The sequence below is a fragment of the Nannobrachium achirus genome (genome assembly GCF_963921795.1).
Source record: "Nannobrachium achirus genome assembly, chromosome: 5".
Lineage (NCBI taxonomy): Eukaryota > Metazoa > Chordata > Actinopteri > Myctophiformes > Myctophidae > Nannobrachium > Nannobrachium achirus.
The window spans coordinates 37,020,029-37,092,117 of record NC_137814.1 but is presented as its reverse complement, the minus strand read 5'-3'; the positions used below and the strand labels follow the sequence as shown (position 1 = coordinate 37,092,117).

Here is a 72,089-nt window from a genome sequence, read left to right as displayed (position 1 = left end):
TATATATGACAATAAATGCTTTGTTTACTCTATAATAATACAATATTTATATACATTATGGATATAAACTATGGGAAAAGTGGACATCTCATAATATCTCTTAAATGCCCTCAAAGAGAGGATGATCATCTACCCTAGGGGGGAAGAAAGGAAGTCTAAATCTACGTATTATTATTTTTTTAGAACAAATATTATTACTAAATGGTATGTGAATATACTAACTTCTGAAATGTATCAATTCTATCAATCAATTTCTAACAACGCAGAGTCAAAACAATAACATATATAGAAACCACAATTATTAACAATACAGGTAGTACAATCAAAGGTTGTGCTAAACATTTATGTTAAATTAATGGCTGAAATCCTTCAGAACATGTGTAATATTCCCTGCACATGTTTTGATTTAAGTTGCTATGTAAGTTAACCTTTAAATTGATTTGACTACATAGAGTACAAAGAAGTGGTCTGGTTTCTGTATACAAGAATGTCATTCTGTACAGAACAGCCATCTGTCTTCATAGACCTGGTCAGACTTTGCATTTCAATGCCTCCTAGGTGTCGATGGGCCACCATGTGTTCACCATTTGTATCCTGGGTGATCAAATGTGGTATCTCATAATGTGTAAATGCCCTCAAAGCCTTTATAGCCTGCTCAGAGACTACAGATGAAAATGTGTTTATGGCTATACTCTGGGCCATTCACACTGATGAAAAAACTGACGTGTTGATTAAAGTGCTTTGTGCCTGATAAATAAACACATACATAAAACCCTCTAATAGGGAGAAAGAATGGAAGTCTGATCTACCTAACCCTTTGTTTTATATCCATGTTATTATAAAATTATATTATGTGGACTTCATCAATAGCACAAGTGAAGATGTTCAATGTATTTGGCACAAGGACAATTCACTGTATGGACTTTGATATCTCAAAAGGTAATGGGAGACCACTGCACAATGCTATCTCTGACTGGTAAACAAATGTAATTGCTTGTCACTTAATGACAAGCCTATTTGCCAATGTTTAATGTATTAAATCCTGTTCTAATCATGGACCTGCATGGTTCTATCTACAGCACATGTCCCTACATGTGCTCCACCATTCTCTCCTCCCCATAACAATATCAAGTCAGGCCATGCAAAAGTGTGTCAAAGCAGTCTGTAATCCCAGAGAACAGAAAGGATTATTATTATTATTTGTATGCACTTTTCATAGAGCCTGTTAATATCTGTTTTTTAAATATCTGTTTTTTTTTTGTTGCACTGAAGTAGTATTTGCCAAGGTTGTGAAAGGCCAAGAACTGAGGACTGTGACAAAGGCCTGTGGTCAAGGACAGTGACCAGTGAGAAGTGTCTAAGACAGACCATTGTTATTTATTTATTTTATTTTTTATTTTATTTTGTCAACCTTGTTCCGACAGAAACTTAATTTGTGCATGAATACTCAACAGAACAAAACAACCTATATTAATGGCCTCTTATGAATGTGTCTCTCACCTAGCTATTCATGCAGAACCATTAAGATAGAGTGGACTATCAAGTCCTATAGAAACCTAATTTGCACATGATTCCTCCGAATCTGTTCACACACACACACACACACACACACACACACACACACACACACACACACACACACACACACACACACACACACACACACACACACACACACAGTGTCACACACCATGCCAGATCCAAACATTTTTGAAGATGGTTTCAAATAATGGCACACGCACACACAGCCATGTTAGATATTACTTTACAATACCTTCATAATAGATGATGAGAAACATCAGCATATCCACAAATGTTTTAATAAAGCAAGTATTATTAAGATGGCTAAACTGGTATAAATGCTTTGCATGTAGAGTATATGAGCATGTTGATTCTTGAACAATCAGTGGCTTGTGGACTTAACACACCCTTTAAATGAACACAAATGTTAGTGTAAATGAACACTTATTCAGAGTTTTCATGGTTTTACAATTATTTGTTTTGCAAGGTAATGCACAACAAAATAATGTAACTTGTAATTTTAAGTACCAAAGCAGATTTGGGGGCAATCGTGTGCAAATTAGGTTTCTATAGTCCACTCTGTCTTAATGGTTCTGCATGAATAGCAATTGAGAGGTGATAGGCACATTCATAGAGGTTGTATTGTTCTGAAGGAATTTGGAGTAATCATGCACAAATGAAGTTCATGGGAAATTGAGTGTGTCTCAATGAATGTCTGAATAACAAGACAGAGGTGAGAGTTACTCATTAATTATCACACACACACACACATACACATACACACACACACACACACACACACACACACACACACACACACACACACACACACACACGTTGGAATATGCCTTTAGAGAATGTGAACCCAGAGGTGTGTGTAGTCCCTGTACTTGTGTGAGTGATGAATAAACCAGGAAAGGAAACCCCTCTGGGGATGTCCTTAGAGGTCAGAGTCAGCACAACACAGTGGTATACAGACTTATTTAAACAAGGCAGAATTGTAACATTCACACATGGGCCTTTAATGAACATTGGCACTCTAATTGTAATATGTAAGTTTTCTTTTTTGTTAGCTTTTTTTCCCAAAGCTTTACATGGTTATGGAATCCAGCGACTCCTAACACTACAACATGTTGTACCAACATTTGCATTATGATTATCTATATCAAAGACATGTTCTGAATAGTGTGATTTGTTTTGACTTAGATAATACCAGTGTGTTTCTCTGCCATTCACTATACAAACACTGTAATTGATCTACAAAGGGTTTGGTGTGTTATCCTTTTAGCTGTATTGTAAAACTCTGCACATTTTGAAAAAAGTAAAACAAAAACAAGGTAGAAGAAGTATCAACTCCTCTTTCTTCTTTGGGATTACAGACAGCTTTGACTTTGACACACTTTTGCATGGACTGACTTGATATAGTTATGGGGAGGAGAGAATGTTTGTGCTGTAGATAGAGCCATACAGGGCCATGGTTAGAACAGGATTGCACACATTAAACATTGTTCAATAGGCGTGACATTAAGTGACATTTACATTTTGTTTACTTTCCAGTCAGAGATAGCATTGTGCAGTGGTGTCCCATTAACTTTTGAGATATCAAAGTCAAGTGAATTGTCCTTGTGCCAAATAAATTGTACATCTTTACTTGTGCTATTGATGAAGTCCACATAATATCATTTTAGTAATAACATGGTTACAAAACAAAGGGTTAGGTAGATCAGACTTCCATTCTTTCTCCCTATTAGAGGGTTTTATTTATGTGTGTATTTATCTTAATAATCATTATAGTATTACTTAAGACTTAAGTAACCATAAAGCTTAGTTTGTGTCATGCAATTTATTATGTTTTTAAGGATTTGTTGTGCAATCCACAACAAGTTAACTTGTCATTAGTGTCCACACTTTTCAGACACCTCTAAATTACCTTCCTGTTTGTTTTCCAATCCAGTGTTTCATCACCAGTCTGACTTCCTTGTCCTACCAGAGATGAATGGAAAAAGAAGGTTGGCTAAGCAAAAACAACACTGCTGTGATCAGTGTGGAAAACATTTCCCTAACATCTCCCAACTTAAAAGACACCAGAAAATCCACACTGGGGAGAAACCCTATGGGTGTGATCAACACTTTTCTTTAATGGCACACCTTAAAACCCACCAGAGAATTCACACTGGAGAGAAACCATATGGCTGTGATCAGTGTGGACAGCACTTCTCTGTAATGTCCAGCCTTAAAAGCCACCAGAAAATTCACACGGGGGAGAAACCCCACGGGTGTGATCTGTGTGGACAGCACTTCTCTCTAGTGGCAAACCTTGAAAGACATAAGAAAATTCACACTGGAGAGAAACCATATGGCTGTGATCAGTGTGGGCAGCACTTCTCTGTGATGTCCAGCCTTAAAAGCCACGAGAGAATTCACACAGGAGAGAAACCATATGGTTCCATCAGTGTGGACGACACTTTTCTCAAATGTCCAATCTTAAACGCCACCAAAAAAACTCACACTGGAGAGAAACCTTATTGATGTGATCGGTGTGGTCAAATCCTCTGTCCAGCCTTAAATCACACCAGATAATTCACACTGGGGATAAAACATTTAATTGTGATATGTGTTGAAAAGCTTTTGACAATCAATCAACCAATCAAGTTCACAATGTTGTACACACTTGATTTAATCTGAGGTCAGTGTAGAAAGAGTTTTACGTATTCAGACAGAAAATATCATGACATAAACACAAAATATACATCAGATTACTGTGAATGGTATATGACAAGAGCTTTAGAAGCTGAGAAACATAACCAAGTGTAGCGTGATAGTCTTTTCAACTTCTTATTAAGATGCACTATAAACACGTTACATGTATATGAGCATGATTATTCTAGAACAACTGGAGATGATATTTTGTTGATCCTCTTTAAGTGAACGGTTCTTTTTAGTGGGTTTCTCATTATCATAGTTAAGAGTTTAAAAATAAAATCTGGTGTTTGAGCCTGTTAAATGTATGAATTCGGTCACTTTGCATATTATTTCCCTGCACCACATCTGCAGCTTTCGTTATTCTTATTATCATCCTTTTTTACACAGAATTGTCTTTGTGGAAGATGTCCCACATACATTTTGAGATGCACAAGTCTCAACCAAAACAGACCTTTCTTATAGCAGCATTGAAGAGTACACTACATCTGTATTTATATGTTGTTAAATGTAAATGATGGTACAGGTTGTGCAGTCACAAATAAAGGCAAAACATCAAAGTCAATATGTCTTTTTGAACTTTTGTTTACAGTTGTGTGTGTGTGTGTGTGTGTGTGTGAGTGTGTGTGTGTGTGTGTGTGTGTGTGTGTGTGTGTGTGTGTGAGTGTGTGTGTGTGTGTGTGTGTGTGTGTGTGTGTGTGTGTGTGTGTGTGTGAACAGATTCGGAGGAATCATGTGCAAATTAGGTTTCTATAGGACTTGATAGTCCACTCTATCTTAATGGTTCTGCATGAATAGCTAGGTGAGAGACACATTCATAAGAGGCCATTAATATAGGTTGTTTTGTTCTGTTGAGTATTCATGCACAAATTAAGTTTCTGTCGGAACAAGGTTGACAAAATAAAATAAAAAATAAAATAAATAAATAACAATGGTCTGTCTTAGACACTTCTCACTGGTCACTGTCCTTGACCACAGGCCTTTGTCACAGTCCTCAGTTCTTGGCCTTTCACAACCTTGGCAAATACTACTTCAGTGCAACAAAAAAAAAAAACAGATATTTAAAAAACAGATATTAACAGGCTCTATGAAAAGTGCATAAAAATAATAATAATAATCCTTTCTGTTCTCTGGGATTACAGACTGCTTTGACACACTTTTGCATGGCCTGACTTGATATTGTTATGGGGAGGAGAGAATGGTGGAGCACATGTAGGGACATGTGCTGTAGATAGAACCATGCAGGTCCATGATTAGAACAGGATTTAATACATTAAACATTGGCCAATAGGCTTGTCATTAAGTGACAAGCAATTACATTTGTTTACCAGTCAGAGATAGCATTGTGCAGTGGTCTCCCATTACCTTTTGAGATATCAAAGTCCATACAGTGAATTGTCCTTGTGCCAAATACATTGAACATCTTCACTTGTGCTATTGATGAAGTCCACATAATATAATTTTATAATAACATGGATATAAAACAAAGGGTTAGGTAGATCAGACTTCCATTCTTTCTCCCTATTAGAGGGTTTTATGTATGTGTTTATTTATCAGGCACAAAGCACTTTAATCAACACGTCAGTTTTTTCATCAGTGTGAATGGCCCAGAGTATAGCCATAAACACATTTTCATCTGTAGTCTCTGAGCAGGCTATAAAGGCTTTGAGGGCATTTACACATTATGAGATACCACATTTGATCACCCAGGATACAAATGGTGAACACATGGTGGCCCATCGACACCTAGGAGGCATTGAAATGCAAAGTCTGACCAGGTCTATGAAGACAGATGGCTGTTCTGTACAGAATGACATTCTTGTATACAGAAACCAGACCACTTCTTTGTACTCTATGTAGTCAAATCAATTTAAAGGTTAACTTACATAGCAACTTAAATCAAAACATGTGCAGGGAATATTACACATGTTCTGAAGGATTTCAGCCATTAATTTAACATAAATGTTTAGCACAACCTTTGATTGTACTACCTGTATTGTTAATAATTGTGGTTTCTATATATGTTATTGTTTTGACTCTGCGTTGTTAGAAATTGATTGATAGAATTGATACATTTCAGATGTTAGTATATTCACATACCATTTAGTAATAATATTTGTTCTAAAAAAATAATAATAAGTAGATTTAGACTTCCTTTCTTCCCCCCTAGGGTAGATGATCATCCTCTCTTTGAGGGCATTTAAGAGATATTATGAGATGTCCACTTTTCCCATAGTTTATATCCATAATGTATATAAATATTGTATTATTATAGAGTAAACAAAGCATTTATTGTCATATATAGAATAATCAAATTATTGATCTTATATGTGCCATGGTGTATATCCATACATATATTCATTGGATAGATATGTCATTATTATAGAGATAGGTTCATGTATTTTAGGTAACAATGCTATGTATTTCCATAGACATATTATTCTGTTGCCACTTCATTTGTAGAAGGTTGCATGGATCATGTCTGGTGGAGGAGTGAGGGGTGGAGCACTGTATGTTACATTGTGATTGGTGGAGAGATGGTTCTATTGTTCTCATTGGCCAATCATTCAGCAGTTAGTGTTTTCACCCCAGGCTCTCTGGTATAAGAAGAGTTGGTCTGTGACATGTCTCCACAAGTCTTCCAGGATATCCATCATTTCTGATCAAATCTTACTGTGGACTTCAGGGGAAGATGAACTCTCTCAACCTTAACGCTGCTGAACAGGAGGAAAACAAAGACTTTGGTATGTTACGTACTCTATTTAATTTATTATTTATTCTCTATATTTCGTTTTTTCCCCATTGTGTTAAATTGAACTGTTGCTTTGCTGTATATTAGACCAATTCCAGCTTGGCTCTCTTTTTAACTCATGAATGCAAAAGCAGTCTTCTAAAGTAACCATAACAATGAATTTGCCTATTAAATAATGTTAAACCACAAAGTAATGGACAAATGGACTCTTTAGCTACAAGAAAAGGCACACAATAACTCAACACAACTGAGTTTTATATAGAAATACATATTTATAGAAAATGAAAACAGCATTTAGGTTCCAAGCCTGGACTGTGAAAATACCCCTCTTCCTTCAGGAATAATATCACAACACTGTAAGTGCAAACTAAAAAATATATAATCTTCCCACAGTTCATATTAAAATAATAAACACCCATTAGATGTCTCCCTTTGAGTCACTTAATGACAATTATAATAATTTGTGGGCCTACACACACACACAGTCCCTAAAAGCCAGCAAAATGAACTACTACCTAAGTTAGCCTTAACTTGTTCAGACTAGCAGGGACTTAGGTGGGACAGTTAACAAAGCATTATCCAGTTTCTGTCTATTGTCCCCCAGTTTCTGTCTCCCCCCACCATCACCCTGATTGGTCCATCAGAGTCATTGTGAGTATTTAGCTCTGTTTAGCTCCATGACACAGTCATGACACAGTTCCATGTGTGCAAGTTCCTGAGGCTGAACTCTCTTCTGGACTAAAGGTGAAGTATAAATAGATAGATAGATAGATAGATAGATAGATAGCAGGTTGATGCACCAATTGATGCAGGTTAGAGTTGTCCCATCTAAAAAAGAAGGTAATATTTGAATTCTCCATCAAAAAATACATACAATAGACATCCAACTTGTTTTTTAGATGGATAGGGTACAATTAGCAATAATAAAATACCAATTGATGCAGGTTAGAGTTGTCCTATCCCAAAAATAAGGTAATATTTGAATTCTCCATCAAAAAATACATACAATAGACATCCAATTTGTTTTTTAGATGGATAGGGTACAATTGGCAATAATAAAATACCAATTGATGCAGGTTAGAGTTGTCCTATGCAAAAAAGAAGGTCATATTTGAATTCTCCATCAAAAAACACATACAATAGACACCTTTTTTTTTTTTTTTTTTGCAACATTTTTTTCGCGGCCTCGTCCATGGATGCGTCCACGGCCGGCCGTTTGCGTCCACGGCCGCGGCCTCGTCCACGGCCGCGTCCCCGGCCGTCTGCGTCCACGGCCGCGTCCACGGCCGCGTCCACGGCCGGGACGGCCGGCCGTTTGCGTCCGCGTCCACGGCCTCGCGTCCACGGCCGTTTTTTTCGCGGCCGCGTCCATGGACGCGTCCACGGCCGCGTCCATGGACGTGGACGCGGCGGCCAGCGGCTGTCTCTCCATGAGTGACACGTGTAACACAGCCAGTGATTCAAACTTCCAGCTCTCATGCATTCTCAACCACTTTCATCCCAAAATGTCTTACTGGTACTACATTGTCCATTTTAAAGGGATAGTTCACCCCCAATACTATCGATTACTCACCCCATGGAGACTTAAGCCTATCAGAGTCCAGGGTGAAGAGCTATTCACCGCAAATTTTAGGTGTAAAGATATCCACCTAAAGTGAGAAAATAAGGGGAGGCCATAAGTCAGTCACGGTGAAGTCCTATTCACTGTGACTGGCTGGTCTAGATCGACCAATCAGTGAACGGGGTGATGAGCCTAGTAAAAACAGAGAGATGTGTCGGGACTCGCGGTGGAAGCTCTTCACCGCGAGTAATGACGTAATGTTGTAGTTTTATGGCTTAAAAAGACTACACCGTGGTGGATAGCTTATCACCGCGGTGCCGACTCTGATAGGGGCTTTACAGTTTACAGTTTAGGCATTTAGCAGACGCTTTTAATCCAAAGCGACTTACAATAAGCAGGTAATACATCACTATAATAAGCACTTGAATAAGACTTGAATTCATGGATGATATCTTTTTGTTTTTGTCGCATTCCTAAGCCAATAATTTGATGACCAGCAGTGGCCACAAAGAGACCACTTGGTTCTCAAATTATTGGCTTAGGAATCTGAGAAAATAAATACATAAAATTGTATTCCCATCTTGAGGACCAACACAGGTGTTTCATTTGTCTGATTGGCATAGAACTATAAGGCCCCATGCATTTACACTAGCACTCAAATCCAGCCTGAATCAGATCTGTGTCACATCCAGATTGGAATCTGATTTGTTCCATGTGAACATGTGACCATTTAAACCAATCGGATTCCAATCTGGATGTGGCACAGATCTGATCCAGGGTTTCAGGCTGGATTTGGCTGCCAGTGTAAATGTTCGATTGTTCTACGACAATCAGAACACCTGTGTTGATCCTCAACATGGCCGTTGAGGACTACAAATGCAACCCATGAGTATAGGCACAAGATAGAGGTACTTTTCTTTGTCACTTTGACTTTATGTACACATCTATACCCATCAACCTTTCGGAGTCTGACACTCGGTTTTGACTGCAAAGGATGACAGGAAGCAAAAATCGGATCCCCATCTGAAAGGAGCCCATCCACCACCGACTCGGTGCAAGCTAAACATAATTTAATCACTGAACTCATATAACACCAAACGTCCCTGTTTCTCCCGAATATTTTTTCCTGTACCTCCTAGCACTTCACCGTAATTGATTATACAATTATGGTGATTGGTGAAGTGCTAGGTACAGAACTAAATGTGAAGCTGAAAAAGTGGGGTTTATGAAAAGAGCAAAATCAAGGATCAGAGTACCAAAATTGCCATAAAAGTTTAATGTAGGCTATTATTAACTGCTAGAAAAGAAAGTGGCAAAGAGCAGGAGGGAAGTTATTCCCTGAAGAAAAGGGACTTCAGAATGTGAGTTGTGACTAAAGACAGACAAGAGGTAAACGCTGTCATAGGAGGGTAGAGGACAGTGTGAAGTTATGATTAATGCAATTATGAAAACATGTTGCAATCATAATTTTTGGGGCAGCTTGCAGTTATTATCCCTAGTTTGCACTGTATCTTAAATCTAGTTTCTTATGTGAGAGATCACCATCATTTAATCCAGACCACATTCATGAAGGCGATGTCTGTTTACAATAGCAGATAGCAGATGTCATACAGTACATGAGACAGAAGATTATGTAACACAAGTAAAATCTGAACTTTTCAGACAGTCATTAAAGGATATTGAATAATACTTCTGGTTCAAACACATAAAAAGGGATGGACATTCAGGGCTGACCACACTGCCATCTAGTGAGGCACATTGTATGTTGACAGAGATTGAACCTAACTGTACATAGTTGTGTTAACCCTCTTTAACCAGTCAAGCCCTAGTCAAAAGAAATCCAGAATTGTTACCTACAAGCTCACAATACATTGCATCACGATACGTTGTGAACTTGTAGATCTGTTATTTTTGAAGATTTTTGGAAATATTTGATATAGGAAAACATTTTTGAATTTCTTTGAAACTATTCGCCTATGACATGCCCAAAACAAGAATAGGTAGGGTAGGCTATAAAACTGTGAACATAAAGGAACCCACTGTTGATATTACAATGATATACTTTACCAATTAATGTGGAGAACAACTAAAATTAGTTTGCTTAAAACACGACACAAAGGTTGGAAATTGGAAGACCAAAAAAAAAAAAAAAAGCTTCTGATAAGAAATAAGATCAAAGTTTGGCAGCAATAGCTATCTTGCCAACATGGTTCAGTACGTATGGACTGTGGCTGACAGTAAAGGATGCCTCAATATTGCATTAATTTCACAGATGTGAACATATCAGTGTCAGCAATTTCAGTGTACTTGAAACCGTGCTGAACGTTCTCCGTTGACTGATGTGAAACTGCTTGCCTTAGCTCTGTTCTGAGTAAAGATAACAGCTCTTTACATTATATCTACTTACGGTAAATGAGCACATTAGGGCCCGTCTGTTTATTTTCTTTCCATTACATGTAAATGAGGGGTCTCGAGTAAACGATGAGGTGAATGGACTCATAGAGACACAAACCGTTTTCAGCCCGGAGAAAAGTTCACAGATCCCTCATATAGCCTACTGATGGCTAACTTTAACCTCTGCGTTCACAGCTACACTGTTTACTTTAGTTTCTGGATGCAGTCAATGGTCTGCAGGAAGCATTGGTCCAGAACGAGGGAATACCTCTGAGGAGTAGGATGGAGAAAGGAGTCATTCAAACCTGGAATGACAAATAGGTGAGGCTGTTTACGTATGCTGTGTTTACATAAGTTTGTGTTTGGCTTGGTGGGTTATTGGGCATTTTGGAATAAATCTACACCTTTCTGCGTAATCCAGCTCCATAAAACAATATTAAAACTGTTTCATAAAGCGCAATTTATTTGGAAGTGATGACACCCTTTAACCACATGAACCCTAGTGTCCCTTTTCTGGGCATGTCATAATAGGCAAACATTCTGCAAAAAATAGCAGATCTACAAGCTCACAATGCCTCGCAACGCGGCCCATTGTGAGTTTGTAGATCGGCTATTTTGGGCAAAGAGATTTGGTGTAAGGAAAAAAAGGAGGGGGGGGGGGGCAGAGTATAGTCCCATGGGGGATTCCGGTCAACAAAGTATAGGTTTAAGTGGTTAATCACTGAAGTCATCAGTAATGAGTAGTGTATATTGGTTTTCAGACATGTTGAATGACATATCTTGAAAACTGCATTCATTTCAATTTTTATCCATAATTGTTGTCAAAAGGAAATATTGTATGCATAATGCAGATTGCTATTCGCTCCAGTCAGAGAGAACAGCTACACTGAAATAGTGGAATAAAGTTATTCCAAGCTATCATAATGTTGAACTCACATTTATTGAAAATGAAACAAAAAGATGTACTAACTTCAAAGTCTTCCTGGACTTTGATGCCGTTAGGGATCTGACTATTTGCTCCACCAACACCCTGTACTGTAGCTGTAAGGCTGTTATATCTTTTCTTTCCTAAGGCATATCTCAATAGTGAGTGGTATACTATATGGAGGGGTGCCTCACCTGCAATCCAGGAGGTATTCAACACAAGCTGTTATTTGTTTCTCTGAGTATAAAGGCTTTCTTCATCACGTCCAAAGTCTGATATTTTTGTCTTGTGGCACTTTCTCGCTCAGTCCAGTGGGGACCTGCCAATCTCCCACAGGGTTCTGGAAGAAATAGTGCGGTATTTGAAGCAGCACACTAACTCAGCCATGGTTTTAAATTAACCGTGATGTGGAGGAGAGGAGGAGGGGGTTTTCTGCTGAAATCCTTTTGGCTACATCGGAAGAAAATAACTCGGATGTTAGTATGAATGTAACGGCCACTCCCACCAACCAACATACACAGACCAGACAACTTTTGGAAATAAGAAGCTCAGGTTAAACTGTATATATACACTTGCCATGCTCTGGGGAACATATGGAGGGGCAGAGTGGGAGTTTGTCTAGCTTGAGTGTGCATTTGTTTTCAACCACTATTCCCATAAAGCTGGTTTCAAGTCAAAGATAATTAGCTGTAAAATCTCAAAGGAATTATGAAGTATTTAGGAACTGTGTTTACTGTTTGGTTGGGTTGTCCAATACTCACAATGCATTATGGAGCTAAGCAAAGCTAAAAACACATACATGTCATGGCCAATATATTAACATAATTTTGTTCCCTTACATTTGATCAACTATGAACCTGATTCATAGACCTACAGTATGTAGCCATCACAAATAAGCAGTGATGTGTTGCTCTCTCTAATCCAGTATAAAGCAATTGAGTTAATACAGATGTGAAAACAGAAGGAAGATGAGACAGTTTGTAAGACATCAAATGACACAACACTGTGAGGTCCAATGCATTTAACAACATACTGCACAGCTCTTACTACTTGTGGATAAGATGCTGAAGAAGATGCAGGTGGACTCCCCCCATTGTTTCCTGGACTACACAGCTGTCCAACAGGCCAGTTTGTACAGCTGCATGGATGGATGTCGGACTGGGTGTTGAGCAGCACAGGCGCCCCTAGGGGACAGTCCTGGTTCTCTTGCTCTTCAGTCTCTTATACAGCAAGGGTTACCCCCCCATAACCATAAGCATATTTGAACTGGGGACCCCTAACTCTGACAAGCACTTGGAATTGCAGGTATTACATTTAGTTTGTTGTTTTTACTATGTAGCTATTGTGTTTGAGATGTCTTGTTTTTTCTATTGTCACCTTTTTTTTTTTGTTATTCAGCTGTTACTTATTTTCTTGTTTGTTTGTGTGTGAGCTGATGAAATGAATTAATTGCCCCTCTCTCTGGGATAAATAAAGTACCTACTTAACCTACCTACAGAGAGATGTACTCTCGCCTCTAAGCGTCAATCATTTCTACAATCAACTGTCTCTTGTAAGACAAATTGATAGGCTGTGCTACTCAGGAGGGCCTTGTTGTCTTGATTGGCTGATTGCAAATTTGCGATGAACAAAAGGGAACATCACAAACACGTAATTGGCTATATGTGGCTGATGGTGTCAAAGGAACAGACCAGGGCAAATTACCAAATGTCATTTTGTGGGCCAAACCAGACATGTCTGTTTCCCCGAGGCGGTCCCTGCTTGTGACAGATGTGACAGTAGAATGTGTTGGGGGATTGGCAATTACGTGCGGTCCTGCAGGGGCCAGCTAGTAACCCCTGGTTAGTATCTTGTGTTGTCACAGTGCCTGCAGGAGGACATGCTTGACTTGGCTCATCATGTCATAGTAGAGGTTCAGGTCTCGCTCTGTGGCCTGGAGCGCGCCCTTCAGCTTTGCTCTCAGGGCCTCCTCCAGATAAATGATCAGCCAGATGACAGCATCCAGGAGTCAAATCAACATCTCCATGCTTCTATCACACATACGTTCATTTCATTTCAGTTCAGTATCTTTATTTAAACGGGAAAGAAAGAGCATTTATTATAATACCATGAAAGGTCTTAAAATGTTTTTAGGCCCTACTCAGCAAAAGATTAAGTCAGGGGCTTCCTGTTCTGCAGAGGGGTTTAAAGGATAATCATTTCGTTAATTTGTATTTCCCACTTCTAAAAATGGAAAAGGAAATTTTAAAGACAGAGGCAGAAATAATAACATGAAAATCATCTGGGTATTTGGTCCTGTGTTATTCCAGGTATTGCCTCATCAACTAAATCAGTGGCTACAGACCTGCCCCTCCAACAGGAGGTTCTCACGTCTGTTAGAAGTCTGTTTAATTTAAAAAATGAATTAAAAACCTATATGGGAATCTCATTCTGATTAACTAGAAAGAATCATTAATGTGGTGATACTGGGACAGCAACTGATACTTGCCATTGCCAATGCATTTTTGTATTGTCTTGCATCTTTTACAAATCCTATTGTGGAACAGTTTCATTAGAGCTTCTGGAAGATCAGGTGGGGTCGAGCCATGTTCAGTTAGCCTGACTGCAAGCGCCAGACTCAATCACACACTTCGTTTTGGGATTGAGTCTGAGCCTGGGGACGGAGATTCTACTTCAGCGGGGGCGGGGTAAAGCCTATTGACGTCACACACACACACACATACACACACACAGCCCCGTGTGTCGCCGACGGCGACGCGGCGTGACATTGCAAAAATACGTTATTTCTCATAACATATTATATGACTGCATGTTTACGTTAGTGCAAAATGGTATTAAAACGTAATGAAACGGCACTATTGTATAGTTTATTAAAATAATTCGAGTCGAGTCTGACTCCGCCATGACAGTTTTCACGGACCAATCAGAGTCCACTAGCGGCTCACGTGGGCAGAAGAGCACCAATCAGAGTCCACTATGGAATCTCACGTGGGCAGAACAGCTCCGAAGGGAGGGGGCTGGGACCGGACCAGCATACCACGTGCCTTAAGTCTACAGCCCTGATTGGCCCATTCAATGCGCCCGCTCTTCAGGCGCGCTTGAAATAAAATAAAATATCTCCGGGTTCAGTCCACACTACACAACACCCACCAACAGGGGGTGGTGATGTGCGGACTGAAGTATCAGGCTACTTTGCCTCCTCGTGCCACAATACAGGCATGTGGGGCATCGAAATATTGAGGTCTCACTCAATATATGTCTGCAATCTTGATGTCGTCATATCATGCGAGGTTGTGCCCTCTTCGCTTGATACCCTCAGTCATGGAATATGCACTGCCACTGCCTGATGCATCGTCAGCCCTAGCTCTGACACTACGCATGTGTTTTCGTCCAAACACTTCTATGCCAGCGCTGCTCTCGTCGCTGGCTTTCAGACACGCTGCACGTAACTCGCTTGTTCATTGCTATAACTTGACAGTGACTTCACGTTTTACGTATTTTCCAATCAGGGAATCTGATACATACAATCTCCCGAAACACAAAGAATTGGTGCCTTCTCAGACCCTAGTTCAGACAGTGAACTAGGGTCTAGACAGACAGTAGAGTGTTAGAGGGTATCTGCACATTTCTAAAGCGACAATTTAAGGACTTTTTAATACCTCTAAAATTACAAATTAAACCTTGGCCAAATTGTCTAATATTAGAGGCAGAAATTGTGAAAATAGCCGATCTACATGCTCGCAACGCTAGGCGTTGTGAGCTTTAGTAGGTCAGATGCTGTCAGGCAGTAGGTCAAGGTTAGTACAGTACCTCAATTCATCTACATGATACATTGTTATACCTCCTCCACAAAAGATGTTCACCATATGGAGTAAGTACCGTTTTTGAATGTGAAATGAAAAATTATATATTTTCTAAGCATTTTTGCTTTATTTAGATTACATTTATATTTAGATACAATGAAGAGTGACTGGAAGGTGAGAGCCGACAGGAGAAATGGCATGCAGCACAAGTCCTGAGCTAGGCATGTAACCCGCTCAAAATATTAACCAGCAGAGCTACCACACAGTAAATGTGTTTCCACTATATTCTTAAACTAACACGGCATCACCTTCTGAAAATAATGGCCTATGTAATTGTTTGAGGGAAATGGTATTTTTGCCTAAATCAGCCCTTCATGATACTGTCCAACTCAAGTAAAATCCCCTATATCCTTATTGAAAAGATCATGCTGCTCCTGCCCCAGTGGTATAATGGCCTATGTCAAGAGTGTGACCAAGCTAATTTTGTGTTGCCTAAGTCAAAGACAATGTGACTTAAGCCAATTTGTCACATTCTTGGGACTTAGGCCCACACAATTGCATAAGTCTGTAGTAAGTCAGTTACTCAACAAATAATTTGGCCAAATCAGGTTTGCAATTGCCTAAGTTATTTTAAGAAGGTGACGACTGAGAACTTTATAGTGCATGCATGTGACTCATAGTAACATTTTAAGTTTTACAGTTGAAAAGCAGCAACTTTCTCAGAGCAAGCACTAAGGCATCTATACATAAGAGACAGCATCTAGTACTGACATCCTCAATTTCAATGGTAGATCATTCAGTAGGACTACTCCCCCTGTTTCCCAGAGTTTCTTGTCAGGCTGGTGGAAGCTCCTGATGGGGGAGTACATAAAACGGCAACAGTCAAGAAGAGGGATCGAGTCGGTGCACCAAAAAAAAGAGCATAATCTGGTTCACACCATGTTATCACTGAGCACTAAGGTTTACCGATTGGACTCCTGTCGCTTGCATTATGCAGTGTCAATCCTTTCTCCAAGTCCAGTTTTGACTTCTCTAGCTGCTGCTCCAACGTCACTGCCCTGCGACGCTCCTCCTGGAGTCTCTGTTCCGCCTCCACACACCTCTGGTTCATCTCTTTCTCTCTGTCAAAAGAGAAGGGCTGTCAATTACAGCTTCTCCATGAATTATCAGAAATATCAGCACCATGATAGAAGCAAGGCATCTAATACAACTAATACAAGCTCTGATATTGATTGCCAGTCTGATCCATTACTTTTGAAGAATATTTAGGATCACGTTCTATTAATTCGGGGTCATTGGAGAAAAGTAATAGATTTGATACACAAGTTGATACACAGATCATTTTGTTTTAGTCTGTGTTCTATAGCATCCTATTATCAAATAGTAAAAATGGTGCATTTATAGCACCTTTATCCAAGACGCTTTATAGAGATTGTGCAAAACATTCACCCACCCACTGATGGAGGAGGTAACAAGGCACCAACCTGCTCATCAGGAGAAATTAGGGCTTCAGTGTCTTGCTCAAGGAACAGCAAGAATGTTCGTGTTCATTCTTGAGGCTCTGACAGATTGAAAATGTCAGACACTCCCATCAAGTAACGCACCCATTGTTTTCAATGACTGTAGAACTGGAGGCGTCACATGGCTACAGTAGCTTTTCAATGCTTTTTCTTTTATTAATATCGACATGGGGCACAGACTGTGCAATTAACTTTACACGCACGCACGCACGCACGCACGCGCATGCACAGGCACACACACACACACACACACATAGATTGAATATTCCTCATTATCTACTGTGGATTGACTGTAAATATTTACCTATGGTCACATAATACTGGGGGTAGTTCACAATTTATACTACATTTATATTTATACCTGTTTTCCGCATGAACCATAGAGTCCCAATTCGGGGCATGTCATAATATGCAAGCATTCAGTGAAAATAGCACATCTACCAGCTCACAACATTGCAAACTCCTAAATCAGGCAATTTGTGGCGTGGATTTGGTGTAGACTAGATGGAAAAAAAGGAGGGGACCAAGTATAGATCCTGGGGGAACGCGGTCAACTAGGTATATTTATTTAGGGTTTAAGTGGTGAACAGCTCATACATATACAAATCCTGGGTGCTCGGGTGGCGCAGAGGGAAATGCTTGCCCACCACCACGGAGGCCGTGGGTTCAAACCCACCGTGTTGCATCCAGCTTTGTTGTCTATACGGACACAATTGAGAATTGACCCATGTTCAGGGGAGGGTGGCAATATCACATCACATTACGTAATGTCGCAGCATCTATCAGCTGAGAGTGTTGCAAGGTATACATATCGACGACGACGGCTTGAAATGAGGTACTGTGTATGTGTCAAATTTATTAACACACAGTGCATGCACGTAGCTCATGCAAAAAAGCAGTCCATCTGTAACCAGGTGTGGTTATTTCAATAAAACCATTGTTGGAAAATGGAAATAAGGCATTTAATTTCTTTATTCTATGTATACTGTACAGTGTGCAGGCATGGATGAGCTATTCATTATCTGGGTTAGGCAGGCAGTGGACCTAAAGCAGACAACATTAAAAACTATATAATGCAATTGCTTTTACTAATATTGTGAGTAATATCGACAACGACATCGAGGTATTCAACAACGTTATCGAATATCGAAGGTTTTCCTAATATCGCCCAGCCTTACTCGGGAGGAATCAATTGGCATAACAACTAAATTGGGGAGGGGAAAAGAAGTATAATACAATCCTGTGCAGTCCAACTGCAGCAGATCAAGAAATGTTCACTTAATTGGTGGGGTGGGGCAGGTCAAATAATGTATAATGAGGTCTTTAATAAATGCTAATTAGTCATGCAAGGGATCGACTCGTAACACGCGGGTGCCGCGGGGGTGGGTCAAGAAATGTTCACTTTATTGGTGGAGAAAGAAGCCCACACAGTACATTGGTGATCCACCTACACAGATATCGGACAGAGAGGAATTCAATAGACAGAGCTTGTGCTTTGAATGAAAGCACAAGCAGGGATAATGCACATTGAATTGAACATTGTGTAATGTGTATTACTTTTCCTGCTGGACCTTGACCAAGACGAGGAGTCTGTCTTTCTCTACACTTGCAGCCTGGTACAAAGTCCTGTACTCGGTACACTGGGCCATCAGAGAGTTCACCTCAGCAGGACAATGTTGACATGTAGGAGGAACCGAACCACTAGACAAAGGGAGAAAAAAATCAAACCTTCAGTTTGAAGTGGAGCGGTGAATTTGAGCAGCTGCGCAACAGCGAAACAGTGCCACTTCTGGTCACCCAGCGGTATTGCAGTTGTTCATGCTGAACGGGACAGACAGGATTGACTGACTACACACTAACCCCAGGGCTCCACCAAAAAGACGGCGTCATGCCAGCGTCAAAAAAAGTGAACAGGGGCCAATTGGGCGTCCGACGTCCGCTCCGAAAGCAGTGAGTGGAGCACCCTTCATTAATTAAAAAGGGAACATTCCCAGCGTTGACGCTGACGTGACACTCGATGGCTGCAATGTTAACAAGATGTGTGGATCTCAGATTTCATGTGGCCAGTGTATGATGTCAGGCATCTATAGGGTTGCCAACTCCCAGAGTTTCAAATACGGGACACTTTCTAAGGAAACATGCGCCGCCAAAGGCGGCGCCGAAAAATCGCATATTTTCGATTATAAAGTTGGCTAAAACGGGCATTTTCCTATATTAAATCATATTTTTCCTTTCACAATATTAATTCGGGTGTCTTTGGGCCGAAAAATCGGATATTTTCGGTTATAAAGTTGGCTAAAGTGTGTATTTTCCTCTATTAAATCATATTTTTCCTTTCACAATATTAATTCGGGTGTCTCTCAATTTTCCAAAACATATCGCCTAGGTCTACCTGGTCCTTATGTGCCCACTCTCTGGTTACCCAACACTAGTTTAATCATATTGGCATACAACAATAACCATTAGGTTTTAAAAACAAAATCAACGCATGCTTATGTTATTTCACATACCAGCCTGTCTGGGGTCGCTTTAGTTGGCAGACAAGATTACTGTAGTGTTCCCAGGAATACCAATATCCATGGCTTATTTTCTGTTGCTTGCCTGCTTTTTCACCTTTTTGTTTAGCCTATCACCTATCATGGATTCATGTCATGTCTAATATGTTTGTACACAATCTTCTGTCACACGTTTTTTTAAGACATTAAACAATGTTCTGAGCCGAGCACTGTCGTATGGTCGCTCGCACGCACTCGTTTCGTCTCTCGCAGGCAACTTGTGTGGAGTGAACCTACAGCCCATGCTTGGGAAGGGAGTGTGTAGGGGGCGGAGACTGTGTCTTAGCAACACTCAGAGCCGTATGTTAATAAGCCAATCAGCTGCTTACAAACAGCGCAGCGCCTCTCACAGCAATGGGATGCAGCACTTGTCTCAGAGGAGAGAGAGCAGAGTGGAAGTGGAAGCTCTCTGACAGGCAGAATCGCTGTCATTTCTCAATTAAATCATCCCGTCATTCATATTTATCCCCCAACCTTAAAATACGGGACAAAGAGCGTCCCGTTTCAGTTCAATACGGGACACGTCTTTTAGTTTCCAAAAAAGGGACGATCCCGTATTTTACGGGACGGTTGGTAACCCTAGGCATCTACAACATCAGTAGTATTAGGTTAGTAATTTACATATTTGGGCAAAACTTCAACCCAATCCGACCTCCAATGACTCCAGGTATAAATGTAGTTTTGAAGTTGATTAACGGGCCAAACATTACGTGCGCCAATCGCTCCATTGGTTTGCGAGAGTATAGCCATACACACATACGTACGAACACACGGTAACATGTCCTTGGTTCGAACTCCCTTTGGTCCCACCACATAAACCTAACATTAACCCTAACCCTAACCTCAGTAAAACTACAGTAATGCTGGTGAGTAGCTAACCTGCCGACGGTGTTCAGACCAACGGGAGTTCGAACCATGGGGCAGTCCCCCACACACACAGATTCACAAAGCTTCTTCTAGACAGCTCGACCCCTACAGTGTCACGCTGTAAAAACACTTGCAAAAATGCATGACAATGTAAATAAACTGATATGGAACAGATATATGAGAAACTTATGAACCTACCTGTCTAAACTAGTTGGTGCAGACAGCACCAGTTTATGGCCAAGTTTTGTAACTGAACTGGAAGAGAGGAAGTTATTTAGTCATAATAGAACGTCATATTTCAGAAGAAATGTACAGAGCTATGACACATTAAACTAAATATTTTTATTTTGATATAGTTGTCAAAGATAATTTATGTAAAGTATCTGTCTGAGCAGTAGCAGTAGCAGTAGCATAATGGTAATAATAATTCATAATATTTTAATAGTGGTTTTGAATGTGATGATCATTATCAGCACACCTACCGTGCAGAGCTCATTCTTTTGCTACTGTCTCCCTCTTCTGTGGGACATGTGGAACTGCATGCAGCTGTCATGTGGCCTGGCTGACTGCTTCCATCCTCCCTCTGCAGCAGCAACATAGTATTGAAATGAACTCATTGAAATGAACTGAATTGATATAGTCAAGAAGCAGAGTGCTTGCTTCTTGACTATATCAATTATTCTAGTGTTTCATATTATTATTTTACTGTATATATCATTTTCTCTTTTATTTCTTAGAACAAGGACACCAGCATTCAATTTAGAACGAATTCTTGAAGGGTTTCCCCCCAGCAGCAGCAGTTACACCCGGGTGCCCGAACCGTGCACCCAAGATTAATATATTTTTGGAGCTGTGTGGAACACAAGCTCCCTATACGTGGCCGTGTGTGTAGGTATGTTTGTAGGTATGTTTGTGGGTGGGTGGGTCTGTATGTAGCCTGTATGTAGTACCCTGGGTGACCAGAGAGGTGCTGTTGAGTCTAGCCTGCCCTGAGCATCAACTGCAATACACACACACACACACACACACACACACACACACACACACACACACACACACACACACACACAGCTCCACTTCGAACAGAGGTTCGATTTTATTTAAATACTTTTTGACGAGAGCTCCTCTTTTTTCTTCCTTTTATTTCTTCCCTCTTTGTTTTATTTTTATGTTTTTATTTTTGTGTTCTTATGAAAAATATACGGTATGTTACGTTTGTCCCTATTTCATCTGTATTGCAATGAACACTGATAAAATTAAAATAAATGAATTTGATTTAGCTTTATTTAGACAGTGGAGACAGACTGGAACCTGGTGGCAGAGAGGGGGACAGTGATGCGACACACGTGTCCTGACGGAATCGAAACAGAGACATTCAATTTTCAACCTACATTTTTCTTGGGAATGAGAGCATCTATTCTCAGGCATTGGTTCCAATTAAAGTATTTTACCTTCGAGGAAATCTGCTGGATTTCCTTCTCCAGCCCCTTAACCGCGGCCTCCCTCTCAGCGACCACCTGCTTGAGCTGCATGATGAGGGTGCTCTGCCTGGAGGTCTCGCTGCTCAGCTGCACTCCCCGGGTCTTCTGAGACTGCTGGTTCCGTGCATCTTGCTGCTGGGTGAGCCGGCTCAGCACCTCTTGCATCTGGGTCTGCTGTTTCTGCAGGAGGGACACAGGACGGACATACTTGAACCTAATTTCATATTCTGCATATATCATTAGCTTGAAAGTCTGTTCTTGTCTGCAAGTGACACTGTTGTTGCGATGGAGTATACATTAGGCCTTAATCGTGCGTTAGTCCAAATTGAAAATGGATGAGTTGACAACGACTATACTATACAGTATATCTATAAATTCCAGAAATATCTGTGTAACTGTCTGTGCAGGAGATGTAGCAGTACAGTACTGTAGCGGGTACTGCACTAACTACTCGGAAAATGGGTGCTGCACTAGTCGATACAAAAGCTGATATGTATAATACACCATAATGTTTTGTTTACACTTTGTTGCATGGCCATGTATTCTGAAAAGAATTATGTATTCTGGACTGAGAAAAGTTCATCAACAATGTTCTTGTGTCGTGTTAGCACAAGGTGGTGGACTACTTTGATCACCAATTAACTTTGTTCCAGGGCTTTATAAGAAGTGCTAAACAGATCTTATATGAAACAGACACAACCAGGCAGGCTTATAATCCTGTTACATACAGTACACAACCAGGGAGGCCCCGATAACAGATCCAAAGACAAATGCAATTAACATTATGTTTGACAGGCTCATTGTATCTAATGTGAAAATCTATCAAAACTGTTGGGCTATCCGTAGAATTTTGTTTTATATGACAAATATTTTTCTTTGACCTCATGACTTTAGGGGTGGCATAGCTGAATAGTTAGGGAGCCTGCCTGGGGAACCAGAGCCCCTGGTTGTCCCTGGTTCAATTCCAGGCCAGGGTAGCAATGTTGTTGTGTGTCCCTGAACAAGACTTTTAACCCCTAATTGCTCACTCGCTCCTTGTAGGCAGCGAATCAGCTGGGTTGGGCTGAAAATAATGAATTTCCCCCTCAGGAGGAAGTAGGTAACTATTATTACTTACGAGTAAGGCATCCACTAGTTCGTCATCATGCTTGCCCTTATCAAGGAGAGTGGATATCTGGACCTTCAGGGTTTTCACTTCAGTAGCCAGAGATCTGTTTCTGGCTTTAGAGCCTTCCAGCTTATTCTTCACTTCTTCATGGTCTCTCAGGAGTGCCTCGTAGTCTGCTGTAATCCTCTACCAAGTGAAAACAAATGAGGAGGACAATACTATTTTTTGAATTCATGCATATCTCTTCTTGTAGGTCTACATGAGCTACACGTACAAGTTATTGTATCTATGATTGATTATATCACCTCAAATGTCTCTCTCTTCTCTCTCTCAATGGTGCGAATGTAGCCGAGGTTCCTGTCTTGAGGTGGTGTTTTCTGCAGGGTGCTGACCCCCAAAAACTCTTCTTCCACACTCAACACACTCGGCTGCTTCCGTTGAGCTGATTGGTTCAACTGCTGCTCAAGGTCCCGGACCTGGACACAAAGACATTAGACAAACCTGTCTCCCTGGGGCCCTGCCAATGTACAGTACCAAGTGAAACCCATCTTGGTTTAGGAATACATACTGTAGGTCAGGGGTGGGCAACTTTGATGATGGCGAGGGCCACATAGCTACGTCCTACTTTGTCATTCTAGTATCTCATACAAAAGAAGCAAAAAATAGCAGATCTACAAGCTCAAAACGCATCGCGCTGCGATACGTTTTGAGCTTGTAGATCGGCTATTTTTTACTTCTTTTGAATTGGAATCCTGAATAATTTTTTGTAATTTTTTAATTGGAATCCTGAAATGTAACATTTTGATTTAATTTCACATTTAATTACATACTCATGTTAACTTTATGAACTTGAATACAAATACATTGAACATACAAAAAACTGAAGACTGAAGGAATTAAAGCAGGTCATGTTTTGGAATTGTAACAGCTGAAATCAGTAATATATACTGTAAGTATTCCGGTATTAACCTGCGGGCCGCATTAAGTGAAGGTGGGGGCCGCATGTGGCCCCCCAGGCCGCCAGTTGCCCATGTATGCTGTAGGTTTTAAGAGAACTTCCTTTTATTCAATGAACCGTCTTACCTTGGCCTGAAGAACTAAAATCTGCTGAGAGCGACCCCGGAAGCCCCCTGGGCAGCTCAGTGCCTGTTGGATGTTGACCTCCTCTCCAACCTCACTGATCAATACCTGTAACAAAATAGCAGCCTTGTTTTTGTTATTTTTAATCATTATTATGTTGTTCTTCATAATGTACTGTATAAACTACAGGATGTTTGTGTCCGACTTTCATGTTCACAGCCACTAGTTGACACGATGATGCTTATTGCTATGGATGTATTTATTTAACCAACACATCTTCATATTGAACAAGTGTGTCAGGTGTTCGACACAGTGTTGCTGTGAACCGAAATATGCATTCTATACTAGCACATGACAAATAGACATATTTGATACAGTTTTTGTCCTTAGTACTGCTGCTACTGTACCTTATGAGCTATTTTCAGCTCCTGTTTAACGGCTTGAATCTGGTTGCGATATTCAGTCATTTTGAACTGGGCAGCAGCTAATTTTTCCTCCAGAGATTTCATCACTGGATTGTTCTGTTGGTGGAAAAAAAACAACAACACATTGCTGGGGTTGTCATTATTATAATTAATACGATAACTTCAATATTATCCTGATATTCAGTTGTCACATTTTCTACATACCTCACCATCATCTGATGACCTCCCATCCTGTATTTTAGTGTCAGTCTTTTGTCCAGGTGGAGAGAGTGATGAAAAAGTCAGTATCTATGGCCAAAAGTATATTAAAAAAAGAAAAACACAATTTATTTACACAATCCCTTCTTAATTTACCAAGATTTCAGTCAGCACAAATTAGCACAATTTCTTTTTAAACACATTTTGAATGTGTTCATTTATGGGTTGAAAGGATTACCATCCATCCTCGTAACTAAATATTAGTATTTCAGTTAATGTCACCATCACCTTTTTCTCCAGCTCTTTGACTCTGATGCTGCTTTGCTTTGCTTTAATCTGTTCGCTATCATTTTCAGCTGTTAGCGCTCTAATCTTCTTGGCCAGCTCAATGATCTTGGAGGCTGCGACATCCCCTGCCAAGCCAGATGTGCCTGGATAACATTGATGACAACGTTGTTGCATGATGCCAGAGAATATCAACTTAACCGATTGTTTGCTGTTGGTAAATACCTGCTAAAGCCAGTCTATCTTCCTCTCTTTTCCTTTTCATGTGCTTTATTTCAAAATCCTTTTCACTCAGAAGCTTGAAGAGACGACCATTCTCATCAGTTAGTTCCCTCACTTGGTCTAGTAACTGTTGATTTTCATGCTGTAGTAGTCTGTAGGGATTAAGTGAAACACTCAGGATGCGAACAGACTTCAGACTTCTTTTCATGTCTCATAATATCAATATTCAATATATATCAGCATACATTATGTACTGGCTGTGCAAAAGAAAACATTGAATATTCAAATTAATGTTGTTTATGTCATGGTTCTCAACCTGTGGGTCGGGACCCCCAGGGGATCCCCAAATGATTTTGAGGGGTCCTCAGATGATTAACTTAATGTGCAACATTGTTTTATCACTCAACAGTAAACAAACCAACATAAAGTTTAAGTGTATAGACTATAGAGGGCATAAGCACATTTCTAAAGTGACAATTTAAGGACTTTTTAATACCTCTAAAATGACAAAATTATACATTGGCTAAATTGGCAAATATTAAAGGCAGAAATTGTGAAAATAGCAGATCTACATGCTCACAACGTCGAAACATGTTATACAAAATGTAATTTCTCAACTCTTAGTGCTCGTCAGGTTGGGGGTCCCCAGTTAAAATATGATTATTTTGTGGGTCGCAGCCTGAAAAGGTTGAGAACCCCTGGTCTATGTAACAAGGATTTGATATGAAGAATGCCATATATGCATTCTGGGAATCAGTTCATAGATCTCACCTCTCATTAAGGTTGTCTGTATGAAAAGCGTGGAGCTCAGACAGGTCATCCAGACTATTGGGGGTCTCCTGGGTCACACTGGCAGGATTGTACAGCTCTTTATCCTTCTTTTTAAGTAATTTTCTCTGGAGACGGTCCTCCTGCTGTTTCTGCAGAGCTTCGAACTGGTGCTTTAAGCTGTCATTCAGTCCACCATCATCTTCCATGATCTGCAGGTTAGGTCAGTCATTTAATGCATAGGTTTAAGAAATACTGGTGATGGAATGATGGCTGAGGAAGGCCCATGTTTTGATCCCATGAGGAAAGAACTGAGTAGAGGCTGAGACGACCTGGTCCAGTCCAGAATTAACCATAGGCCTACTGTGTATAATCTATAATGGCATACAGTGCATTTTACCTTTACCTCAAGAGTAGGCTAATAGCTATTTGAAGAGAGACGTCGGTGGTGTCATGAACACAATGGCATTTACTTAATTATTAAGTTAAAACAAATAATATCAATGAAAAAGTGACAGAGGCACTGTTAAATAATTCCCCCTCATAATCATAAATAAAAGTTGGTTCAGGCATTGTCAGTGTGAGCACTGATGTCGTCTTAATAAAGAACAGTCGGCATATAAAAAATACATAATTATGTAATTAACACGCTTTTTTAAAGTGACTATGAATTATTTTACATTAAAAAGACCGGTCAGTAGGCCTGTGAAGGCACCGTAGCATTGCCTCAACAACACAGTAGAAAGTTGAAGCGTTAGCGTTGCGTGCGTGCATGTTAGCTGGTGAATCATTTCAAGAATTTGCAACCCATAACTTGCAAACATTAGGTGTACATGATACACCGTACAAAATAACTCACCTGTCAATTAAGCTACTCGTTTACGCGATGTTGTGTTGAGATGTTCAGTAGGTCTACTAGCCAACTATCAGGACTTCTCTGACGCTGACTGCGCCACAATAGCCTATCGTAACCATAGCAACCATTGACAGAAACCTTGAGAGGAAACCTTTTTTAAAGACACAACAGGGCCACCAAGTCTCGAGGGAGAATTATGCAACAATGTGCAGGCGATGGGGCATAAATCTGCTGCCAAGATCGATGTTTATTATTTCAAACCACTAGACAACAAACAGAGCGGTATTTCCGGGTATGTATGTGCCCAGCTGTGCCCAGTCTACATTAGCTACGTCTACTTCGTCAACCTGTGGAGAATAAAATAATGTATTTCTACTAACATTATAATGTTACGCTTATAAGCGTCTTCTTCCCAAAATAGTTATTTTAACACATATAATTGGTAGTGGTGATGTCATTTATGATAATGTCGCCGTGGAGTTGCTTGGAGTTGGGAAAGAATACATAAATATGCTTAGAAACTGTAACCTTGTTCCCAGTCGCCAATATCATTATCGTTTCTGGCTTATAGGCTACTGTCGTTTTGAACTTTTAAGTGCAAAAATAAACTTATAATGGCAAGGGTGGCATATAATGGCAAACAGTTTAAATCAATCACACTTGGCATATGCATGTCATCCCACTGCGAATGAAATACTATAGGTGAAAAATACAACAGAACTACTATAGAATTGAAAAAAATACTTTTAATTGAATTTCACTTCAAGCAAATCACAATGTATTGATGTCATCATTGCCACAGCTCAATTTGGCATGATTGTGACAAATGTGGACATTAAACACAGGGCTTGTGTTAATTTAACACAAGAGAACAAGTTCAAATACTGGACTAGGCAAATTAATAATGTAACCTCTATGGTAATTAACCATTTCAAAATACCAAATATTTATGGATTCAAATATTCAAAATGATGTGATGCTGAATCAACACGTTTTATTTCAGCAGTCATCAAATGTGCCCATTTCAGAAAGGAAGGCTAAGGTGCATACCATTTTCATTTGGCAAAAATCTATAGAACAAATTAAAGACAGGGTCTGTGCAACAAAAGTAACAAAAAGGTTTCAAGATACCAGCAGTAGCAGGTACTGTGACAGTAAGTGTAATTGTAATGTTTAAAGTTATACTGCTTTATCAACCAACCATGTTTTTCCCCTATGGGTGATAGTATACAATCAAGTGGGGGTAAATAAATACCACAAACTACTGTGGTATTATCCTAGATACTGCCCTGAAATTGACAGCACTGCCATACAGCTATTAAACTTGTTAATAAAGTATTCAATCAATGAAAAACCACTTCATCCAGTTGTAACCAAATGATGAGGACACCAAGCCAAATCTAAATATTTGCAAAGCTCAATTAGACATCACATTCATTAAGAAACGTAAATTTCCCAATTCATGTCTCCACACATTAACAATGCAAAGTTTTTTGTACATTTTCCTGAACAAAAGCTTTCACTATATCACTGAATCTTAAAAACAAATTCAGATTATCACAGCTCCTTTCACAGGAGTAGTAGCACTTATCCTCTTATGTAGTGTCAGTTTATAGTCTTAAAAAAACCCAGAAGTTAGGTTGTGTGTTTAAGCCATGGGTTTCTTGAGCCAACAGATTTCCAATCCCATCACAATTTTGATTTATGCAGAAAATAATGTGTGATACTGGTTAACATAAGGCCTAGGAGTGTCATGTTTTCTTCAACAACAAATCAAACCCATAGTCGTCAAACATACATTTTTATGCCCTTATATGGTTTAAAAACATTTGTTTGCTAAGATGTTGCTCTATTAACAGTTGTCAGAAAACATTACACATCATTACAGGTGGGCTAGAATGAAACTTCAGTGACATGAAGTTGGTGGCATGAGATCAATTGAAGTATTTAATTACAGCCTAATGTACTTTTTCTACTTGTATTTGTGTTTAGCGATTTGTGGATCTTGTTGAACAAAATATGAGAATATCATAAGGCTTCATCCAAACCCTCTGACGCATAAATTCCATTTGCCATCTGCGGTGGGGCCCCATGGCGGAATAAACTTCTGTTTTTTCTGATTCCCCCGGGATCAGTAGGTTTATCAGATGAAAGACATCACTCGACCACCGAAGAGAATCTTTAAGCTTTAAATTAAATGTACCAAATATCTTTTACCTATAATAATACCTAAAATCAATAACTTAAAACTATTTACAGTGGTGGCGTGTTGTGAAGGATGTGAATAGAAAATTCTACACATCTGCAAAAATAGATGTTCTACAACACCTTAATATGAGGCAATATCAAGGGTTATACTGTTAATATAAGTCCGAAAAGAGTCCATGCTCATTTATGATCCAATGCTTTATGATCCAATGCTTTCTGGGCTTCTCTGGGTTTCACAATGTAATCATTGTACATTGAATAGAGGACACCTGAAAAACATAACAGAGGAAAGATTACTTAGCATAGAGCACAAATTCCATGTAGTCCACATTTATTTTATTTATCAAATATTGTGTTGTTTACTATCCTGAGAGACTACAAAAATGACAGCATTAGTCATTAATACTTGGTAAAACCACTTGGTTTACATCAGAGGCAAGTACAAATTCAGCCTAGTAAGAATTATTACTAAAAATTCAAGTTGTTGTATCACAAACTTCAATACTGTATTACAATTGAGGCATTTAGCAGACGCTCTTAATCCAGGGCGATTTAACGTAAGCAAGGACAACACAAGGTAATACATCAAATGCATAGAAATAGTAATCTGGTATCATAAGTAAACCAAGAACCTAAGGAAGAGCCCAATAAGGAATATATCTATCGTTGCCAATGCACTTTGCACATTTAATATTAATTCAACTCAACATAGTCAATGCTGGGGGATAAAACTGAGCCTAATAGTTCTATAATACAGTATGAACAGTCAAGTCTATGCACTGCTAGCCATTAAGTCTTGCCATAATTAGTTGTGGTGCAGCTATCATTGAAATATTTAAAAGCCAAATGTGTACGTATCTGCATTCTTTAGTTGTGCCATATTTTCTGGCTACAACGTAGGATTGTAGTCTACTGTCTTTATGGGGGGGCTATTTAGATAGGTGGAGAATATTCAATCTGTGCCCTTAACAGTCTTTTTTTTTTTTTTTTTTGCATTCCTAAGCCTATAATTTGATAATTTGATGACCGGCAGTCTCCAGTAAGAGACTATGAGTTGAATTGATAGACAATAAGTATTTTTTGAGGTGAACTACTCCTTTAAACCTGGCATCTACATCACTTTTTCTCCACAACCGAGTCCAAGAATACAATATTCTCAAGAATTAAGCTGACAGGAGTGTTTCTTGTGTTCCAGAATCACTGACGCTCTAGTCCAGAAACAGAGCAGTATGCCTAAATGTAGAGGAAAGAGGCACTGTTACCAGGACTATTATTTCAAATGTTTTAAATGAGAGCACATGCCAATGTTCTGGCTGTTGTTGGATCATTCAACTCTTCGAAGCAGTCAATTGGATCAAAAGCCCCGTTTTCACTGAGTCAAACTTCTGGAAGTTCTTTCCAAAATGACGGCAATTTTGAAATTCACGCCATGTGAAAACGGCCACTTATTTTGTGTTCCGTCAGTTTTGGGTGCCGAAATTTGACGGGAAAATACCTAGTAATTTTTGATGAAAGTACTGGGAGAATAGAAATTTCCCCACAGTGAAAACGGCATACTGTGATTTTTACTTTTTTCAGATAAGCAGGTGCATGCAAGGAGCCAATATTAACAGTTAAAGCATTGTAATTGGGATTGAAAGCTTCATAATCCATATTGCATTCGAATGTTATGTAAGCCTGCCAAACACAGAAGACAGAAGTCTATTTCTTTCTACAATTTCCAGCCTATACGGCCGCGGTGCTGAGACATTTACGCTTGCTAGATCAATTCATGGTTCAAACTTATTTGTATTGTATTCTATAGCCTATTTTTAATAAAGCTGTGTGGGTTTCGATACAAGTCCGGTCTGGAGAACGGGAGACGACGCGATGCGCTCGTAATGTTGTGATGAAAGCTGGAGTCTTTACCAACTCTTTACGTGCCGCGTGAAAAAAACACAGCTACAACACATTGCATCAGCGATCCTTTCTGAACCTTGTGTTGTTGCATGAAGAATAATTCTTGTAAAATCCATTTGTAGGTTCAGGTGTTCGAGAGAGAAAGAGACTGACAAAAAAAAGAAGTGACAAGCAGCAAGCTGTCGTCAGGCAGTGTGGCGGTTGCCATGTCTGCTAATTATAAGCGACTCTGGGCTTGATTTTCGTAAAAGTTGCTTTGTAGGTTGATAGTTGCTGGTTGCGTTTTATTTGTTGTGAGGTTGTAGATCGGCAATGTTCAAGTAGCTGATGCGGCGATGCATAGTTTTAAAGCTCGTGTGGCCTAGATAATATCACTTTTTGGGGGTCATTTTCGTACACCTGGTTGCTTATTTTTCTCGCAAAGTCTGGCAATGGTCTTTCATGCCGTTACAATGGTTTTAGTGAAAACGAGCGATACCAGCATTTTTGCTGCCGATGAGGGCATGTGAAAACACCCAAAAAACGAAACTCCCGGCAAGTTATGCTAATTATAATTATTTATTTTGCAGGAAAAATTCCGGAATTGCAATGAAAACATGCCTAATTCAACATTTCAAGGTAAGCTGGCTTATCAATAAAGATTCAATCTTGCTTTTTCCAAATGTGAATACGTATGACTCAGGCAGGCTGCACAAGCTCTGGAAGCATTGTTTTAGTGAAACGCCTCGTCAATTCCCATGATAAGAGTGATGCTTGTCCTCATCCTCACCCAAATAACAGCTCTGTGTTGGGTGTGCATGTCAGTGAATGTGTTGAAACATCACCAGTAACATTAGTTGTGCAGAACATAGCAACTGTAGTCTGCTGTGTGCCCTATACGGGCTGTCCTTCTCACTTATATGTAATTCTACCAACCTTATTCATTATACCAAGTTTAAAACGTTTGAAATTAGATTATGTGACATATACAGTATACTGTATCAGGCTTCTGAGACATTACCAAGTTATGAATTTGTTTTTCTCAAGGCATTTAAATCATGCAACTTGCATTGATCCATGTCGTCTTTAGTAGAATGCAGATTGTGACCTCTACCACTGAATTAGACTGAACACTGACCTCTACCACTGAATTAGACTGAACACTGAGGTAGAAGGGTAAAAGCCGTAGGCTATTTTCCTTTGACTTGCTTGCAGTCACATAACCAAGGTCTTTGCAGAGACCAGGGAGGGGGAGATCACTTGACAAAACTCTGAGTCGGAGTGGGAATACATTACCTAAAAAATTATTTAAGACCTTTTATAAACAAAGTAGACACCCGGCACAGGTAACTAGACTGAACAGCTGATTAGCCGTTATGATACCCCTCAGGCCAGAAGGTGCATTGACCATCTGTGTGACATGCTTGTTTACAAAGCCTAGGGCTGGGGAGATGTATTTAAGGTATGTGTGAGAGGGGTTTATTTTGACACTTGCTTTGGCAATGTTATGCAAAACGTATTTTCTCATGCCAATAAAGCACCTTTAAATTTAGAGTTGGGGAGTGAGGAGGGCAGCTGGGGAACAGAGAGGAACTCTGACAGACAATGACTGCTGTACTCACAAGAAATACATCTTGTGCAAACACTGTTTTACAAAAAAGAAAAGAAAAAAAAGGACCCCAATTGAAACAAGCCCAAAAGCTTTTTTGAGGTATCCTATTAGTTGACCTTACCAGTGAACTGTATTGTCATGAAACTGTACCTTTCCTATGCAAACTTCTAATTGAGTTTTTGATAAATCAAACCTTGTGTGGAAAATTGCTTGTACTATATGTCACTAGTTACAAACTGTAGTTACGGCTACAACTACTTTACGCCACAACTTTGATTCCTGGAATTATGTTTAGTTCAGCTGGTGCAACCCAGCCCAGTTGAGCAAACATACCCTGGTGATAACGCAATTTGAATACATGCAATTCTGTGATTCAAATGTGTGTGTCATTCTACATACCTAATGTCATGGCTCCCACTACAAAGCCTTGGGCCATTACACGCATGTGTATAAGGTGAACAGACATCTTTGTCTCCCCTCGACTCTTCATTTTCATAAGTCTCCATCCAACAATGGCAAAGAATCCAGCCATGCCTTGAATAAGAAATATGAAACAAATGTTAATAAAATAAAGTAAAACATAATATTATTACCAGCAGAACTACTAGACAAGTAATCGTTTATTTTTACTTGGAAATGTTCATTTCCCTCCTCTGATGATGTAACAAGTACTGAATGTACTCACCAACAGGAACAAACGGATTCTCCTTTGCCTTTCGCATAAACTTGGACTCATTTTCTTCATAGGAAGACATCTTGACTTAAAAAAAAAAAAAAAAGAATAATAACGGTTATATGGTAATCTAAAACAGAACGTTATGGTGTTTCGAATCAACTCTCGTGTAATTTGTCGTGGTGCATAGACACACCCACCGTTCTACTTTAAAGGGCTCAACAAAATCCCAATAAGCACGCACAGTTTGACCCAAGTCATGTACATTTAAACCAATCATTTATGTAATTAATATATCTTTATATGTTATAACATGACCTGGTGGACTAAAGGTTAGACATCAAGGGCAGTAGGGCACATACTGTACCTTTCACACGATATACGCAGCTACCAAGCCTACGCTCATTCTCTTACGAATAACGTCATGATTCTGGTGAAATGCTGAATTACCTCCCATAACTTTACATACAGGATATAAGCGCCCCAACATATCGAAGGTCGAACAATGGCACCCACTCGCAGGGATAATAAAATACATGGAAAGAGTACTTCAATCGTCGTTTAAAAGCAATACTTTTGAACTAACATGATACAGGTACATATTCTTACCTTTGTAAAGACTATAGTTTTCACACTGCCTCTGAAGAACCTAAACGATGTGGTCAGATATTGAGAGATCGCAACCTCCTTGCCGGCTGAAATTTCTTTCTCATGTGATGTAACTTTCACACGCAGATATGACGTAACCGTTGTCACAGCCCACGGCCACTGCCATAGGTCAGTCCCATGGTCACTCCTCTCTCATTTCCTGTGTAGAGCCCGCCTACTGTATCTGGCAATTTCAGGCTGGACCAGAGCGAGCAATTTCATAGTTATTATAAACATAAAATATCACTTCATGTATGGACCTAGGCTGGTCTGTTACGCAGAGACCGCGTTAATTTTTTTTTTAATATAAATCATTCACAATTTAGTTTTTTTTCCCTTATGCAACAAGGCATTTTCCAGCATATTTACATGATAACCGTATGGAAACAAGCCAGCAGGATTTTTTATTTTAAACACATAACGACCAAAGCACGGCCCACTGTGTATAAATGAAACTAGAGCATTCAGCTCTTTGACGCTTTCATTTTCCAGTTTCTTTTACATTAAAAACACAATTTCCCATAATTCAATAGCAGCCTGTAGGCTACGTCACGGGAGGCGTGATGTTACGTAGACTGACTAGACTTGTGTGGCAGTGTGGCATGGTTTCATCCACGTGCCTCAATGTAAGGTTTACTGTAGTGAATACTGGCAGGCAGCAAATCTATTCAATTTGGAGTTTTTAAGACTACTCTGCAAAATAATGTTCGTACCTGGAGTAATAGTGAATGTATAGGCCTATGTAGCCTATCATATGTTTGCAACTTTGCAGAATGCAGAGTTAACATAATATAATAGCCTATGAGTAAACCAAAAATGAGCCTAGGCCTACTCAAAATATCACCCTGTGCACTACAACTCAAGACTTTTTCCAGGATTGGATTGAACTGGACACCAATTTCATCCAGAGAAATCAGCTTAGTTCGTTTTATTGTATTATTTTTAAATCACTTCCAAATTCACTGTTTGTCCTGTGCTGGTGACAGGAAAACCACAGTTGCTGAACACACACAGCAACAGCTGCATTTAACAGCAATAAAAAGGACATCTAAATGCATCCATCATCCAATGAATCTGTGGGACTTTGTTAAAGGGATATTTCACTTTCAAAAAAACTTTTGGTAATTTTATCATCTAATCAGGCTTTTATGAATGCCCTGAACAGCTTTAATTAGCTTGATTGAATATTTAAATATTTGATGTAAATGTTACCACTTACCAGGCCCTCTAGGCCCAGGGCCTCTCCCCACACACACCCATTGTAACTTCAAACTTCATTTTAACCATGATAGATTAATTAAAAACACCCATTATTTTTTCTGGTGACTCATACTACCCTCCTAATATGTGAGCAGGCCCTGTTTTTTCGATAACTTTTTTCATTTATTTTTAATAATTATTTTTTTGTATTTCATTTTATCAATTTTCCCAAATAATTATTAAAAATAAATGAAAAAAGTTATCGAAAAAACACGGCCTGCTCACGTATTAGGAGGGTAGTATGAGAAAAATAATGGGTGTTTTTTATGAATCTATCATGGTTAAAATGGAGTTTGAAGTTACAATGGGTGTGTATGTGGAGAGAGGCCCTTCCACTGCTCCCTGTTGAAAGTGGAATATCCCTGTAAGGATCTCATCTCTTGAAAGATTAGCTCTCCCTCCATATTCACTGCCTGGTCTATCCTGCCTGGTTCCCCTTCCCCAAAATCAATGTAGGCCTACATTTATCTAATGAACCTGTGCTATGACTGGGGCATGGATGTGCTTGGACATTACCAGGTTATTGCAATCATGCTTGGAGAAATCGTGCATTTACCTTTAAAACTTCACATATGTGCCATAATATGGCACATTATATGAACGCTATGACCACTATATGCATGTATTTCTTTTTAAAGCGGTTAGAATATGACATCCTGGCAGTCTCGACCTTATTCTGGCCTTCAGAATTGCTCTTCTGAAGGCCAGAAGACAACCTGATGCCTTGTGTATCGCCATTATCGCTACAAACACAAAAAACAGACTGGATCACATTTTGCATTTATTTAAAAACTAAAATAAAGAGGGGAAAATAAAAATTAAGGTTTTGTTCAGCAAGTTGCAGTCTTGCAGATCTGTATACATATGCCCCATATTTAAACCCTTTTAGCATAGGGTTCATTTCATTTGGAGCTGGTGTATTTGGTGACAGCTTTGGTTCCCTCCGATACAGCATGCTTGGCCAGTTCCCCGGGTAGGAGCAGTCTCACAGCCGTTTGGATCTCTCGGCTCGTGATGGTTGAGCGCTTGCTGTACTGGGCCAGTCTGGACGCTTCAGTAGCAATTCTCTCGAAAAGGTCATTGACAAAGGAGTTCATAATGCTCATGGCTTTGCTGGAGATGCCAGTGTCTGGATGGACCTTTAAAGCAAAGGAGATGCTGTTTAATTATAAAGCAGTGGTGACCAAATTAAGTACACACAACCCCATTATACTTGAGTCAGACATCTCAAATAGGCAACGCCACTATAGTGAAAATTGCTCTGTCAAAAACACACTTTACAGGTGTAAAGTATGTTTTTTTATAGAGCAATTTTCACTTTTAGTGAGTATCTTTTTCACTTTTAATGAGTATCTTTTTCACTTTTAGTGAGTATCTTTTTCACTTTTAGTGAGTATCTTGAAATTAAGTACTCCAATACTGTAAAGTTTACAGTACTGGAGTACTGTACATAGTAGAGTACATAGTTAGGCCTAAATCAGAAATTAGCCTACAAAAACAAATATGTTGGTACATACTGTACATACTGTAAGCCCCTCCCATACACTAAAATGTGTTCCCGGCCTGAATGGGAATTCCAAACTGTAAAGATAATTAAAATAGGCCTACATTCTTTGTCCCTCAACTCAGAGGTATACAAGAACCATGGTTAACCTCCAGTTTTCTTTTAATATCAATGCACTGCATGCTGTATCATTTTAACAATGCATCTACAGGACCTCATAACTGTGTAGTGAGAGTTAACTTAAGTAGCCTACTTGAGAACTTGCTTATAAAAATACTAGAACAGTCCTAGAAAAGGCCTCTAAACTTATGTTTATTGCTGCTACTACTAGTTTTTAATACACAGAACCACAATGTAAACAAGTGAATTGCTTTTCAAAAAAAAAAAAAAAAAAAAAAATCCCACATCATGGCAATCAACCTAATCCCACTCATTGTAGTGCCCGAATAAAGATGATTAACCAGGACAGGACCCCTAGGCCTAGGGGGTCATCATAATTAATACAGGGGGACACCAAATGTTTTATTTTTATATTTTTTTACATGAACCACTTGAACCCTAGAATTCCTTTTGAGGGGAACATTGGCCAAAAATAGCAGATCTACAATGTCTCATGCCTGGCAGAATGAGGTTTGGTGTAAGGGGAACAAAACAGATCAAGTAGGCTAAGTTTTCTAAGTAGGCCTATTGAGGGTTTAAGTCTGAAATTTCTGAAAATTCACATCAACATGAATCCAACAATGATGTGCTGTCAGACAAGTCTATTGAAGCTATCTGTGAAATGGTTTAATCTGCAACAATGTGTAGTGGGGGTCTCTAGGCCTACTTTCTCAGCTAAGGGGTCCATGGCTTGAAAAACGTTGGAGACCCCTGAATGCTTGTCAAAAATCTTGACATGTGACAATTCCAACCTGAACAGTGTACTCAAAATTCAACAACGGACTTCAGTAGGCCTATAGTAAATAGTAGGCCTATACTAAAGTAGGCTGCTACAGATATCCAACAGTTATCAGCTACAATTAAACCAAGTGTAGCCTACAATGGCTACTTTGTATACAAACATGGGGTCCAATTTCCAAACAAGGCTTGACACTTCCACTCACCTGTTTCAAGACTTTGTAGATGTACATTGCATACGTCTCTCTTCTTTTAACCCTTCTTTTCGTCTTTTTCTCAGTAGACCCCTTTCCCCTCTTTTTGGCTATATCGTTTGTCATTTTCCAAAATGGCAAAATTTAGCAGTTTTATGTTTGTTTATAGTCACAAAATGACGTATACTTTAGGAATGATAATCCCAAAGTTACAGAGCAGGGAGACTGCTTTTATATGAGCGAGTGGTAGTTCAATTAGGCTTAATTAGTAAAATTCATTTCACGTGCGTCGGGCGGCTATCAAAGTCACCACAACCACACATGCCAGTTACATGGTGAAATATAAGAATGTGAGACAGCCCTCCATAGACTTTAGACAACTAGAGGCAAGTGTGTACAGTTTAACAGGCTAATAAAATAGGTCAAGTTTTTTTATTATTATTTTTTATGTCGTCTACTGCTTCAGTCCACTGGATGTCGCTCTTCGACTACTTTGCCACAAGTCTGTTGTGGGTGACTGTGGTAATGCAATTGAATAGAGTGAGTTTAGTCACTGCATCTAACAGTTGGCATGTAGGCAACTGTAGACTACTGTATATAATGTGCCTTTCAGTTGCAGTCATCATCATAAAAAAGGTAATTCAAAAAATACCCCTTCTCTTTGCTACAATCTCCTATTTTGGAGTGCCAAACTCTTTATGTATTTGGACTGCAGTCTGTCAGTAGAGTCAGAGTGTATGGAGCCTTGTAATGAAATGTAGGCTTACACTTCATATAAATAATAATAATGCTCTATGAGTTATAATTATGGTAATGGTGTCATTACTCATTAGACATACCTGATTTAAGAAAAAAGGCCTTCTAAAGGAGGTTAGAAGGCATTTAGGTGTAAAAGTGCCAAGTAGTGGGGAACCAGGCCATTTTACATATTTAAAGGGTGCTGAATCAGAAAAAAACTAACTTGTAGTCCTGAAAGTCTCCTCATTCATTAAAAGGACAATATCAGTCACCAGAAGCAGGGTGTGTTTTAATAAGTCTAATGCAGTTAACATGAAGTTGGAAATGTAATGCCCTTACCGAATATAGTATAGGAGGGGGCAGTGTCTGATCAAACCTAATATCTAAATATTGAATAAAACTACTTCAGAGTCAGAGTAGACATGAAAATGTCCTCAGAAGTGTTTTAAAGTGAGATATCCCTTTAAATGTACCACTGCTCAAATAAATGAAGGGAACAAAATGTTCCCTTAATTCTTTGAGATTTCTTTGAGCAGTACTACAGTATACTATACTAAAATAAATTCAAATAAATTAAGGGAACATTTTGTTCCCTTCATTTCTTTGAGCAGTATGAGTGAGTCGAGCAGGAAGGTGCTATATATAGCTCAGTAACTAACTGGTGCCATAGTAGGCCTACTTTGCGTGGTACTACTTTGGTTGAGCCCAAAATTTAAATGCAAGGCTTAGATAGCCAGCCTGCCAGCCTGGTTGTTCATATCGTCATCAAGTCATGGTTTCCTGTTTGGAGATGGTCTATCCAGGACTCCATAATTGGACATGGAAGACTCATCATAACCTATCACAATGACAGACTCAGTTATGACTCATCATAACTTGACATGGCTGGACAAGTGCATTCTCAGTCAAGAGAGGAGAGAGGGTCCTCTCCCTTCACGTATTAACATTGCAGAGCTCTGAACTTCAAGACTGTCTGAATTCTTGTTCTTAGAATTAGACTGAAATTAGACTTGATGAGATTGCAATATTCTCATACTGAAGCTAATTCCAGATAACGGGTAAACATATGTGAAGTCCAGATCAGACACCATCTTTCTTAGCATCTTTCTAGCCGGACCTGTGGCCTACTGTACAATATTGAAAATGGGTGGTTTTTATTGCTGTTCAAAAGAGCCGTCCATCAAGGCCGTGTGGGTCCAAGCCAAGGAACCTGGAACCCTCACCTTCACCTTCTTTTGAGAAATAATTATATCAAACATTAACCTAATTTCACAAGGTCACTTCCTCTCCCATCATGTAGGTTATAGCACTGTCAGTGTAGTTTGCCCTTTGAGTCTTATTTCTTCATCATCTATTTGATCACGGAACCTGCTCACTGCCAATATTAGTCAAGGTCAAGGTTTATTATCAAATTTGTTACCTAGCCAGCAGTAGCCTATACAACCTCCATCAACAATCAACACATCAATCAACACACAAACAAAGCTCACAAGAAACAGAATTGCATGGTGTTATTTAAAAGGAAAATAGCAGCAGGGACAAAATAGAAAAGTGCTCCTCATCTCCATCCAGGACAGGTTATCTACCAGGGTTGGGTCAGACATGGGGTGCAGCCATCACATCTGGAAGCTGGGCAAATATAGTTGTCAAGACAGACGGTACAACTTTTTGCGTTTGTGGCACCCTGTACGGGCTGAAGTGAAAATAGAGCGCCCGCAACATGTGATTCAGACCGCTATGGCCCGTAGGGTCATTCATATGGGACGGTCTGACTTCAAACTCAGCACGCACATCAGCGACTGGAGGGACTGCAGTGCTTTTCATTGAGTCATTCAGATTGGCGGTTGTCCTACCGATATACCCATATACAGTATAGGCATATGAAGATCCAGTTGTCCACAACTGCTGATCCAAACGATGCCCATATATGGGCATATGACAATAGGGATCTCCATCCTATATTAAGATTGACTAATAGGAGGGCCGGTGGGCGGGCCGTAACTCTGACTCAGCCATAACTATATAAGGAGTTCCCAATTTCCAGAGTATGTTGTCTAAACTCAATGTGTTATCCCCAGGAATGACTCAGACATGGTCGGATCAACAGTGCAACAGATCTCCATATATGGGCACAAAAGGGACACAGACAGACGGGTACAACGGGTAGCCTGACAACGGGTACTAGGGGTAATGCATAACCGGGTGTTGCAAGCATTCCCAATTTGCATCGGGCACTGGTCTTGTGCCCGATGAATTGGGAATCTAGTAGATAATAAACATCACAACCTCTGTTGCCTGAATAAGTGGGCAGGGAACATCTATACTATAATTTTGCGAATGTCTGTCTGAGTGAGTGTCTGTCTGTCTGTCTGAGTGTCTGTCTGTCTGAGTGTCTGTCACAGCGTTTCTCCTCAGTGGCTGGAGCAATTGATCTGAAATCGCATCACCATTAGCATATGAATACACCTGACATAACTGTGAAGCCCGTTTGTCACTTTCACAAATCATATGCTGTATATTAGCATTTTTATGGTGTAACTACTATCTATTCTGCATCTAGCATGAGGCATATCTATTCTGCATCTAGCATGGGGCAAGCAACATGTTTAACCAGCTCTGTGTGTGTGTGCGCGTGTGTGTGCGTGTGTGTGTGTGTGTGTGTGTGTGTGTGGGTGGGGCGGGGGGGGGGGGGGGGGGGTGTTGGCTGGCCCTCTTTCAGATGTTGTCATGTAGATCGGTACACAGTATCTCTGTAGCCTTTAAACGAAACGGGTATTTCTTACATTGATGCTCCTACATGCAAGCACCAGAAAGTTACTTTCCATCCCTCATATACTGTGTGCACAGTGCACACCCCATAACCCACACACTGCACATCATTTCGGAGCTCATATCTTTGAACGGGTAAGGACTAGTAGAACCTAAACTGACCTCACTGTGTTTACACAGTTCCCTCAGAATCAGAGCCAGCCTTTTGCATACCATGGCAACAAAGGAATGTGGACTTGCGGAACATACAGTAACTACTCAAAACCTTTTGTGTACCATGTTGTTGACGCCGAAGGAATGTAGCCCTGCTGCCATGTCAACTCAATAAAAATGCTGGTATTGAAAACAAGGCAGGGGTGCCAACAGAAGCAGCCTGGAGCAGCCTGTGGTGCTCTGAAGGTGACATTAGCCGAGCGAGTGCCCAAATCGAGTGGTGTCCGAGTTGTAAACCGATACGGCAGTAATCTGCTATAATTTGGAAATTGCACCTAGTTTGTTTCCAAAAGGAGTCTGCATGGTCCACATAGCATTGTCGTCAACATGGTACCCTCAGCATTAGCATGTGGATGCAGAGGTTAATTATTATTACATCAAATTATTTTGAGGGGCCCCAGATGATTATCTTAATGAGCAACATTGTTTTCTCACTCAACAGTAAACAAATAAACAGACAGTATACTAGGCCTACAAGTGTTCAGGGTATCTGCACATTTCTAAAGTACAATTTAATGACTTTTTCATTTTATTTTTAATCGATTACTCACCCCATCCATGAATTCAAGTCTCTATGCATAGAGACTTGAATTAAGAAAAAGTCTAAGAAAAAAAGTCATTTTGGGGGTGAACTATCCCTCTAAGACCTTTTTAATACCAAATTGGCCAAAATGTCAAAGAAAGAGGAAAACATTGTGAAAATAGCCGATCTGCATGCAGGCGTGGTGATAAGTATTACAATATTTATATGTGGTACCGAGTCAAACTAAATATAACTAAATGCAATACAATTCCAAGTGCTTTGCCCTTTGAGTCTAATTTCCTCATCATCTATTTGATCACTGAACCTGCTCACTGCCAGTATGTGAAGGTCAAGGTTAATTAACCAATTTGTTGCACAGCCAGCAGTAAATACAACCACCATCAACAATCAACACCAATTTACACACAAGAAACATAGAATTACATAGTGTTATTTAAAATAAATTTTAATGCTTTGAATGCATAGGTCTTGGGGTGGAGGGGAACTGTCTGTGCTTGTTCACATATTGATCACATTACTCCACAGAGAATGTGTAGTGATGTTAGTTTGGGACACATAATTGATAGGATATTTTTTTATGGTTAATATCATCTTATCAATTCATATTGATTACTAACTGACCATCTGACCTCAAGGCCCAACTCGTGAATGCCATGTACAGTACCCACAAGGCAGGTCACTGTCTGGTAGAAACGAGACCTTATCTATGCCATGGAGCCTGTACTTAAAACAATGAGAAATGTTTTGGTTTATAAGGCTCAGCTTGGGACATCTTGTGTCATGCAGACACCAGTGAAGGTAATCAGGAACCTATGGACTCTTTGCCACAGTATATGGATGTTATCCAGGACTGACCAAATGACCACACTTATACTCATGTCAAAACATAATTTGTCAGAGAGAGCACAAACCTTTGAATCATTATGTCTGTTCTGTTCAGAAACGAGGTGTTGTTATTTACAAATAATTTATTTATCAATAATCATAAGCATATTTGTTCCCTCACCATCAGAGCCAGCCTTATGCATACCAAGGCTAGGCACCAAAGGAACATCAACAACTTTGAGTGTACCATGTTGTTGATGCCGAAGGAATGTAGCCCTGCTGAAAAGCCCTGCATATAATAGGCTTACCTCCGCAAGGCCGGTTTGCCTAACCAGGGGTTTGTCAGTCTTGGGGTGGGGGCAGTGCACCCTGTATGGGCAGAAGTGTAAGGGTTTTTTGGAGGTGTGCCCTGCAGTACGTGATTCCATAGAGATTGGATGCATGGAGTATCAAAAGCCTGTTTAATGGTTATTGTCACATGATGTATGAGACTTATTGTATGAGACCTAATTTGGTGTGAGGGAAATGATAATTTATATGATCCATGTATGAGGCTCATATGACTATGAAGTTATATTCTGTTTTGATTTACAGGTCATTGTGTAAGGGGGTGGAAGACAGCGTTATTTCTTTTTTTGTTAAAATGTATTTCTTTGGAAACTCCTGTGTTTTATTGTTATTTTGCTTTAATTGAATACTATTTTATTGTTTCCCCTATTATACATTTTGTGGTTGTTCTGTGTCTAACGCTATTTCTCCCTGAATGAACTTGAATGAACTCCTCTTCCGGAACTGTGTGTGTGAAAGAACTGGATAGGATAACGAGCGGCTGCTACGCGGCCAATGGGAAAAGAGTGATGTCATGCCCGGCCAATGAGAGACTGGTGTCGAGCAGTGGGCGGCCTTTATAAGTGGGACTCTGTCACTCTGCTGGGAGACGTGAAAGGAGGAGGACGTGTGTGTGAGGCAGGTGAACAGGCAGAGGTGACCAGTGTTATGAGGGACTGAGGACAGACACAGGAGGGCATGAGCAGTGAGCCCTACCTAGAACTATTGATGATGAACTTGAGTGAGCTCCACAGTGCAACGCAGTGAGTCAGACAACACGGTGGCCCAGCAGAACCGGTGAAGTTCCCGCGGACCATCTATCCTGACCAGGCGAGCCGAGACGAGCCGCTCCATCCGAGCTGACTAGAGGGGTCGCAGTGGTGACAGTGGTGTCGTGCGCAATACCCGCACAGGCAGCCATTGGCTGCCTCCGTGTGAGTAGAGAATCTGTGCACCATTTGTCTCTTCAAGCCACTGACCTGAGTTATGCCAATAAGTTAAAGTATACAAGGATACTGGCCTATTTTCCTTGTTCGCAGATACGAAGGCCTGAGACGTAGATGTTACTGAAGAGTTGCTGTGTCCCTCTACACGTCTTCTACTCACCCTGCTTATTATCATAATTATTATTATTATTATACCTGCCTGCGCCTATTAGTATTATATATATAACACACGTCCTATTTGAGCTAATGATTTGCAATATTCATATTATTATATATACGCCTTAAATTGCTAAGTGGCGAATATTGCACCCGCACTTTAATTGTGCGGTGGGAATTGATAAAGGGAGGAAATTACCCGGGTTGTGATCTTATTGTTGGTTGTTTTTAGGTTTTTTAGTTAGAAGCGCTATTTAGGAGTGTTAGGGTTTTATTTGTGTTTTGAATGGTTTTATGGCGTATAGAAGCCCCTGTATTTTAGATAATAAAGAACTTGTTATACCTTTGGAAATACTGTGTCCGGCTCCTTCTCTCCTGGGTTTATATTGCTCTGAACACCTGAAAAACGTACCTGTGTGTCTTAAAAGGGTTATTATTATATATCTCCTTTTCCTCTTTTATAGAGGTGGCGTTGTCGGAAGTCTTATAATTATATATGGAAATGCTAATGATAATACTGAAATAATACACTTGAATCAAAAGGTGTGTACTATAATTATTTATTTGCAAATCCAAGAAAGTAAGGTGTTGACAAAGAGTACCAGTTTATTCTGGCTGTTAATGTGAGTCTGGCCACTCTTACAATTGCAACTGTGGGTACCATGACTACGAGAATTTGTTTGGGTTATAAGGCCTAGTGTTTCTGCCTTATCAACTATGGCCCCAAAACAACAGTCTAACTGCCTTTGTGGAAATATACTAGGAGGTGTTTTTGATGGATGTGGCAACCTCGTCATATTAGCAGGAACCTATTAACTTGTCCCACGCTTAACTGTCACATATGGTATTCTTTTATATGAATGTCTGACCTGACCGCCATCTTAATAGAGGAACAAGGAACTTTAGAGGAGGACCCATGCCTGTATACTGTATGTCTGCCTGTGTCAGATTTTTCCTCTCAATACAACAATTTATGAATATAGTCCTGGGCTGTCTCTGACTCTTATTTTGGTGTGAAATAATTCTTCTGGTTATGGATTTATGATCCATATTTTGTGATCCGTACCACTGTGTGATTGCGGACTCAGGGCCCTATTTCCGTCCATGCCTCACCCCTTATCCTTTTGAAAAACATTTTTAAATAGTTCAAATAGCTGATCTGCAAGCTCACAACGTGTCGATGTAGATCGTCTATTTGAAGTATTTTAAAATGTTTTTCAAAATAGTAAAAAAATGCAAAGAAGTTAGAAAATAGGCAAAAATATAGTTCTGTGTATGGCACATTAGGAGTCCACTAGGACAGTGGTTCTCAAACGTATTATTTTCTAGGAGCCCCATAACTTTTGGTTTCATTTGTACATCTCAGAATTACAGACCTGTTAGTCATTACAAGTCAGCTTGGCGATGACCCCTGCGCCAAAAGAATGCAGCCCTGCCAAGTCAACTAAAAGAAAATAGAAAAATGCTGGTATTGGCAGGGGTGCAAACAGAAGCGACCTGGAGCCCCCTGTGGCACACCCAAGTGTGACATTAGCCAAGCGAGTGCATCAAGTATTATATCAATACGGCAGGAATCCGTTATAATCTATCTATTTGGAAAGTACACATGGTTTGTTTGCAAAAGATATGGTCCACATATTTTGTTTCCCAAACAGCTTCTCTATCAATTCTTCTATGGCCGTGCGACTCCAGCTCCTGTGTGGATGGTGGCCGTCTACTCTGAAAACATGTGTGTGCTGTGACCTCAATAGAACAATACTCTATATGTGCACACAAGAAGACAGAACACTGCACAAAAGCTTATGTTTCCTATTTTGCGGACATGAAAAACATATTGGGTGTGGTCTGGTTTTACATATGAACCCTCTCTCTTTGCTTCTGCCCGCCTTCTGGGTCACCCGATCTAAAATACTACTGTTGTTGCTAGGCGGCACTGTAGGCTGCATGACATCCTATACCTATGCCGCTAGAAAAATATCTTTCCTACTAGAACTAGATGGCATAGGATGGTTAAGGAGTGTTTTACTCTTGAATACTTGACCTGTATGTACCGGTATGTTTCAGTCTTCAAATGGACAGTTCATGAAGATGGGCTCCATACCTTTAGTTTTCTAATAATTATACCTCCCATTTCCTGCTCTTTTTTCTGTCAAGGGCCAGCATATCTTTTCCTCGTCATTTATCTTTGTTATGTATACAGTAATGTATACCCCGACCCTACTTTGAAACCACTATTACTCTGCAAAACCCCATTAGGCCCTTGTGATCGTTAAGGGGACAATAATTGTCATTAGTTAGATCTTGTGACTAACTATTATAATTATACAACACCTGGGCAAATCAATGGCATTTAGGGATACATTTTTTATAACATTCTAATGGGGAGGAAGGCATTGTAGCCTATAGACCAGAAACAACATACCGGTATACAGTAGCCTATATATTTTCTTTTGTAACAGTAGCCTATATATTTTCTTTTGTAAAAGTCTGATGGTAGATTATTGTAAACTAGCCCTTACCCGTTCAAAGATATGAGCTCCAAAATGATGTGCAGTGTGTGGGTTATGGGATGTGCACTGTGCATACAGTATATGAGGGATGGAAAGTAACTTTAACTGGTGCTTGCATGATAATATGTAGGAGCATCAATGTAAGAAATACCCGTTTCGTTTAATGGCTAACCCCCCCCCCCCCCCCATCCCACCCGCCTGCGCACACACCCGCCTTCCTGCACACACGCACACACACACACACACACACACACACACACACACACACACACACACACAGAGAGAGCTGGTTAAACATGTTGCCTCATGCTAGATGCAGAATAGATGCGCCTCATGCTAGATGCAGAATAGATAGTAGATACACCATAAAAATGCTAATATACAGCATACGATTTGTGAAAGTGACAAACGGCCTTCACAGTTATGTCAGGTGTGTTCATATGCTAATGGTGATGCGATTTCAGATCAATTGCTCCAGCCACTGAGGAGAAACGCTGTGACAGACAGACACTCACTCAGACATTCGCAAAATTATAGTATAGATGTATGACTGTCTGTAGTCGTATCTTCTCTTACAGTATCTTATCTCATATTGATCTGTTTCCCACTGCCTGTAATTCATAATATTATGACTGCTTACTGTACAGGTATGTGGGGGTAATGTTCCTTTATCATAAACCCACAGCACAGAACAAATGATTAACCACATAATCATGTGTCTTCAAATGTACCCGTCAACCCCATTATACTAGAGCTTTCCTGGCCATGTTGAGACTCTATTCAACATAATCATAGATTCAAAAGAATTGGAAATGGGAGGGCCGGGGGGTGGACCTCTAATTATAAGAAACTCCCTCTTGCTCTATATTCATTATTAAAATAAAGAAAAATGGGAGAGCTGCAAGTAAGAAAAACTATCAAACAAATATGAACTGGTGCTCAATGCAATAAAGTGCATCAGCCACGACAAATGCTTTTTACTGTAATAGATCTTGCATCAGAGAGCCCTGGATTACAGTAGGACTACCATTAGGCAAATAATTATTGCTTTTATCACCATCAGGTGTAATTAAATTCACATAAAATCTATGTGGCACACAGGTAGACAGTGTGCAGGCCATATGGTTTATGACTGCTCCAGTGTTATTTCAGCCAGAGCCATGTATTTTCCCAATGGTTATAGTATGAAATTCTTAATTGTACAGCGTAGGTGCGGATAATTTGAAGTTCACAAAGTACAAAGAACTTCGAGAATCACCCTGACACTTGCATAATTGCATTTGCAGTATAAAACAATCAGCTGGGCAATATGCTTTTTTGGCATACTCATCATGATTTAATTTCTTCCTTTTTTGTTTTTCCTTCAAACTCTCAACTATTAGTTATTTAATGGCCCTCAACACTCGTACAGATTCAGTTACACTGGCTCTTCTCAGCGCTGTTTGAGTGTGCACAAACTAGGTTTAGTGCCATTTAGCAGACTCATCCAGAGTGAATTAGAAGTGCAAGGTCAGAGTAAAAGTGCAAGATCAGAACATGTTATCATTCTTTTTGGCAAAGGTTATTGCGACATCATAAAATTGGTAGTATACCGGTAGCTCCACCCAGCTTCAACCACAAGTAAGTAAGTAATTACTAGTCAGCACTTAAAACACGTACAGGCCTTCTCATTACTGGAAGTCACAAGGGGGAGGAGCACAGTTTGTTTGTTTTCCCAGGAATTTTGAGCCTGACCTCAGAGGCTCAGACAGTGTTGTGCCTGCAAGAGGAGAGTCATGGGTGTCCTGCTGCCGATCCTGTTTGCTTTGCTGGCCTGTCTACTGGGAGGGCTGTATTATCTAGGGGCATTCCGCCAGCGCCGCCCCAGAGAGCCACCTTTGGATAGGGGACCTATCCCCTGGTTGGGCCATGTCCTAGAGTTTCGCAGGGACACAAGAAAGTTCCTGGAGAGGATGAAGCGAGAGTATGGGGACATTTTCACGGTACAGCTGGGAGGGTTTTACTTCACGTTTATCATGGATCCAATGTCCTTTGGGCCGTTTATTAAGGAGGCCCGCACAAAACTAGACTTTAGAAAGTTTGCAGTACATCTGGTAGCCAGAGTGTTTGGATATGAATCATGTGAGTCTGAGCGCAACTTTCTACAGGTGGCTAACAACAAGCACCTAATGGGGGATGGATTGTCGGTAATGACACAAGCCATGATGAGTAATTTGCAGAACCTAATGCTGCACAGTGTGGGTTCAGGAGATGATCAAAAGGACTGGGTAGAGGATGGACTATTTATGTACAGCTATAACATCGTCTTTAGGGCCGGATACCTTGCTTTGTTTGGCAACGAGACACCCCAGGGGTCAGGGGGCTTGGAGAAAGCCAAAGAGATAGACCGACTCCAATCCAATGATCTGTTTTATGAGTTTCGCAAATATGACCAGCTCTTTCCCAAACTGGCCTACGGCGTGCTGCCACCTGGTGAGAAGAGGGAGGCCGAGAGGCTGCTGAAAGTGTTCTGGAGTACTCTGTCGGTGCAGAAGGTCAAAACTAAGGACAACATCAGTGGCTGGGTGTGGGACCAGCAACAGATGAGGGAGGAGCATGGGATGAAGGAGTCTATGCAAGACCGGTACATGTTCGTCCTCCTGTGGGCGTCCCAGGGCAACACAGGTCCCAGTGCCTTTTGGTTGCTCCTGTACCTCATGAAGCACCCCGAGGCCATGAAGGCCGTCAAGGGAGAGGTAGAGGAGGTTCTGCGGGAAACCGGGCAAGAGGTAAAGCGTGGTGGCCCTCTCATCGACCTGACCCGTGACATGCTGATGAGAACTCCAGTCCTGGACAGTGCCGTGGAGGAGACCCTCCGACTGAGTGCTGCACCTGTCCTGACCAGAGCTGTGCTTCAGGACATGACCCTCAAGATGGCGGATGGACGCGAGTACGCCATTCGTGAGGGCGACAGAGTGGCTCTTTTCCCTTACACCGCTGTTCAGACAGACCCAGAGGTCTACCCCAATGCCCTTTCATTCAAATACGACCGCTTTCTAAACCCTGATGGGAGCAGGAAAACAGATTTTTACAAATCAGGGAAGAAGCTAAAGTATTATAACATGCCGTGGGGAGCTGGGATCACCATGTGTCCTGGGCGATTCTTTGCCACCAACGAGCTGAAGCAGTTCATTTTCTTCATGTTGATATACTTTGACTTTGAGCTGAAAAATCCAGATCAGGAGATACCTGATATTGACATCAAACGATGGGGTTTTGGATCCATGCAGCCTACCAGAGACATTCAGTTCAGGTACAGGCTCAGATTCTAATCCTAGAAGTCACAAAAGTGCCATCTCTCATTGTCCACTTTTGCTTGATAACATGAGAGATAGGTTATTGCCATACTGGATTTTCTGAAACTGTTATCTTTTGATGAAAAGCACAACATTGTACTTTTTAATATTAATAGGCTAAACCTCCCTTGTTGTTTTTGTTTAGCTTTATGCTCATGCCAATATTATAATCACAGAATCAGATACAAATAGGCATGCTGCTCTTTGTTTTCACAGTTATTGCTACTTTGCACCCACAAATATAGAATATCATGCTGTTATCATAATAGTTATCATGTTGTTTCATGTATTATGTTTGTGTATGATTGTAAATATAAATAATAAAATATGTAAATCTGCAACAGCACTCATTCAAGTTTTTGTGTCGTCCTACGGACATCATAATAACATATTGAAAGTATGCTATTATATATGCAGTGGAGCAAGGTGAATTCAGGGGATTGGTAGCGTGAAAACCTGTTATTCTTTAACAAGCCACACCATCATATGATAAATGCAGTATAAATTCAAGCTTGAGAATCCAGGTTATAGATCCAACAAACTGGGGTTTCCGTGGACCACTGGTGGTCTGTGAAGCTATTGCATGTGGTCCCTGACCATCAGTAATGTAGGAAAGTTAAGTGACGCTTTTGGTCAAGGATAGGGGGATTACAGACATCATCATTGTCAGTGGTGATTTTAGGAAGCTTATGCTTCAATTCCAAAAGTACTTCAAGCGTAACTACTACAAAAGAGGATGAGCTCCTTGTCATCATGTCCAGGCTCGATCAAGAGGCACATGTATGAAACACAGTACCTTGTGAAGTTCTGGATCAGTCAGGAGGAATTCCCAGAGCTTACAGTAAAATCTTATCTTTTTTAACTGCATATCACTGTGATAGTGGTATTTCCATGCTGGCATACCTGAAGAATATTTACAGGGCGAGGTTCGAGCCTGAAAATGACATGAGACACTCTATCCCAGGGTTCCCCTATTAGTTTTCCCCAAGGGCTGAATAATGTCTAGGGTACCAAGCCGAGGGCCACAACATTGCAAGGGGCGACGGTGGCGGTCCCACTACTCCAGCGACAGTTTTCGTCCTTGTCAGGTGAAAATCTTGTATGTCCAAAACCATTTGTTTTGAATTTATCATTTTAAAAATTATTTAAACTAGTGAAAACAGCCGATCTAAAAGCACACAACGCCTCGCGGTGCGAGGCGTTGTGTGCTTGTAGATCTGCTGTTTTCGGCCTTGTATGATTCGCGAAAGAACGTACAAATTTGGAGATACGAGATTTCCACCCGACAACGACGATATACAAGTGTTGTTGCTGCTCTTATACCACCATTATTACTGGGGTTGGTGTGGGCCAGACAGTAGCCCCCCGCGGGCCGCAAATGGCCCGCGGGCCGCCTATTGGGGAACCCTGCTCTATCCTGTCCACCACTATAGCCAAGAAGAGACAGACATGAATCACCAGTAATCATGCAATGGTCGGACCACCAGTTGTCCAATAGTTGAGAAACTGTGCACCCTTCAATGGTGACACGTCAATGTTTTCGAAGTGTACCATATTTGCAAGAGTGTTAGCCTAGTAATAAATTCATAGATCACATGATTATGTGTTCTTTTTGGCAAATGACACAGTCATGCGATTTAATATGAATATGAGCTGATACAGTTGGAGCCTGGGGCCCTTGAGTGGGCTCCAGGAGTTCCCTTAATAAATTCACTTTAGTTATAGCATCAAAATCTGTTTAACCAAAACAACCAGTCCATCCAATATGAATATACAGGTACATCAATATACAGGTAATCTGCTATTTAAAAAAAAAAAAAAAAAAAAAAAACGTGGAGAAAAAATAAAAAAAACAAACATTTGGAACATTTTGTAAGTGGTCCCTGGCATTATTAAACACTTTCAGCTGGGAGTCCGCAGCCATCACTTTGGGTGTTCTTGACATGATAAAGTGTGAGAAACACTGAGTTATGCACAGATGAGCAAACACTTTCTGAACCTTGACTCAGGCCCTCTGTCTCAGACTTTAACCCCTGGATTACAATATTTGACTTTCTGAAGAGAATGAACTCTAAACACAGTATATTAATATTAAACAGCATGGAAAACTCTTCTGGACTCATTTGTATTTGTTAAAATACATACTGTATATATATATAACTGCTCAGTATCCATTGAAGATTATTCTTTAGAAATAATAATAGGAAAGGTATTTTATCTCCTAGAGCACAAATATGCTTTAGATGTTGCACAGTGAAGGCAAATTAAAATTCAAATAATCAATCAATCAATCAATCACACAAGACAAATGATTATAGTGCTGACCAAATCAATAAGTTGTCTCAACAAGACAGTTTACACGCAGGGAAGGTCCAGATCTCTACCGAGACCCAACATTCCCCCAATCGCTTGGCAAAGGGGGAAAGAAAAAAAAAAACTTTTACGGGAAAAAACCTTGAATTAGCTGGAAAATGAATGGAAAAATCCACACCAACAATCCTGGATGACGCTCTTGCACGCACGCACGCACGCACGCACGCACGCACGCACGCACGCACGCACACACACACACACACACACACACACACACACACACACACACACACACACACACACACACACACACACACATATACGGTCAACAGATGTGGTCAACAGATGTGGTCTGGTGATAATGACAAGCATCTGTCCCTCTTTTATGTAAGAGGTCAACAAAAGCACATCAAGAGGCAGAGCAACAATGAAAATGTGCTTTATATTCTCGAAAACTGCCCTTTGCTGTCTATTGAATTCAATAACTGCAAATGTACTGTACATGATATTCAACATCCAGAAAAAACTAAACAAATACATAAACATAATATGATCAAGTTAAATAGCTTTATATTATGATAGTAATACACTAAGTATTAAGTATTTGCGAGAGTGACTTTGCTCAGTAACAGCTGTCTCCCTGTTTCCCGTCTCTCTTTAGTAAAGACTAAGAGAAAATACATTTTCAGGTCTTAATACCACTTTTATCCAATCAGGAGACAAAATAGGATAAGCAAATGAAATTAGAACTGATGACACAAAGAAGTGACCTGACAAAATCTTTAACTGGAACACTATGCAATTGAAGCTGATAAATGAATACCTCCTGAAATGTTTTTGTTTTAACTAACAAATATCACTTACACTGCTGTACCTTTTAAAATATGTATCAATGTAATGTTCAAAACAGTGTAATTGGGCTGATTCCTATAGCCCTTTTCCAAGGCTGGTGACAGAGCCAAGACAATGAAAACCACCATCACTTTTGAATCTTACTGCAGGCAGTAACACTTATTTTACTCTAGTTTTCCTTTGTGACTAAGGGAAATTCAGAATAAAGGACAAATCTATAGATCTGCACGCACACGCACACGCGCACACACACACACACACACACACACACACACACACACACACACACACACACACACACACACACACACACACACACACACACACACACACACACACACACACACACACACACACACACCCCGACGAAGTATCAGTGTTAGCTTCTGGGTGAATGAATAAGGCTGTGACAGAAGTCATCCTGAATGAAATAAACAACTAGTTGAGCTCTAGTGATGGAGGCAAACAAACCAGAGAACAATGGGCCCATTGGGAGGATGCTGGACTCCTGAGTGTCCTGCCTGTACTTGGTGGAGAGGGGTTTTGAAGAAAAATGACCCATTGTCTCTCTCATCCTGCTTCCGAGACTGAACAGTGAAACCATGCCTCTGGATCCTAGCCCAGGGTATTCTGGGTATTCTATAGCGATCATGGAAAGGTAGGTTCAACCTTTTGCTCTCTATTATCAAAGTGGTGTGATTAATTTGTGCAGGAGTGTTGCCTTACTTGTTCATTTTATATGAAAGAAAGAAAGAAAGAAAGAAAGAAAGAAAGAAAGAAAGAAAGAAAGAAAGAAAGAAAGAATGCAAGCTTTTGCTCTCTTTCAGAGAGCTTTATTAGAAGGAAGTCAATGCTTTAATCTCTGGGTCCCTTAGTTCCCTAATAATGTCCTAGAAATTAGATATATGTAACAATTAATATATTAGGACTCTTCCTTTCAAGGAATGTTATTTTGTTTTTTTTAAGCAAGAAATATAAAATTATGCAAAGTAATTTTCAAATATGTTGAATGATCCAGAAACTGTGAGCTACTATATAACGTTCCTCTTCTACGGGTTTGAACCCGGTTTCCGGTGCTGACATTTTTACCATTGAGCAAATAAAGCCTGCAGCCTGTTTGCTCTGAGGATAAATAGAATCTTGACTTCTAAGTCAATATTTGTGTCAGATCCTGCGTCTATGTAAGACATGATTATTTGACACCATCTATAAATGTCTAAATAGAAGAGCAGGATGACAAAATACAACCACCCCAATTTAGTTGTATTGTATTAACATAATCTACCATACAGATTGGACAAATTCCATTTTATTCATTAAAGAAAGGTTACATAGTGTCGCTTCAAGTTACCCTGCATCCATACAAATAATATTAAATGTAGTGTTGGGCAGTGTTGGCTGGCTAAAAAGCATTCGATTGATTTGTTAGTAATGAAAATACAAAAAGAAGTGTTATCCAGACAGACAAACAGATATCAGGTCAAACCAATAGTGTGCACTCTTCTTGAAGATCTGTGATTTGACTGCCATCTTGTGGTTAAGAAACGGCCAAGGACTATATTTTCAGTAACAAAATGAACAAAATTAACATAATATATTTTCAGACACACACACACACACACACACACACACACACACACACACACACACACACACACACACACACACACACACACACACACACACACACACACACACACGACATCAAGATGAAGTGCACAAAAAAGCCTACAGAATGAGGCACAATAAGCAATAGTGCCTGAATATTTATAGGCTTAGATTCTCATTCCAGGCTTTTCTCCTAATTGTTCATAATGTTCATTATAACACATACACCGGCACTATTGCCCTCTTGCCTGCTTCTTAACATTAATAGAATTATACTGCACTGCAAAAGCATGATTGTAGTGTGAGGTATTGTTGCATAAGACACAGAGAGAGAGAGAGAGAGAGAGAAAGAGAGAGAGAGAGAGAGAGAGAGAGAGAGAGAGAGAGAGAGCGCTGCTGTTATGAGTTAGCCTGCAGCATTGCTGTCAGTGTCTGAAGTGCACTGAGTTGGTGGATCTGCTCTTGCACTGGAGAACGGATATGTCAGCGAGGCGTCTGGAAGGAGTTTCAGTTAGCATGCATCTCTTGTAGTCCAAATGACCCTGACTGTGTCTGCTGCTCCCAGGGGCTTGCCCCAGATCAGCACATGACATGGGCAGTTATGACAAGATCATGTCAAAGAGTTATTAAGACCCCTCAGCTTCCTAAGCAAAAGCTTTGTTGTTTTGTTGTTTAAGGATAATGGTTGGAGCTGTCCTGAAAAGGTCCCACTGTGTGTGAAAATAATGACGGCGACAAAGAGGATTGTGTTTATGTGGCGAGGTTAAAAAATATAAAATGCTAAGTAGCCGACTACGCCGCCTGGAGGATATGGAGCCCAGGACTCCTCTTAAAAAAACATCTATGTCAAGCTAACAGGTACCAGGTTGAGCAGAGTTGAATAACCAAACCAATGGTACAAGTTACAGATTTAATCAATTAAATTCAGAAGAAAATGATAATACAAGTATTAGCAACCACAGTCCTATAGCCAGTCCACAGAGTCCTTTAGGGGAAATCCCAGTCCATGATTCAACTCTATCCTTCTTCCATTAGCAAGTCGAGGGTCATTGGGTCAAGAAATAATTCAGATCAGTTACACTGCCCAGTGCCCACAAATGGCCTACTATCTACACACCATGCATACGTTACTGCACACAAATAATAGGTAATAGGTTAAATACAAACTAGAGATACTGTTCCTACGAAACAGTGTGGGCTCGCTCGTGACTATATTCTACAGCATGCTAACTGTCATGTGAAGCCCAACCAATACTCCAGCTAACACCACTCCCAGATTTTCCACACCTCAATTGCGCCTCATTGGCTAAGGGCCCTGCCTTTGTACTGCTGGGACGGAACTTACACGGCGGAACTCTATAAATAATAAGATAACATTGTGTTCTCGCCTTTCAGGCGAGCCCACAATTATGCATTGATTACAACATAGTGCCAGGTGTGAGCTGGTGTCAACGAGATCAATATACTGGCTTGACTCAATGGGGAATATAAAACCTCAGTGTTCAGGTAAAGTCTGGCTGTGCAGCTTGTCACATAAAACAATAACTATTAAAAGGTTAAAAGCATCCAAATGCATCACAGGTCATCGAAGGCCAAGAGGGGTACTTAGCTCGGAAGAGGAGCAAGTCTTAACTTCACCCCTCTGCTGAGCTGAGCTGGCTTCCCCTCTTCCACTCCTGTCGCCTCTGTAGAGAAACAGCACTGCAGCTGATCCCCGCCCGTCCCACATGGCTATACTGGATTCCTTCCCTGGCTGCACCACTGCTCTGTTAGAAACGGAACGTCTCGTTCTTACGGCTGTCTGTCGCACTATAGCCCACGTTTCCCAGCACTCTCACTTGGTGGCTGGCTGTCTGCTTCTGCACACCCTGCATGGTGCCAATTAAGCAACCATTTCTTTCGCCGGTGGTGTTCCTGTCCTCTCTGGCCCCGGCACCTGTCCATGGCCGCTCTCCTTCCCTCCAGCCAGTCTCTCCTCTCCAATATTCAAGTTCTGAAAAGAAAATATATAATAAAAACAAAACAAAAAAAACAACCATCATTAAAAAAAATAAACACCAATCTGTAAAAATAAAACCTTGGTTTCAATTCTGCTCAAGAACCCGGTTCGGCCGACTACGCCAGAATTTTGTCTATGGCATGGTTAAAAAGTATAAAATGCTAAGTAGCCGACTACGCCACCTGGAGGCTACATAGAGCCCAGGACTCCTCTTAACATCAAAGTAAATTACTTACAATCAACTATGTCAAACTAACAGGTTCTTTTACTGGGGTTGAGCAGAGTTAAATAACCAAACCAATGGTACAAGTAACAGATGTAATCAATTAAATTCAGAACAAAATGATAATACAAGTATTAGCAACCACAGTCCCATTGCAGTCCTTCTTTAGGGGCAATCCCAGTCCATGATTCAACTCTATCCTCATTTCTTCCATTAGCAAGTCGAGGGTCTCCTTGGGTCAAGAAATAATTCAAATCAGTTACACTGCTCACAAATGGCCTACAATCTACTCACCATAAGTCACTGCACACAAATAAAAGGTAATAAGTTAAATACAAATTATGCATTGATTACAAAATAGGGCCAGTTGTGAGCTGGTGTCAACAGATCAATATACTGGCTTGACTCAATGGGGAATAAAACCTCAGTGTTCAGGTAAAGTGGGGCTGTGCAGCTAGTCACATAAAAACAATAACTATTAAAAGGTTAAAAGCATCCAAATGCATCACAGGTCATCGAAGGCCAAGAGTGGGTACTTAGCTCGGAAGAGGAGCAAGTCTTAACTTCACCCCTCTCCTGAGCTGAGCTGACTTCCCCTCTTCCACTCCTGTCCTCTCTGGCACCTGTCCATGGCCGCTCTCCTTCCCTACAGCCAGTCTCTCCTCTGCCCTCTGTTTCAATGCACAGCCCCTTGCTCTGCACTGCAGGCATGATATCGAAACTTAGCTACATCCGGGCAAGCGCCGCCCCCCCCTCATTGGCTGAATGCAAGACTGAGAAAACATGGAGACCGACATTACTTTTCCAAAAACGACGAAGGCGCGCCATCTCAGGCAACCTTGAGCCACGTGAGACACCACCGAGCGAACGGCAGCCGTCCGAGTTACATCTACTGGGGGACAGAATAGTAAATAATGTTTGGGGGGAAGCGTCACTCAAAGTGCCTCTGGCTAATCACAGCGCGTCCTTTCCCGGACTTGCCTGACTGTCACTATCTTTCACTATCACGCGCACTGCAGCCTGCTTTTTAAAGGCCACACCCAATTACCCAGTGCAGGCGATTTCCCAATTAACAGCTTCTCAGACACTACAAAACCCACCCTGTCACATGTACTGTTTGTTGTAGCTGTTTGTGTAAAAAAGAAATTGATGAAATGATTCAAATGAACAGATTTAAGTCCTAGTCATTTACTGTACAGTAAGAACAATTACGGTACACTAACTACATATTTCCAGGGTAATTAGCAGCACATATCACTTTCTCTCACTCTTCTTCATTCAAGTTGCAGTTGTTTTTCTTTGATAGGTTTCACTCCTGGCCACGGTGAATGGAAAACTGGGTTCATTGCTGGCATGTTTCATGCATTTTTACATGAAGCTCTTTTGAGTGTCTTTGATATGAGCGACAGGGGCCATGCCAAACTGAAAAGACTCAGTGCACCTCAGTGCTGTTTACCACTTTAAACCTGGGCATGTCATTACAGGTGAAAATAAAACATTTAAATTTGAAACTTTTCAATATATTCATTTTGTGATAGGTTAATAGCACTGATAAAATAAAGGCTTTATATATTCCTAATATTGAGCTGCAGAAGGTTATTGTGAACAATTTCATTATGAATCCATATACTGACACTGTGTTTAGTCTGATACAGTGCTGATACAGTAGCCTACATTAATTCCAAACCCTGAACAGCTATATATGGTATAGCATATGTTTTTATCACATTTCAACCAGCTTTAGCTACAACATTACATAACTGTAGGACTAAATTAAATATATATATATATATTATGCTCCAACTCATACTGTGGACTAGAGGGAACATCAGTCTCCAACTGAGTGTTTATGTCTTAAATACAACATCTATGTGGGACATATGGAGAGAGGACATTCTGAGCCACATTCATATAGCCAGCACGTTTAGAATATTGCAGGGCAGTAAAACCAAAACCTACAGTAGAAAGAGAACCTTATCAATTTTATTAGAGAGGACATTTTACTCATCGCTTAATGTGTAGCCTACTGTTTTAAGTGATGACACATGCTGTAGCATCCTGTTTTATACTGGCTATTTTTTTTCCACATATTGTTTCCGCCAACGTAATCCATCGTCAAAACGTGGTTACATAAAACAAACATTTAATGGCTAAATTCAAGTATTAAAGCAGCTATAGTATCACTCCACATGTTTGCTATTGTACCCCTGCACTTCATACTGCAGGTTTCACAATATGGAATACACCATAGGCCCTACCAGTCTGACAGCACAGAATGAAGTGCACTTTTTCCTTTTCATTTACCATATTGTTCCTTCTTTTAATTTCTTTATTTTACCATGTTTGGAACAGGTTGGTGTGTCTGACACGTTTTTATGGTGCTCCCAGTTCTGTGGCCCATAGTGACAAAGTTTATTCCCAAAGCCTGCATATTGCCTTGGTTCTCTGTCTCAAAGTCTATGGCTTTTTGAATGGGTTTTTGGTTAAATGCCAGAAATACACACAAGTAATTCATTTTTTTAAGCTTTTGTGTCTTTAAAAGGCAGTTGCTAACAAGTAGCTAAATTAAATGACATTTCACGTCATCACTCCGAACACACAAGCATTCATTCATGAAGTTTGTTCATAGCAGTTAGCTTTTTACTTGCATTTAAGCAAAAACAATGGGTCCATTTGTGAAGATTATCTTGCAGAACAAAACAACGATCAAAAACTTGCATTTACGATTATAAAAAAAAAATCCAATGCAAAATGTAAAAATGTAGGCTACTAAGGCAAAGGCACAGACTTCCACCTTTCAACTACAGCAATATTTCATCCCAAGACCACTCTATAGGATTACTATCAGCTGAGTTGTAGACAACAGTCAATTCATATTCAAATCTACCCTGAAAATGTTGCTTTTTTTACCACACAACACTAATATAGCATACAAAGCTGCCTGCTGCTTGCCTCTCTTGTAAAAGACAAACAGTCAAAGCTGAGGGAAGATGTTCTTCTGGGGTGTTGTTGCCATCGACCTCAAGGCTTTTCATCTCAGTTGCTTCAGTGGAGTCCAGCCTCAGTCTAAACTGGCATGAGACGTGCTCACCCGGCGGGTAGGGTAGGCTTGACTGAAAAACTGGGAGAAAACAGATGAACAAATGAGATAGGACTGCCACCACTCTCAGGCAGCCTATGGGATAGCCCTGCACAGCCTGGTTAAGAGCAGTTGGATATGGTGGAGAAAAGAGGAGCCCAGCACTGTGCTGCATGCTTTTGCTCTGGTGTCTTGTGTCACTCTTTTCTCTAGGGGGGACATCCAAGTCACATGATCAGACTTGATCTGTTACATAAACAGACCTCGGTCGGCTCACATCAACTTTGAACAGTTATTATGTGTTGCTAAAACTCTTGTGCTGACATTGGTGGGGCCAAGGAGATATGTCAAGATGTTCACTTCTCCATGTCGTCTGTGACTGTTGCATCGCTTCGACACTCACTAGCGCCGCAAAACCCACATGATTGACCTCCTGAAGGTGACACAGACTGGGAAGCGTTGATCCTGTCACAGCTATTTCCAATCTCCCTCTAAATGTATGCACACAAACAGTGGTGTCGCACCAAATTCTGGGCCCTGGGTACTTTAACTATTGAAAAATAGCAGATATACAAGCTCACAGCGCGGCCACGCTGCGAGCTTGTAGATCTGCTATTTTTGTCGTGAAAATGTGTGCAAGTCTTTGAATATTTCTAATCCCTCTAAGGTTTTTTGCAAAACCTATGTTTCTATGTCAGTGGTGCTCAAATATTTTCATGAGAAGGACCCCCAAAATGATATGTATTTGACACAGACCCCCATCTCAAAATATTTAGTTCCAGGGACCCCCCAGAAGCAAAATTCTCGATCTACAAGCTCGCAGTGAGCTTGTAGATCTACTATTTTTCAATAGCTAAAGTATATAAAATAATTAAGGCTCCTCCACCTTGGGCCCTAGTAACTCAGTCCCACTTTTCCCCAACTAAATGTATGCACACAAAAAAGGGCTTTCGAGTTCCCTGGGTGGTGTGATTCTGATAACTGGTAGCTTCCTTGCTTTGGTTATCTGGGATATAAACAACAGTTTTATGTAGAAGGAATAATTGAATCATGGGTGACATGGGTCTGCTCATTCTATAGGTATAAATAGATAGATTTCTTCATTGTTAGTTTGATATAATACAGTATTTCTTTTTTGATAACATAAAAGATACATACACATAATTTATCTTTCAGTATATACACATATTTCACTCTTGTAAAAGCACACGTCATCCATTTACACATTTAATAAAAACTCACACTTACAGTAGCTGCTACATGATTACAGACCTTGTATCAAAATGTACTGTATGTCAAACAATGTCTTCGTGTAGTTGTATTTTGTCAACATGAACCACTCTCTCATATGGTTGAATAGACTATAATAAACAGAATGTTCAGACATGGTAATATTCAAAGCAGGACCATCTGTCTTTTGGGTGGCAATATGGTAATATTTTGGAGGGACTTGAGATGTAACACGTGACTGTATTAGGGACAGCACATATCTGGCTTGCTGAATCCCAAACGCTCTAGTCTCTCCACTGTCTCCAGCAGCATCTTGTCCTCCATGCTGCACCATGGGTGCGTGCAACGCCACATCTCTTCAGTCAGACGAGGGAATGTTTGGAGGCAAGGCCTCTGGAAGATGAGTCCTGCAGGCCCAGCTGGCTTTAAAGCCTGAGTTTTATACTTAGTTGCGCACAGGTGGCGTGCACCGAACATAGTAGCCGACAATGCGTTGCAAGCGTGTAGATCTGCTATTTTCCATACATATTATTATAGTATAAAGTCAGACTTCAGTGTCGGCACTCACTGGCTGCTCAAACAGAAAAAAGATCTCAGTGAGATGGTATATATGGCAGAAATACTTTTTGTTGGCTTAGTTTATAACTCTTTGTAAAACTCATATCATTTTATATCACACTATCATATGTCAATGCATCTATATCAATGTTATTAAATAAATGTATTCAATAGCAATTAAAGTGCTGTACAAAGTTTTGTATTAGTAGGGCTATTTTGCAGGATATAATTAAGGGTTATTGCAGGGCTAGTACAAATAATGGGGTAATATGACCCTTATGACAGTGACCAGATACATTTCATTAATGCAAGCCAGACACTAAACCGTTTATCTGTTGTCTATTAAAAGTAGTTGCGTTTAGATGACTTCCCAAACTTCAGAGCGATGGCTGGCACAAAGTACAGACACGGTGGAATTCCTTTCCGATTTTAATCTCACATGAATCATTTCTCTCCCGCTGTGCTTTCCCTTGTCCTTTCTGATTGAAATTGGGAAAATCTAGGGGAGAAAAGACAGAGCCCAGTGAGGAACTGTGCACATGTGCATGCACATGCAGGTACAGATGCAGATTACATAATTTTGAGATTCTCAGGATATCTGTACACATGTAGGCATTATTCTTGACATGTGAGAAAATCCCATTGTGTGAATGTGTGCTACTGCATTCCACGGACCGAGAGGTGAAAGCTTCAAGCATAAACACCAAGTCGGAAAAGACGTGGAGTGGAGAACAGAGTACAAGCTGTCAACTGGTCTAATATCTGGCCATTTGCCTGGATGGAAGGTCTAAATATTATGACACTTGATATGACTGAGCATACCTGCTGGATACATTCTAGCGGATCTACCGAGGCAATGTGGCTCATGTCCCTTTGACACTCACAGTATGTCCTCAAAACCCTCAGTCTTTCTCTCCCCGATTTTACCGCCACCTGCTTATAACTGAAAGATTATATAGAAGCTGTTGATCTAGAATATAGTGCACCTGCATGTGTCGTGTGTGTGTGTGTGTGTGTGTGTGTGTGTGTGTGTGTGTGTGTGTGTGTGTGTGTGTGTGTGTGTGTGTGTGTGTGTGTTTGTGCATGCGTGCGTGCGTGCGTTTGTGTGCACGTGTGAGTGTTGTGTCTGTGTGTGTGAGAAAGAGAGAGAGATCAGAGGGCATATCCCTCTTGCACTTCTACACGTGTCTGTGTGTGACGTGATGTATACCTCATATACATCACCATTTTTGCCAACTATAGTTGTTGCTATATAGGTGGTCAGGAGGCGAGCAAGGAGCTCAGACTATGCAGCAGCTGTGCGTGCTTGCAGAGATGGAGAGTAACCAAGAGAATGAGAGCGAGGAGAGAGAAATCAGATGGTGAGAGAGAGAGAGGAAGAGAAAGAGAGAGAGAGAGAGAGAGAGAGAGAGAGAGGGAGAGGGAGAGGGAAAGAGAGAGGGAGGAAGAGAGAGTGAGAGAGAGAGAGAGAGAGAGAGAGAGAGAGAGAGAGAGAGAGAGAGAGCGAGAGAGAGGAACAAATAAACTATCATGGTCTGTGTTACAAGTGGTGAACATGTGGGTATGGGGGAGGTCGACTGCATTGCGATTAACAAGCTCCATCCCGGTTGGGTGTTCATTTCAATCTTCAGTAAGATATCCTCATGTCTGACCCCTTGGAAGAGGGTCATTTGCCAGAGGAGGATTTTTTTTTCCTGCCTTTGTTTTAATACCTTCTTGGGCAGAAGGCTGGTGTAATAGAAACCAGACATGAGTCAGAATGTGAGGCATTCACTTCAGCAAGAACTCACTTGTTCATAGCGTAGGGAAAACAGGATCAGTTAAAGTTAAGCAACTTGCTCTAAAAAGTTGAATCAGAGTTGACAATTTTGCCATTTTGAAAGCAAGCAATTAGAGGGCAGGTGGCAGGGCAGGATGGATCGTCTGTTCGATGTATCAGACTTTGCATGGGAGATTTAAGGAGCTATGGACTACCTTCAGGATGGGCAAGGCATGTGCAACTTTTCCAGGTGGGTTTATCAAGTTTTACGTTTTATGATGCAATTTATTCTGTCATGACATTACAGTTGCATCGGGAAAATTGTGTATGGGAAAATTGAATTGGTGACTGCTTGCTAGTGTCAACTCATTTCTGTTGATGCCTGTTGAAATGAATTGTTAAAGACTAAAGATATGGCATTATAAAATATAATTCTTACGTTATAATAATTTAGATTTTAAATGTCAGCATAAATGGTTTCCAGTCCTAAAACCATTTTGTAATCCAAAATATGGTATTTAGACTATATACATTTAATCATGCAAAAATGTTGATTAGCAGCGCCATCAAAACAGTTTATTTTATGGTCACACTATTTGAACATGAATGGTTATTTTGCATAAGCAAATACTAATAGTTTATTTAAATCAGATAAAAAAAAAAGCTAACAATCAATACTGACAACGTGACTTATTGTAGTCAAAACATAATGAACAATTTATTGGTTTTCAGTTTATAGTTAACATTTTTACTTGACACACTGGATTAAATTAAAGAGTTGCTTGTTCGATTTGTCTGAACTGTGTCCAGAACGAATCCTTGTTCTGACCACAGTGTTGTGAATAACTGTTATGCAATTGTTCATTACGCAGAACCTATTCAGGGTTTTACAATGATTTTTTAATAACGTATAGTGAGAGCACCACAGTAATTCTAACATAATTGCACTCAATATGAAATACAATTGATTGAAGAAAAACCGCATGTAACATTTGTAGAAATTCTAAACCCCACTCTATGTCTGTCAGTTCCATGACACATGATAGACATTGCCAAATGTGTGTTAGAGCTTAAGTCAAGGGTCTTCAACAGGGGGTCCGGGACCCCTAGGGGGTCCTCAGAGTTACTACAGTGAGTCCTCCAAATCTTTGTGTGATAGAAACTTTTATATTAACCAGTTGAATCCTAGCAGGCATATTCCAAAAATACTTTTGGCAAAGACGTTTGATGTAGAGGGGGAAAAGACAAACTAAGTACAGAGTATCTGAATATCTGAAAACACAAATTGACATGAATCCAAAATACACTGACGAATGTGCTGTCAAACAATGAAACTATATGGAATCTATGAAAACGATGTGGGGTTCCCTGCTTCATCTCTCTCTCAACTAAGGGGTCCTTGGCCTGAAAACATTGAAGACCCCTGTCTTAAGTGAAGCAACGGTCCTATCTTGCCATCCTGGGGCATTATGGTTGCCCATCATACAGTAGATGCCGTGGGTCTTCATGTGACTGTGCCCCTCCCTATAGTGCGATCATTAGTGCTGGGCCTGGAGGGGAGGCCTTGAGACAGACCAACAAGCCTGGTCTGTTCACTCAGATGACAGGTTGACATGGCACTTCCCACACCAGGGAACACAGAGCCACAGTCATGAGATCAACACATGAAGGACGAGGAGTCAGAAGCACTTCTACTATCTTCTCAGTGTACAGATTAGCTTGTGTCTGAGCACAACTATAGTGGATGTGAGGGGAGGGGAATTAACATTTCCAGCTTGTTAAATATTACTTGACTGATTTTTAAGGAACACAGTCACAAATGCAATGTTTGCACAGTGTGTGTGTGTGTGTGTGTGTGTGTGTGTGTGTGTGTGTGTGTGTGTGTGTGTGTGTGTGTGTGCGCGCGTGCGTGCGTGCGTGCGTGTGTGCGCGTGCGTGCATGCGTTTGCAGTGTAGTGTTGTGTGTTTTTTTTTTTTGCTATGGCGAATATACTGTTGGAGCATAATCTGCAGTACTACTGTTATTTGACTCTGAAAGTTTTTATTATTATTATTCAATTTGTCACCTTCTTGGAGTGTTGAGGACACTCTGACCTGGCAGGTGCAGTTTAGCGTTCAAATATTTAGATTAGAAGCCAAAATCTTGCAAGTAAAATGTACTAATTTTGCCAGCAATTTATGGGCATAAACTTTGTCTGTTAACGTTTATATTTAGTTCACACTGTTCTATTCAATTTAAACCAGGCGACAAACACTAATACTTGCCATTGGAATCAGGCTAGTAAGTCTCTGTTACAGAGTAAATGGATCAGATTACATCACAAGTACACCGAACATGACTTCACTAGAAACACAGCATGCTGCATGATGCATTGTGGGATGGGCAGTGAGGAGAGGACTGGCTGACATCATTCTGGGTGCTGACATGCATTAAGAACATAGGCCATATTGTTTTCACAGTAATATCCTTAGTGTTAATTTAACCATTTGTAACTCCAAGAGTGACACTGATCAGATTGTGCAGTGTCTTGGTCTTTGAAATACAATGAAAATGGAAGCTGTGAACATTAACAAGCAATGTGATGTGTACATCTGGTTTTGAAAGCTGCAATCTCAAACAGATTTGAATGAATAAAACATTATTTTAAACAATTATATATAACAAGCACATCTGCAGTGGTTGCAGGTGGTGTCCTTACTCTTCCACTGAGAAATGTTAATAGCAGATCTACAAGCTCACAACATATCACGATGAGCTGTGTTGTGAGCTTCAATTACATTCTTCTCCAATACATTACATCTGGTATTATCGCTATTTGTCGTACGAAGAAGTATACTGTAGGGATTAAGTGGAAAATGTCCCCTTCTGTTTTTTGTTTTGTTTTTCACAAATCAAACCCTGCCTATGAGGCACATCATTTCATGGTTTACTTTGCATCTCATCAATACTTTTATGTTTTTGCTCCACAGATTCTAGTTAAAAAGCTTGTAAGGCCAACATGAGCTGGAGCTTCCTCACTCGTCTCCTGGAAGAGATCCACAACCACTCCACCTTTGTGGGCAAAGTATGGCTGACGGTTCTCATAATTTTCCGCATCGTGCTCACGGCGGTCGGAGGGGAGTCCATCTACTCGGACGAGCAGTCCAAGTTCACCTGCAACACCAAACAGCCAGGCTGTGACAATGTCTGCTATGACGCCTTCGCTCCTCTCTCGCATGTCCGTTTCTGGGTCTTCCAGATCATCATGATCTCCACCCCCTCCATCATGTACCTGGGCTACGCCATCCACAAAATAGCCCGCATCAAAGACGAGGAGCAGAGGAAACAGCACAGGACACGTAGGAAGCCGCCGCACACCAGGTGGAGAGAGAACCATGTTCTGGAGGATGTGGTTGAGGAGGGAGAGGATGACGATGCTGAGCCCATGATCTATGAGGACACCATGGAGGTCAGACCTGAGCCTGGCACCGCCGGCCGAGACGTGCAGAGACATGATGGCCGCCGAAAGATCTTGCAAGAGGGCCTGATGCGGATCTATGTCCTTCAGCTCATATCTCGGGCAATCTTTGAAGTTGCGTTCCTGGCAGGCCAATATCTTCTCTATGGCTTTCGAGTGAGCCCTTCATATGTGTGCAACAGGAGCCCCTGTCCTCATAGAGTGGATTGTTTTATCTCAAGGCCTACAGAGAAAACCATCTTCCTCCTCATAATGTATGTGGTAAGCTGCCTCTGTTTACTCCTAAACATGTGTGAAATGATGCACATAGGAATTGGAAACTTTCGGGACGCCCTTCGCAGGAAGAGAGGCAGGAGGACGTCGTTTCATGGCTACCCGTTCTCCCGTAACGTTCCAGCTTCCCCTCCAGGGTACAACCTTGTCATGAAGTCAGACAAGCCTAACAAAATTCCAAACAGCCTCATTACTCACGAGCAGAACATGGCCAATGTTGCCCAGGAGCAGCAGTGCATCAGTCCAGATGAAAAAATCCCGTCTGATCTTGCGAGCCTACACCGTCACTTACGAGTGGCACAGGAGCAGCTTGACATGGCATTTCAAACATATAGTACAAAAAGCAACCAGCCAACCTCCAGGACCAGTAGCCCTGTGTCTGGAGGCACCATGGCAGAACAAAATAGGGTCAACGCAGTCCAGGAAAAACAAGGAGCCAGGCCAAAATCAGCCACAGAGAAAGGTGGGACGATTGTTAAAAATGGAAAGTCTTCTGTCTGGATCTAGAAACAACTGTCACATTGCAAATCACTACAAATTCCTGTATGACACTGAGACAACTGGAGGAGTTATACATGTTGGAAGAGACTTTAGACAATAATAGGGTGGAATATATATCAATCACACAATGGTGGGGTTGGACAATGATGGACATACCATTTTTCAAGTGACATTAGAACAGTAAACAGTGTATTGGGTCAATAAGGGAATTGTTTTTATGATCACATACACATGATGTACATGACAGTGAGATTCATTGTTCCCATATGCATCTCTCAATCTGCAACACATTATCAGATACTGTGCTATGAATCTTCTTTGTTACTGTAGTGTCCTTTTCACATATCACAGCTTTTTGACATGGTTAATGTATCGCTTAGTATAACATCTCTAATTCCTGCTGTAACTTCATATGTTTAAGTGGTGTTCTTTTATTGCTTCAAACTATTTATTTGATCTGCTGTCGAACTGGATTCGAAATTTTACTTAGTTTGTCTCTTGAATTGTGGCCTAAATCAAAATTTTAAGCAATGCAGTGCGAAACAAAAATGATGCATAGTTGCACAAAGACGTTTTCAAATTGATGAAATGATTGTTTGCCAAATGGACCCGCCTCAGTTCAATAGATTTAAGATATTTTGTAAAGATGCATGTATTTGAAGAATTAATATCGGATGTAGTATGTATGTATGAGTGAGACTAGAAGGAGATACAATATTCAGAGAAATGTAAGGTACTGTAAAAGCTATGAAAAGTCTACCGTGCACTGCATTGGTCTGACTGCAAAATACCACCTATACTTTGCAAAGACATGCAGTGACCTTTGCAAGGGGAAAGGTAAGTTTACTGTATTGGCAATATAATTATTAATTTGTTCAATAATTAAATACTGATGATTTCTGCAATGTGAAGCAGATAATGCATGCATTGCAAATGTGCACATACAGTACCCATATAGAAAACAGTAGACCCCATTTAACGCTTATTTAGGCATGCTACAGTCCGTCTGATGATCATTCAATGTTTTCTGTTTTTGAATCAATGTTTCCAAGTGGTTTCAGTAATAGCTAATTCTGCCTTCACTATCGTGATAGCCTACTCCTAGTCCTAAGTGCCTCAAATGTTAAAGATTGTTGAAATGTTATATTCATAAAAATAAACCAATTTCAATCCTGCTTTATCAAATAGACACTTCCTCTCTCTCTCTCACTCACTCTCTCTCTCACTCACACACACACACACACACACACACACAACACACACACACACACACACACACACTCTCACACGCACGCACGCACGCACGCACGCACGCACGCACACACACAGCATAGGCTCAGGGGTAGAGAAACCGTCATTAGAACACAGAGGGTTCCTGAAGGGTTCCCAGTTCGAATCCGGGCTCCCCCAGTGTCGAAGAGTCCTTGAGCAAGACTCTGAAGAAACCCCTAGTTGCTCCCGGTGAGCAGGTTGGAGCAAGGTTTCCTCTGCCATCGGTGTATGAATGTTGTGTGAATGGGTGAATGTATTTGGATAAAGGCGCTATAGAAATGCACCATTTACACACACATACATATGTATATAGTCATGGGTGTGGTAATTGTTGAAATAATAATAATAATAATTAAGTAAACATACTGATGCTTGCTTGTGGCTGACCATCGTGTCCCATGACGACCCTCTTCTCCTATGTGTGAGTCTTCTGGTGGCTGAATGGTCGATCCTGGATCCACCTGTTTCGGCAGGCATGTCTCCTGGATTTCGACCTTATCTCCTGGCATACTCCTGGATTTCTCCTGGATTTGGAATCAAACTCCCCAAATTCACCAGAACACAGGAAATGACATCAGTTAAAAAATGTCCCCATCTCAGACCCCCCGCTTGGGTGTGTGGGCAGTGCATGCAATCATACAAAGATATTCATTTAAGTAATGAATGGTTATTATTAAAGATGGGTCTACATCGCTTCATTTCTGTAGGCCTACGCCTGCCTTTTGCATTTTAATGGCTGAAATTGTACCCATCATTTTCCCATCACCATGCTAGTAAAGCAAGCCTGAAGCCTGATAAAAGTATCAAACTTCACCAGAACACAGGAAAATACATCTACTGTGTTAATAGGGGGGGGGGGGGTGCCCCAGGTAACTGCTAATGTCGCCGGAAAGAAACTCGCAGAGATTTTTATTTTTTATTTTGTTTTACTGAGAATAAGGTTAGAAATAACTTTAGGATTACGCATATCTTTATGTGGCTAAGATTATGAATAGGGTTAGGTTTTGGCACCGTTTTACTGAGGTTAAGATTAGGAATAAGGTTAGGTTTAACCATTTAGGCATAGTTTACATACCGGTAGGTATATAAGGATATTAAGGATCTCAATGGAAAATAACAAATAAGCCTTGCCTTACCCGAGTTTCTTTTTAGTTTACATTGTATCAGTGAACTGTACTGTCATGAAACTGTACCTTTTCCTATCAAAAATTTCTAATAAATAACTAAATCAATCAATCAAAAGGCATAAACCATCAGCCCAGGCGAGTTTCTTTCCTGCGACTCTTCTGGTATTCGTCCCCCAGACCCCCTGCTTGGGGAGTTCCACGCCCTCCCAAAAAGACACCCCTCAAAATCTTCTGGATTCTTAAGCCTGTATCAGAGTCGGCACCACGGTGGAAGGCTATCCACCGCGGTGTAGTGCGGTGTAGTCTTTTTGAGCGCTAACGTTGTAGTTTTATGACTCAAAAAGACTACACCACACTACACCGCGGTGGATAGCCTTCCACCGCGGTGCCGACTCTGATACAGGCTTTACAGTCCTATGTGGGAGCCCTGACACTCATGTGTATTTATAGGCTATATAAAATGTGTGAATTATCTTTATAGATAAAACACAGATCCAACAAGCACACAAATAATACAAAATTATATACAGTAAATATGTAAACACTTTACAATCCCACGACCATAATAGACAGCGAACCTCTTCAATTATTTTTAAGCATCCTGCGCGATAGAATCACATTTACACTGCATCTAAAGACTCCACCTTTTGCACAAAAATCGTGCATTTTTACCCCAATGTTCCTAGCAGCTTCTCCTGAAGCTATTGTATTTGCACGATGCACACTTTGTAGAAAAGTAATGTGTGGGTTTAGTATGCAAATCTTTCCCCAGAGGTACTGCCACGCAATTTTCGTCAGCAAAGTATCAGGTTACAGGGACCGAGAGAGAGAGACAGAGAGAGAGAGAGAGAGAGAGATGAGGGGAGGGAGGAGGGGGGAGCAGCTAGCTAACAGCGTGCAGCAACGGACGCGAGCGAGCGAGAGAAAGAGAGAGAGAGGAGGGGAGAGGGGAGCTGCTAACAGCGTGCCGTGGAGGGACGCGACAGAGAGAAGAGAGAGAGAAATGAGGGGAGGGGATGGAGCAGCTAAGCGTTAACACAGCAGACCTCTCTATGAGCAGTACAATATCTAGAACAATATCTTCATTGTTGGTGTCAAAACATGAGGAACACATGCGTTCAGGTACGTCCCCGAACACAGACCAACAAAAGTAACAAGTAAAAGTACTCCAGCCCAGCCTTCTTCACAATGATCAAAGAAAAAGTCGCCAATTCAACAAGTAAAAGTACTCCAGCCTTCTTCACAATGATCAATGGACAATGATCGCCAGCAATAAGGATTGGAAGAAGTGTTGTTTTCTACAGTCACAGCTGCCGTTGGATCCACTTTCATGAAGCAATGTTTTGGTGTGTTGACTCAAAGCCGTGAAAAGGAAACATGTCAGACAGACGCAAGGTTTATATGCTGTTGCACACGCACGCGTGCGTGCACACACAGCGCGTATGGTACGAGTCCATTTGGTACCAGAGTGAAGTTTTTCGCGGAATAGGACTGCACCATGCTAAAAAGTAAAAGATATCCCTGCCGTCTCTCTCTCTCTCCCTGTCTCTCTCTGTCGATGTCAAGCTGTGTTTGTGT

At 40.5% G+C, this 72,089-nt stretch overlaps 5 protein-coding genes across 5 annotated transcripts; 2 read left to right on the top strand and 3 right to left on the bottom strand.

The window, feature by feature from the left end:
• Window positions 1-16,461: 16,461 nt before the first annotated feature.
• On the bottom strand, window positions 16,462-26,374 carry ccdc13 (coiled-coil domain containing 13; the record flags this gene model as incomplete). The annotated part of the gene is made up of 15 exons (XM_080725757.1): window positions 16,462-16,508; window positions 16,623-16,777; window positions 17,780-17,875; window positions 18,734-18,877; window positions 20,797-20,853; window positions 21,081-21,181; window positions 22,050-22,259; window positions 23,197-23,373; window positions 23,493-23,663; window positions 24,271-24,375; window positions 24,675-24,788; window positions 24,897-24,941; window positions 25,179-25,321; window positions 25,401-25,549; window positions 26,169-26,374. The coding sequence occupies 15 exons, from the start codon at window positions 26,372-26,374 to the stop codon at window positions 16,462-16,464; spliced, it is 1,920 nt and encodes a 639-aa protein (XP_080581883.1).
• Window positions 26,375-28,557: 2,183 nt separating this feature from the next.
• On the bottom strand, window positions 28,558-34,097 carry higd1a (HIG1 hypoxia inducible domain family, member 1A). The gene is made up of 4 exons (XM_080726231.1): window positions 34,002-34,097; window positions 33,405-33,479; window positions 33,119-33,253; window positions 28,558-29,498 (listed from the first exon to the last, which is right to left on the bottom strand). The coding sequence occupies exons 2-4, from the start codon at window positions 33,472-33,474 to the stop codon at window positions 29,410-29,412; spliced, it is 294 nt and encodes a 97-aa protein (XP_080582357.1). The 5' UTR covers window positions 33,475-33,479; window positions 34,002-34,097; the 3' UTR covers window positions 28,558-29,409.
• A 2,105-nt stretch (window positions 34,098-36,202) lies between these two features.
• On the bottom strand, window positions 36,203-38,021 carry h2bk1 (H2B.K variant histone 1; the record flags this gene model as incomplete). The annotated part of the gene is made up of 2 exons (XM_080726995.1): window positions 36,203-36,439; window positions 37,908-38,021. 2 exons carry the CDS (start codon window positions 38,019-38,021, stop codon window positions 36,203-36,205), a joined length of 351 nt encoding a protein of 116 aa, XP_080583121.1.
• A 10,678-nt stretch (window positions 38,022-48,699) lies between these two features.
• On the top strand, window positions 48,700-50,235 carry LOC308285371 (5-beta-cholestane-3-alpha,7-alpha-diol 12-alpha-hydroxylase-like; the record flags this gene model as incomplete). The annotated part of the gene is made up of 1 exon (XM_080726100.1): window positions 48,700-50,235. One exon carries the CDS (start codon window positions 48,700-48,702, stop codon window positions 50,233-50,235), a length of 1,536 nt encoding a protein of 511 aa, XP_080582226.1.
• Window positions 50,236-66,879: 16,644 nt separating this feature from the next.
• gjc2 (gap junction protein gamma 2) lies at window positions 66,880-68,118 on the top strand (the record flags this gene model as incomplete). Its single annotated transcript, XM_080726475.1, has 1 exon — window positions 66,880-68,118. One exon carries the CDS (start codon window positions 66,880-66,882, stop codon window positions 68,116-68,118), a length of 1,239 nt encoding a protein of 412 aa, XP_080582601.1.
• Window positions 68,119-72,089: the final 3,971 nt, after the last annotated feature.

Bases quoted from the DNA above. Each gene is read 5' to 3' on its own strand.
- higd1a (XM_080726231.1), bottom strand. From the start codon at position 33,474: ATGTCTTCCTATGAAGAAAATGAGTCCAAGTTTATGCGAAAGGCAAAG. The intron at 33,254-33,404 runs GTGAGTACATTC...TTCTTATTCAAG, and splicing joins GAATCCGTTTGTTCCTGTTG to GCATGGCTGGATTCTTTGCC. The intron at 29,499-33,118 runs GTATGTAGAATG...TATGTTTTTCAG, and splicing joins AGTGGGAGCCATGACATTAG to GTGTCCTCTATTCAATGTAC.